This window comes from Polypterus senegalus, chromosome 1 (genome assembly GCF_016835505.1).
Source record: "Polypterus senegalus isolate Bchr_013 chromosome 1, ASM1683550v1, whole genome shotgun sequence".
NCBI classification, from domain to species: domain Eukaryota; kingdom Metazoa; phylum Chordata; class Cladistia; order Polypteriformes; family Polypteridae; genus Polypterus; species Polypterus senegalus.
Genome location: NC_053154.1, coordinates 154,824,199 through 154,896,287, shown reverse-complemented (window position 1 = coordinate 154,896,287; position 72,089 = coordinate 154,824,199).

Here is a 72,089-nt window from a genome sequence, read left to right as displayed (position 1 = left end):
GGGCCTGTGTGGAGAGGGTCCCGGTGTTCAGGTTTCTGGGCATTGAGCTGGAGGATGACCTGACCTGGAACGCCAACACCAAGGAGCTGCTGAAGAAGGTGCAGCAGAGACTGTATTTTTTGAGAATCCTCAAAAAGAACCATCTCCCCAAAAATCTGCTCCTTGCCTTTTATCACTGTTCCATCGAGAGTTTGCTCACATATGATCTGTGTGTGTGGTACGGCAGCTGCACTTCCTCAGACAGCGGAGAGAACAACTGGTTGTACCCTCCCCACTCTAGAACAAATCTACACCTCCCGATGCTGCAAAAAAGCAATAGACATTTCACAGGATGCATCACATCCCAGTAATTCCCTCTTCTAGCTTTTTGCCATCAGGCAAGAGGTACAGAGCAATGAAAACCAGGACAAACCGCCTTTAAAAACAGCTTTTATCCAAAAGCAATCATAGCCCTGAACTCAAGATTAAAACTGCTCCATATCATTCTCCCAATGTGCAGTATAGACCTTAAGTCAACCAGTGCAATATGTACATTTAACCAGTGCAATATATATATATACAGTATATATATATATATATATATATATATATATATATATATATATATATATATATATATATATATATATATATACAGTATATATATATATATATAACAAGTGCAATTTGTATATTTTGTAGCGTACTTTTATTACTATTCGGTTTGTTATTATTTTCTCTCTTCTTGACATTTTAACTCTTATTCCTCAAGAGTCAACTGCACCTTCAATTTCGTTGTTCCTTTGTAAAAGTGACAATGATAATAAAGATCTATCTATCTATCTATCTATCTATCTAATTCTCATGATGTTGCTCTAACAAGGAGCAGCATTCATCGTTGTGCCTTGATGTGAGTTACACTTGAAATTCAAGCAGCTCTCATGGTGAGAATTGAAATGAAAAAAGACAAAAAGAGATTCAAAGAAAGGTAACCACATATAACAAGTTCTAAAGACACATCTTAGCATCCCTTTGCTAGCTCTATGACAGAGTCACTTCTGAGTAATTGAACCTGATGATCCATTGACCTTCTCCATCAGGATCTCAAGAATGATTAAATTAAACAAGGTCAATTTCCAGCAAAAAGAGACAGTCTTTCAAGTTTTTCCCCAGTATTAAGAGGGTCTGCTGAAGAAAGTGAAGAAGAGAGTTCCAAGAATAGTAAAATTTCAGGAAATAAGGGAACTTTGAGAAAAAGAACAGAGGAGAAAAGTATCTTACTATCTTTGGCTAAACCAATTTCAAAAGTAGATAAACTTAAACCATGTGAGTGCAGGGTCTGGATGTTTGGAAAATAAACAAGAAACAGTACAGGTATGTTAACAGCCATGCTGAGAAGGATATTAGGGGTGACAGAATGCTTGGTATAGGTTCTTTTTACATTGGAGGACAAGTTAAAACAGGAAAATACTAAAATTATTAACCCTGATTTATACATACTATTACACAATACTATTTAACATTCACTCGTTAGTCATTCTCATCACAGACCCTGCCACATTGCCCTTTACTCAGAATGCACTGCATTACGTGATTGGCAGATTATCACAAAGAGATCTGCAACACATTAACAATAGCCAAGGCTGGCTATCTCAGCCTCAATACATTAAAAGGGCCAGAAACTGCTACTCTAACAAGTTGTACTCTTGCCAGGATGCCTGTATCTTTCACATCCTGAATTGTTACCCCTAAAAGTGTTACACTTCAAAACAACCTTAGCAAAGACCAAGACCCACTTCAAGAGCTGCACTCCTGACAAGACTCAAGGATGTGGCTCTTCTTTTCTTTTGGAAGGTTGCACAAATACTCTAACAAATGCAGGAGAATCTTCTGCTAGGATACCTGTATCCTTCAGCTCCCAGAATACTACCTCTGATTATGTCGTAATTTAAGTTTTAAAATTCCTGGGCAAAGAATGAATCAAGGAGGATTTTCTGTTTCTCATGGCAGAGAGACAGATATCAATGTAGTGTGGCGAATGCTGAAAAGAATGAATGCAATTAAAAAAAATTTTTAAAGATTCCAGCTTTGATAGGAAATGGTACAGCAGCATATACTGATAAGGAAAAAAGTTGCATGTTTAAATGAAACCTTTTTCAAAAGTACATCTGAAAAATACTGGCGATAAGTTTAATATAAGAAAACAGTAAAGAAGAAAGGAGAATATGAATATTTGTGAGAGACAAAATACATTTGAAGTCAAATTGGCAATTATTAATGCAAATAATGCAGCTTCTGGACAGAATATGATTTCCAATAAAATGGTTAAACATTTACCAGATGCAGCATTATATGTTTTAGTAGGAATGTGTAATGAAAATTGGATGCCAGGAGTTTTTTCTAATTTACTGTTTTTACACAAACACATTATACATTCATGCATAATACATTAAAAATGTTGTGTGTGTGTGTTTAAATTTATGACAGGTAATCACAAGTAAATATATATTTTTAGCGGCACTTCATGACACTCCATGTCTAAAATTGCATATTTACTTTTAATAATTAACACTGCACTATTTGCAATTCTTGTAGGTGTCAAATGAGATGGTATTGTAAATGCCCCAGTTACTCAAAGGCAGATCTGCTTAAGCAATACTGACTTCTTCTTCGAAATGTTGTACATGGTCAGATTTGTGCAGTAGCAGAAGCAAAGCATCCATGTTTAAAGGAGCCAGGCTCTTAGTCTGCTTATTATGGTTGGCAAACCAGCTTAAAATATAAAATGGCCAATTACAGGACAAAATGAAGGTCCCTTGGATGCCCTGATCTGAGTTCATTAAAGAAGAAGCAGTTGTAGTCTTCAGTAAGAAATATTAAAAGGCTGAAGTGAATTGCCTTCCACCTCACCCAGCTGGGAAAACAGTACAAAGTCTTGAAAAAGAAAGAGAGGGGCTTTTGAGTGAGGTTAGGAAGAAAGATCATTGCAGTGTTATCAGCCAAAAAGTGGCCAAAACTTTCTCTCCGAAGGCAGAGAATTGTGAATGAGTTTCCAAGAATTGAAGATTTCAAAGCAAGATGACCAGCTATCTTCAATGCCACTCAGGTACTGAAAAAATATTAAAGTAATTTATCTTCTAAATTATTTTGAATTGTTAGTTTCTTTTTTTCTGTGTAATATGGTGTAGTTTTAGAGCGTGTAAAAAAACACCTGTTTATTATCATTTCAGAATTGTTTGTAATTAGTTCCACTGTATAGTTTGTGCTCTATATGTGCAGATCAGCGAAGAATTCTTAAGAATCACAAAAATCCATCTGCTTGCAAAGTTTATGTAATCCCTGGATAAACTCACACCATGGCTGATAAGCATTTTCCTGAATAAGGGAGGTGTCATACAAAAAGATATCCAGATGATGCTAGGTGTCTTACTCGGGGTAAGTAAAATAAGTAAATTCTTGCAGAGATATAAAATTATATACCAAATGACCTGGTTTGGTTGCTTTTTCACAATGCCTCTTAATACTGTTTTAAACAGGACAAAACTCTCCACAAGCGAAGAGAGCTTATTCTCCGCTGTTTGGTAAAGTACCTTGGTGAAAATGTGGAGGGTCTTCTCAAAGAGTATGTGGTAAGTGGATCAGTTTTAATTTTTTTCCTCTTCTGTTTACGGAGATAAATCCTGTTTCTCAATATTGCATTGACAGTGGAGTTAAAAAAAAAGCTCTAATCTATACGATGACAGCTCTAAGAAACTAATAAGTAAAATATATACTGCTATAATATGTTAGTAACACTATTCTTTCACTCAGTAGTTTATATTACTTTAATTTTTCTTTGCTTGTCAAAAATAACACATATGCTTACTGTTGCATAAAACATGGAAAAATCAAGAAATGGCTAAGTCAAATATAGAAAAGCAATTGATTTTTTTCAACCCAGTCATGGAGGATGCACAAACCAGTGTGTTTCTTCGTGCCGGTCCAAAGCTAGGATAAATAGGGAGGGTTACGTCAGGAAGGGCATCCGGTGTAAAATTTTGCCAAATCAATATGCGAACAATGATACAAATTTCCATAGTGGATCAGTCGAGCCCTGGGTTAACAACGACCACCACCAGTACTGTTAGCCGACAGGGTGCTGGTGGAAATTGGGCTACTGTTGGCCGAACGAGAAGAATAAGAAGGAGAAGAAGAGGGGGGAGACGTGTCCAGAGGCAGGAGGAGAGGAGGAAGGTAAAGAGAGTGGAACTGAGGGTAGGAACTTTGAATGTTGGCAGTATGACTGGTAAGGAGAGAGAGTTAGCAGATATTATGCACACAGGTCCATTACATCCTACGCAGAACAGTCAATCTGAAGGAGATTGAAGACTGCAATGTGGTGGCAGGGGAATGTGTAGTTAAGCAGCATAGGATGGTGGTCTGTAGGATGACATTGGAGATCAAGAAGAGGAACAGAGTGAGGGCAGAACCAAGGATCAAATGGTGGAAGTTGAAAAAGTAAGACTGCAAGGTTGAGTTTAGGGAGAAGGTGAGGCAGGTACTGGGAACTGGGTGGTAGTGAAGAGTTACCAGACATTTGGGAAACTACAGCAGATGTAGTAAGGGTGAAAGCAAGAAGGGTGCATGGGGTGACATCTGGAAAGAGGAAGGAGAAAAAAAAACTGGTGGTGAAATGGGGAAGTACAGGAGAGTATACAGAGGAAGAGGATGGCAAAGAAGAAGTGGGATAGTCAGAGAGATGCAGAAAGTAGACAAGAGTACAAGGAGATAAGGCGCAAGGTGAAGAGAGAGGTGGCAAAGGCTAAAGAAAAGGCGTATAATGAGTTGTATGAGTGGTTGGACACTAAGGAGGGAGAAAAGGACCTGTACTGATTGGCTAGACAGAGGGACCAAGCTGGGAAAGCTGTGCAGCAGGTTAGGTTAATAAAGGATAAATATGGAAACGTACTCACAAGCGAGGAAAGTGTGTTGAGCAGATGAAAAGAGTACTTATAGAGACTGATGAATGAAGAGAACAAGAGAGAGAAGAGGTTGGATGATGTGGAGATAGTGAATCAGGAAGTGCAACGGATTAGCAAGGAGAAAGTAAGGACAGCTATGAAGAGGATGAAGAATGGAAAAGCCATTGGTCCATATGACATACCTGTGGAAGCATGGAGGTGTTTAGGAGAGATGGCAGTGTAGTTTTTAACCAGATTGCTTAATGGAATCTTAGTAAGTGAGAGGATGCCCGAGGAGAGGAGTGTACTGGTGCCAATATTTAAGAAAATAAGGGGGATGTGTAGGACTGTGATAACTACAGGGGGATAAAATTGATGAGCCACAGCATGAAATTATGGGAAAGAGTTGTGGAAGCTAGGTTGAGAAGTGGGGTGATGATTAGTGAGCTGCAGTATGGTTTCACACCAAGAAAGAGCACCACAGATGCAATGTTTGCTCTGAGGGTGTTGATGGAGAAGTATAGGAAAGGCCAGAAGGAGTTGCAGTGTGTCTTTGTGGACCTGGAGAAAGAATATCACAGGGTGCCTTGAGAGGAGTTGTGGTATTGTATGAGGAAGTCAGGAGTGGCAGAGAAGTATGTAAGAGTTGTACAGGATATGTACGAGGGAAGTGTGACCATGGTGAGGTCTGCGGTAGGAGTGACAGATGCATTCAAGGTGGAGGTGGGATTACATCAGGGATTGGCTCTGAGCCCTTTCTTATTTGCAAAGGTGATGGACAGGTTGACAGGTGAGATTAGAAAAGAGTCCCTGTGGACTATGATGTTTGCTGATGACATTGTGATCTGTAGCAATAGTAGGGAGGAGGTTGAGGAGACCCTGGAGAGGTGGAGATATGCTCTAGAGTAGAGAGGAATGAAGGTCAGTGGGAACAAGAGAGAATACATGTGTGTAAATGAGAGGGAGGTCAGTGGAATGGTGAGGATGCAAGGAGTAGAGCTGACAAAGATGGATGAGTTTAAATACTTTGGATCAACAGTACAGAGTAATGGGGATTGTGGAAGAGAGGAAGTGAGACCAGCTATGTTATATGGGTTGGAGATTGTGGCACTCACCAGAAAGCAGGAGACAGAGCTAGATGTAGCAGAGTTAAAGATGCTAAGATTTGCATTTGGTGTGGGAAGGATGGATAGGATTAGAAATGAATACATTAGAGGGTCAGCTCAAGTTGGAAGGTTGGGAGACAAAGTCAGAAAGGTGAAATTGCACTGGTTTGGACATGTGCAGAGGATAGAGGCTGAGTATATTGGGAGAAGGATGCTAAGGATAGAGCTGCCAGGCAAGAGAAAAAGAAGGAGACCAAAGAGAAGGTTTATGGATATGGTGAGAGAGGACATGCAGGTGATAGGTATAACAGAACAGACCCCTAACGGGAGCAGCCGAAAGAAGATCAAACAAGTTATTTTTTTCAGTGTGTGAAGAGAAAGAGGAAATGTCACAGGAAGACATCAAGCCCATGCACATACACTAGCCTCAGAATCTGTGAGTCTAGTAGGTGGCCACTATTGTTTTAATTTGCCTTTGAAGGATGAAACACTTAAATTGCAGAATATTCGCCGTATTGCTGAACAGCGTGCTATTCGGCTTAAGAGAAAACTGAGTAAAAATTCAGGTTTCCACAAAGACTATAAAGCATTCATGAAAGACAATGGTTACACTGTCAAGATACCCAAAGAAAGCCTGAATTGCAATGAAGGCAGGGTGTGGTACATTCCACATCATGGTGTGTATCATCCAAAGAAAAATAAATTTGAGTGGTCATTGATTGCACAGCCATCTACCAAGGGACTTCACTAAATAAACAATTATTGAAAGGTCCTGACCTAACTAGCACTCTCATTAGTGTCCTTACAAGATTCAGAAAAGAAACAGGAGCATTAATTGCAGACATTAAGTCAATGTACTACCAAGTTAAAGACCCAGATAAAGACAATGATCTTGTACGTTTTTTGTGGTGGCCTGAAGGTAATCTAAGTAAAGACCTGAAAGAATTTAAAATGACATTACATCTTTTCAGCCACTTCTTCACCCAGTTGTGCTTCTTATGCTTTGAGTACAACAGCTGAAGATGCCAGAAAAATATTTTCTGAGGAAGCTGTTAGCACCGTACTCAATAACTTATATGTAGATGACTGCTTAAAGTCGGTGGCAACAGAATAACAAGCAATAAAGCTGGCAAAGGACCTCCAAGCTCTAATAATAACAGAGCAGTGCTATTGTCTATTCCTGAAGACAGGGCTCTTGAACAAAAGGATTTAGACTTCAGCCACAGTCTGCTCCCCACAGAATGTGCCCTGGGTGTCCAGAGGTGTACAGAAATGGACAGTTTCAAATTTCGAATTAAGTTACAAAACAAGCCCGCTACTAGGCAAGGTATTCAGACTGTTGTTAGCTCAGTTTATGATCCACTTGGCTTTCTAGCTCCCGCTATACTGCCAGCAAAGCTTATCTTAACTGTTTGAGGGCTAAATATTTTTTCCAAAAAGCACAGTTTTATCAAAATTACCCAAAGCAAGGGTCTCACACATAAATCCATCTAAATTATCAGTTGCTGGGTGCTGTGGCCGCCAGTTCACAGTCTCTTGTAGCTTGAGACACTCATGGGTGGCATGATGGCTGGCAGGAATGCATGGAAGGATGGCCGCCAGGCTGTCTTCGCATAATGAGGGTGGGGACAGAAGCAGCAGTCGCTGTCATAGTGCAATGCAATCTAGTTTGTATCTCATGTCATTATGAGTCCCGGTCTTCATCTACACAAACATGTTTGCCACCACGATTAGCTGGAGATCGATCAATGGATGCCGGTACCTCTCTTTAATTTTCGAACTTGATCTCCAGATCACTTGCGACAGTTCAGTGTCCAATTCAGCGATAATATACAAAACGTCATCCTCGGAGTAGTTTGCTTTGTGCGTTCGCTTTGATCTCTCGCCAAATGTTGATGCCATTTTTGTCGTTGTTTGCTCTTCACTGCTCCCGCAAGCACAAGGAATCTTGGGCAAACCAATGAAGCTAAGTTTCCTTCTAGAAAAGGAAGTCGAACTAAAACATAATGGTGGGTTTTGTCACCATTTGCAGTTGCTTACTGCTCTCAAACCCTCCCTGCTGACAAAAGTCGACATCCACCCTGAAAGAGTTAAGAGATTTATGCAAAGGGAAATTTGGGTTGGATAAAGAAGTAGAAGTCAAACACATTCAGAAATGGAAAACATGTATGGATGACTTACATTTACTTGCAGTCTATAAAGTGAACAGATGCGTCAAACCTGCATGGTTTGGAACCATAAAGTCATCATAAACGCACCATTTTGCAGATGCCAGTGAATATGGATTTGGCACTATATATCTTGTCTTAACCAACAAAGAAGGCAAAAAGCATTGTCCATTTATGATGGGCAAGTCAAGAGTTGCACCATTAAAGCAGGTCAAGATTCCAAGATTGGAGCTGATAGCAGCCATTGTGGCAGTCAAAATGGACAAAATACTAAAAGGTGAGCTTCAAATGCCTGTACATTTTTGACTGGCAGCAACACAGTGCTAAAATACATTTCAAATGAAAGCACTCAATTCAAGACCTTTATTGCCAAAGAATCTCTGTGATCAGAGATCGTTCACAGCCTTCACAGTGAATATATGTCACATCTGCCCTTAAGCCAGTTGATCAAGCATCCAGAAGGTTAAGCATAGAAAGCTTTGTCAAAAGCACCACATAATCACAAGGTCCAAGTTTCTCATTGAGGTCAGAATGAGAGTGGGCAAAAAGACCATATCAACTGAAAAATTCACTCTTTGAAGATGATCCAGAAGTTAAAACTTGTGCAGACAATATGACAAGAGTAGAGGAGGCGACCAAACCCATTAACAAACTAATCACCCACTTTTTGGACTGGCTACGCTTGAAGAAAGCAGTGGCTTGGCTCCTCAAGTTTAAAAAATGAAAGAAAAACATTTCAACTAGAAGTTGGTCATTCTAAAAGTAATGCAGAAGAACAAAAAACACTCATCAAACAGCACATGAAAAAGTATAAACTGAATTTAAAACCAACCCCGATTTCTTTGGAAGACATGGCTAAAGCTGAAACTGAGCTTATCCGCCTCAGTCAACAGCAAGAATTTCTAGAGGAATTAAAGGCTTTAAAGACATACATAATTTCAATGACTCTTACCTAATATCTAAGAGAATACAAACGGTTTATGCTGTATAACTGTGCAGGGAATATTTATAAACAGTGTGGGAGAGTTTATAAGGGCTTAAAATATATAAAAATAACTATACAAACATATGGTTTCTACTTTGCGGATTTTCACCTATAACGGGGGGTTCTGGAACACAACCCCCCCGATCGAGGAGGGATTACTGTACTTAAATACAATCCTGCCAGTAGAACCATTCGCCTGATGGGTGATAAAAGCATTTTGCTCCAAGTGTCTGGGGAGCTGGCTTACATTCTCGGGTTTGTTCCAGATAAGCCGTCTAACAAGTCACCTCACTCGGCTGATATCACAGGTGGTTTTTCCACCATGTTCGTGTATACAGATATTATTGAACCACAACTTATTGGAGATACGCATGCGCCATTACTGAGATGTGTAAACATAAAAGGTGAAGACAGTGCAAATGTCACCATATTTTTTGAAAAGCCACACTACATACCTCTCGCCGTGCAAAGCTTCAATACTAGAAGGATTGAAATTAAGACGGACCAAAATAAACCAGTTCCGTTCCAGTATGGTAAGGTAATAATCAAGTTGTATTTTCGTCCAGCAAGATCTATCAACTTTTAAATATGCTTGTAACAAAAAACAATGGAGATCCACGCACCTACACATCTTATTACAAGATACAAGCTGGCAATGGTGTACCAGGGTTTCAACGTCTCTTGGTCCAGTACAGTGGCGGTATTGGTGGTATTTTTAAAGCTCTCTTCAGAAAAGCAGTGCCTCTGTTTAGGCGTGGGCTAGAAATTGCTAAACCTCATGTCAAGTCTGCAGCGAAAAGCATTACTTATGATGTCATGAATCATGTGGCAGGTGCTGTAATGAATAAAGTTGCAGCACCTGTAGAAAAATACAAAACAGCTTGATCAATCTGGTGGACGTGACAAGAGCCATGCAGACCCTGCTTGCCCATGGCAAACGTGACAAAGGGTCATGTAGACCTGCGTGCCCAAAGTATGCGTACTAAGTGCTACTTCTTGTTTTAAGGTTACTACACAAAAAACCACAAGTGTGGACTCATCAAGCCCCAAACTAAGGAAACTAACAGATGTATTCCACCTTTAGATTTCTGGTAGTGCTGATTCAGGTTAATATTTTGAAATACTTGTGTAACTAAAGTCATAAGACAAAAGCCCTATAAAAATTTGGGACACCGACCCCTCGGGGCAGGTGTCCTAGGACGGTGCCTCTCTGTCATTTTACCTTTGCCTGGTGTGTATCAATAAAAGATTTTTACTAACTTTAATTATATCTCTCTGTCTTCAGTCATAAGAAACGACACTATAGAAAAAGTGTCCACAGTTTTCTGGCGCCCGGACATGGGGCAAGAGATGGCCGGCTGACTCCTCGAGCGGGAGCACCTCAGTGATCCGTCTTTTAAGCGGACTGCCACCAATACGGGCCCCGGCAGCAGTGCAAGCTGCTCCGGCAAAAGTTAGGACTGCCCTGTCCTGAGGCGGCTCCTGCGTGAGGAGCCCCCGGTCTCCTCTTCGGCTGATCCACGGTGACTGAAAGGATTTCCAGACAGAGCTCAAATACTCCCAGGCTGGGGTAAGTACTGGGGAAATCCCCGTTTTTGTACACCGCAGGCAGTGGCTTGCTGTTAGGAAATTTTTATCTACATACTGGAATATACATACTTTGCTTTCGCCGTGCACTGTGACAGTCGACGTAAGAAAATAGTGCGGTACGCTTCCTCTGGGAATATTAAGGGGAACATTGGGAGTGGGAGAGTGGCACAGGAATAGGATAGGTATTTAAAGGAAAATCTGACACAGGGCTCGGGGAAAGACAAGGGGACATAATGGGAACACATAACAGCAAGCCTGCCAACCGGCGCTCCGGGGTTCGAAGTCTTTTATGCTGGAAGGGTTATTTTCGGAGGATCAACAGACGCCACGTAAACATGGGTCACCCTAGAAGCTCATTGAAAAGAAGACAGGATTAGATTTTAAGAAGACATGCAAAAAGTGGAATAAGCAAAGTGGGGCGAGATGGCCACTGGAAGGAGCTGGAGATATGAATGAAGTACAGAAAATTAGAAAAATATTATGTAGAAATGCACAAGGATGTTGTAACAAAGGTCTGTGTTATGTATGACAGATGGGAGTTGGTTATTAAAGATTGTAATTTAAAGGCAGTACAGAAATGAATTATTGGCTGCAGAAAGTTAAAACTAGAAGGAAAAAAAAATAGTTATTTATTGTTTATTGCGTTACAGAAAGTGTGCAAGCAGTTGAATGAGAAGCGGAAGGAAAAAAAAAACCTCCACCTTTCATACACCATCCACATCCACAGTCCCCACCTTCTCCTCCGCCACCTCCAGCGCCCACCGCACCAAAATTAAAAGATGATCCCTTGGGGTCTGGTTTCTTTGAAGAATATCATTATGATCCCTCATTACACACTGATCCGGGGGATGACAAAAGTAACGTAATGGGTGTGGCGGGTGGGTTTCACGATCCTAGAACTTCCATTTCACAACGCACTAGAAGTCAAACCCTATTTCATCAGCCCCCTAATCAAAACACCACCTTTCAATCCCCCTTAAAGTCCCCCAAACCCCCCGGCCCCTTATTGGAATGCCCCCTGATTGAGATCCCAAAACCCCCCGACATGATTCAGCGCAACCTGCAGGAGCCAATAACCCCACTACTGTAATGATACATCGTAACTGGGGCATTCAAGAGCTGAAGGATGTTGTGTCCAAAAGTCATTGGTGGGTTTAAAAAATTCATAGAACAATTGCAGCAGCTGTATGATATGTATAAGCCCAATGCCGCAGAATGGACTCAGGTGCTGTGGAGAAAGCTTGGCACCACATGGGCCACTGTCAATCATGGACAGCATAACGGAAACCCATGGCAGTGGAACGAGGCGTTGCCTCAGGGCCGGGATGAAGGTCCCTTTATTACGCAATGGGAACATGTTAAAATAATATTAAGGACAAGTATAAGAAAGGCAGAGACTGGTCTCTTATCTCGGCTGCCAAACAGAAAAAAGATGAGACAGTAGATGAATGGGCACACTGAATTTAAGAGTTAATGGCAACACACACCGGCCTTGAAAATCCAGACAACCAAACTAAAGCTGCAGTTCCTCCTTTTGTTTCTGGACTTAGAAGCGACATTCAAAACAAGGTATCCTGTATTGGATGGGAGGTTGCCGCGTCTGAGGAAGTAAAACGTCACGCAGCGCATGCTGAACGACAGAGCAAGCAAAAAGAGTCTGACACTCAAACTAAGCTAATAGCCGCCCAGATGAACTATTACACAGGAGGGGCTTTAGCAAGAGGATGAGGAGCTGGTTTCCGGGGTCAAGGAAGAGGGAGAGGGCGAGGTCGAGGTTTCTGAGCCCCGTCCGTTGAACAATCAAGAAACCCTTTTACACCCTCCTCCTTTAACCCCAATATGACTCCGTATTCCTGTTATAATTGTGGCGAACCTGGACATTTCCGTCTGAATGTCCTCAGAAACAGCAACACTCCCCGGCACACCCTCCACTGCCTGATTTTTCTGACACACCAGATCAACAGCATTGGGCATAGGAACACGCAGGGACCCCCAGCCACTCGCTTCAGTTGCCACTGCTCACTCATAACTCAGAGACTGATCCTTTATTGACATTGCTTGTTAATGGCACTGAGACTGCTTTTCTTGTCGACAATGGGGCCACTCGGTCCACCCTCTCGCTGGCTAAGGTCCCTGCCTCGGACGAAACTTTAACCGAGCTTATTGCATCTGGACAACCACATGTTTTACTGGTCTCAAAACCTCTTTGAGTTCAGCTGCTTTCTGGTGGTTCCACTTTAACACACCGATTTCTTTTAAATCAGCTTTGCCCTGTTAATCTTCTAGGAAGGGATCTCATGACGAAGCTTTCTCTCTCTATTTCTATGACTGACCAAGGATTTTCCTGCTCATCCCCCAAGTTACTGTGCCAAATCGCCCCTCACCCCAAACCCTCTTTTGCAGCATGGACTCTAAATATTTCCTCACACACCATCCTCCTTAAAGCCCTACACTCTTTTCCCTCCTGTCTTTTTCCCCACTTACAGGTCCCTGACACTTTACACTGTACTGCTCAATATTTCCCTGTAGAAGTAGACACCCCCTGGCTAGAATCTTTTCTTTCTTCAGGCACTTGCCCCGAAACCCTTCACATCCCCTGTATCTTCATTTCATCCACAAGAGCTGCTGCCTCCATCCATCTCACGTGTTCACAAAGTATTTTCTATCTTGGAGGTGCAGTACCCCATGTTTCTTTAGCCAAATCAAGTACTGTCCATTGGGTGGAAATCGGACCATGGGTAGAACAATGTCTTAATAGAACAGACTGGTTACATGTTGCCCCAGGTATTTTTGATACCTCAGACCATTTGATAACTAAAGTTGTGCTTCAAACTGATTTTTTAGTACATCGTGCTTTGTGCCGTCCTTCCCTTTCTGTGTTTTCATTGCAAACCACTTCCCCTTCTTGGCTCTCTATGCTCCTGATTCACTGTGGTCCCAGGGAAAGAATGATTATGGAAGGATAGCCATTGTGAGCCTCTGGTGATCTACCCAAAATCTTCCTTCCACCCGCACCGTGCCCAGTATCCTCTGTCTCTCGAAGCAGAGGCTGGCATCTCCGCTGTACATTCTGATCTCGTGAAACGCGGAGTGATTATTCCAATTAAAAATTCTCCAGTCAATTCCCCTATTTTACCTATAAAAAAGGCTGACGGTTCATGGCGTTTTGTTCAAGACTTACGACAAGTAAATTCTGCAATTTTTCCTAGGGCCCCTATTGTTCCTAATCCTTCCACTATTCTTTCTACAATCCCTCCCTCTGCTCATTACTTTTCAGTGATTGATTTAGCCAATGCTTTCTTTTCCATCCCTGTACACCCTGATTCTCAATTTTGGTTTGCTTTTACTTTCCAAAGCCGCCGTTGGACATGGACTGTCATGCCTCAGGGATATACTGAAGCTCCTTGTGTATATGGACAAGCGCTTGCTCAAAATTTAGAAGGGTTCTGGCCAGATCGAGGTAGTACATTAATACAGTATGTAGATGATATTATGTTATGTAGTGCTACGGAAGAAGATTGTGCACATGATACTCAGAAACTATTGTTGTTTCTGGGGAGACAATGGCCATAAAGTCTCAAAGGCTAAACTGCAGTTAATTCAAACAACTGTAAAATATCTAGGTCATGACATCACTTGTGGAACAAGAGCTCTCTAGCGATCGCATTAACACCATTCAAAATCTTCCCAGACCTGTCACAAAACAACAGGTTATGTCTGTATTGGGCATTCTAGGTTACTGCCGGCAATGGATTCTAAATTTTACTGAAAGAGCACAGCCGTTGCAATAATTGGCTAATACTCCTGGCATCCCCCTCTCTGGCCAGGTGCAATGGAATGAACAGGCTGAGAAGGCTGCTCTGTGACTTAAAAAGTGCCCTTCTCTCTGCGCCTGCACTTGGCCTTCCAGATCACACTCGTTCATTCACTCTGTTTGTGGACGAAAAGGGGGGATATATGAATGCTGTCCTAACACAAATACATGGGGACAAACAAAGGCCAATAGCTTATTTTTCGAAAAAATTGGATCCTGTGGCTGCAGCACTTCCGCCTTGCCTTAGGGCTGTGGCTGCCACAACAGAAGCTGTGCTAGCCAGTACAGATATAGTGCTCATGAGCCCCCTAACAGTAAAGGTGCCTCATGCTGTAAATTCCATTTTAGTACAAGACCTCACATCTCACTACTGCTAGGGCAATACACTATCAGAATGTACTCTGTACTTTGTCAAACGTTACAATTGAAAGATGCTCCACTTTAAATCCAGCTACTCTCCTCACAACTTACAACGAAGGTGAACCGCATAATTTCCATGATGAAATAGCAAAGGTTGTAAAGCCTAGAGTAGATCTACAGGAAACACCTTTAGAAACTGGAGAAATGATTTTTGTGGACGGATGTTCCTTGCGATTGGAAAACGGAGCACCCTCAACTAGTTACGCAGTGGTCCAAGGGGACCGCCTGCTGGAAGCAAATCGAATTTCATCAAGTTTAAGTGCACAAGCAGCTGAATTAATAGCGCTCACTCGAGCATGCCAGCTGTCCGAAGGAAAAATCATAACAATTTATACAGATTCCAGATATGCCTTTGGAGTCTGCCATGATCATGGAGCATTATGGAAATTGAGGGGATTTAAGACCAGTACTGGCAAGCCCATCCAACATCAAAAGCTAATCGAATCCCTTTAGAAGCCATAACTAAACCATCAAAGCTAGCGATCGTTAAATGTCAAGCTCACACAGGAAAACAGGATCCTGTCAGCAAAGGAAATGAATTAGCTGATTACTTTGCTAAAAGGCTGCATATAGTAACACACCAATCTCTTTATTCCAACAGAGAAATGACCAGGACCCTGATAATCAAATTATTTCTTTACAGAGTGCAGCCATGGACATGAAAAAGAAAAAGTGGTCCAAAGAAAGGTCCCTCTCTTATGGAGTCTGGACTCATAAGCAAACTAACAAACCTTTTCTCCCAAAGGCTTCTTTCCAGGTATGGCAAAATAGCCCATGGCCTCGACCATGCTGGAAGAGACGCCATGGTTCGAGATGTTGAAAAACATTGGGAAGCTGTAGGCTTCTCTACATATGCAGAGCAATTCTGTAGAAGCTGTGCATTATGTCAAAAGTTTAATGTAGGAAAAGGCACCCAGGTAAGTGCCCCCGTTACTCCTTATCCAATGGGTCCGTTTGAACACCTCCAAATGGATTTAATTGAACCAACACCGTCTAAAGGTTACCGATATTGCCTTGTGATTGTTGATGTGTTCTCCGATGGGTAGAAGCTTTCCCTTCTAAACACAATGATGCTAAAACTGTAGCAAAGCTTTAATAAAGAAATCATTCCTAGGTGGGGCATACCCTAGAAATTGCAAACTGATAATGGCACTCATTTTGTGAATTCTGTTATAAATGAATTGACTACTTGGCTCCAGATAAATGTACATTATTATTGCAAATACCACCCTCAGAGTGGAGGCATTGTGGAACGGTGCAATGGCATCCTAAAATCTAAATTAGCAAAAATCTGTGAACAGACAAATTTGCCCTGGCCGGACGTTTTTGCCTCTGGCCCTAATGGGATTAAGGGGAAGAACACACCGGCAATTAGGACGGCGTTTGAACGTCTGACCGGACGACCCATGCCTGATGGCATGGTTATAGGAAATGTGAACCTGCATACCGTGGACAATGATCTCTTCTCTAGTCTTACAGGTCTCCGAGTATCTCTGAAGGAAGTCCACGAGCAGGTTAATTAGGCCTGGAGGACTAGGCTCCGTCGACTAACTCGCCGATTCCCTTAGGCACTTGGATCCTGGTTCGAGACACCTGAAGGAAACACTGGCATCAGTCTAGGTGGAGAGGACCATTCCACGTTCTTCTGTCCACACTGCACGCAGTGAAAGTTGAAGGATTGCCCGCCTGGATTCACGCTTCACACTGCAAAAGATGGCATCCCTAACATTCATACTCATTCTGATTACACATTTACTGTTTTTTCCTTCCATTATCCATTTCACGAGTGACATTGACTTTCCAGGTGGGGAAGACTGCTTCATTCCAGGTTGACTTCTGTGAAATCGTCCCCTGTACTGGCAGACAGGAACAATGGGAATGGCCTGAACTATACTCCAAATTGCTTCTTCAGTTTCCTCATCCACTTCCCCCTCTCCTCCTCCTTCCCCACTTCTTACCTCCGCTGTCTAACTTTCCCTTATCCCTTGTCAAACCCAGATTGTTCAAAAGGGGGGAATGTGGAAAAATACAAAACAGCTTGATCAATCTGGTGTACGTGACAAGAGCCATGCAGACCCTGCTTGCCCATGGCAAATGTGACAAAGGGTCATGTAGACCTGCGTGCCCAAAGTATGCGTGCTAAGTGCTACTTCTTGTTTTAAGGTTACTACACAAAAAAACACAAGTGTGGACTCATCGAGCCCCAAACTAAGGAAACTAACAGATGTATTCCACCTTTAGATTTCTCGTAGTGCTGATTCAGGCTAATATTTTGAAATACTTGTGTAACTAAAGTCATAAGACAAAAGCCCTATAAAAATTTGGGACACCGACCCCTCGGGGCAGACGAAGGGCAGGTGTCCTAGGACTGTGCTTCTCTGTCATTTTACCTTTGACTGGTGTGTATCAATAAAAATTTTTTACTAACTTTAATTATATCTCTCTGTCTTCAGTCACAAGAAACGACACTATAGAAAAAGTGTCCTCACACCCCAACAAGAAGGTTCGGGTATGATTGTTATAAAGAAAGATGTTAAAAGAAAAAGACACACACCTCATCTAGCACTGCTCGGGCTACCTGCACGGCCCAGGAAGAGAGCAAAGAGGAAAAAAGCTCGACACTCTTCCATAAGAAAAAGAAAGTCAACCAAGAGAAGATCCAGAACTAAGCAAAATTCTGGTGATATATTCTAAACATGGCTTTTGTACACTGTGCAAAATCGGAACTGGACGTATTTCAGCTGTCGCCAACACAAACCAGCATTGAAAAAAACTACTGTGTCGAAATTCCGCCCCTCACAGCATTGTCAGAAAGTGCTCCACTTGAGTTTTCAATTGCCTGAAATGATCAATACCTGGACCTCAACAACACACTCCTATACTTAAGCTGTAAAATAAATAAAAATGAAGGAACAAATCTGGCCACCAATGCACGTGTTGCCCTTGTAAACTACCCGATTGCTTCTCTGTTCAGTCAGGTGGACATCACCGTCAGGGACAGACTGATTAGCCAGAGCAATAACTGTTACCCATATTGTGCTTTTATCGAAACCGTACTAAATTACGGAGACAAGACCCTGAAAACACATTTTTCAGCTGGACTGTTCTATAAAGACACATCCGGTCACCACGAAGCCACTGCTCTGGATGGCCCAAATTTGGGGTTCAATAAAAGGGCTGCTTACTCATCCAGAAGCCGCAGGGTTGATTTATTGGGTCACATCCATGCAGATCTGTTCTTTCAAGAGAAATTATTAATTAATGGGGTTGATGTGAAAATAAAGTTGGTACGGAATAAGGATGACTTTTGTCTGATGAGCAATGGTGATCAATTTAAGGTCACCATATTATCAGCATCATTGTTTGTGAAAAGAGTTCAAGTCAACCCTGGAGTCAGACTGGGTCATGCAGAGGCCTTGATGAACAGCAACGCAAAATACCCAATCGACCGAGTTCAGATGAAGGGGTTCAGACTGGTAGTCGTGTCTGCAACCAGGAAAACCTGTTTCTGGGACAGCTGCCAAAATTGGTTGTTTTGGGATTTGTTGACAATGCAGCTTTCAGTGGTAACTTTACACACAACCTCTTTAATTTTAAACATAACAATATCAACTTCATGGCTCTTTACCTGGATGGAGAGCAGATACCCAGCAAGCCTCTGCAGCCTGATTTTGCTAATGGTCACTGTGTCAGAGAATATTTTCAACTGGTGGGTATTGCAAACAAGAGGATGAAAGATAAGGCCCTGTTAGTTGATCGTGAAGAGTTTGCTAAAGGCTATTCACTTTTTGCATTCAACCTAAGCCCTGATATGAAATCAACAGGACACTATTCACTCATCAAAACAGACAACCTCAGGACTGAAATAAGATTTGCTGAACCGCTGCAAGATACAGTGAATATGATTGTGTATGCGGTTTTTGACAATATCATTGAAATTAACATGAGTCGGCAAGTTATTTACGACTACAGTTAAGCTATAGACATGCTCAGACATGCAGCCTCTGGACACCAAGCAGCTCAGGTACCGCCGTTGCATCTGGGCCACTGACACGCATCCATTTTCTGGATGTATTCCCTTCAGATCAACTGCCCAAGGAGACGTTGGCTTCCAGACCTCTGTTTATGATCATAAACACAGACCCCCATGATAAACCTGGAAAGCACTGGATTGCCATTTACCTTGCAGATGATGAAAAAGCTGAATTTTTTGACTCGTATGGAATTCCCCCAGATTCTGAAATATTTCCCGAAGTTATTATGAAATTTTTGAAGATTAATGCTAACTGCATCACTTATAACCATATTCAGTTACAGGAGTTTTTAACCACAACCTGTGGTCACCATTATATTTACTATTTGAATCAAAAAAGCAAAGGACTTACCATAAACCAGATATTGGAGTTGTACCCAGGAGATGTTCATCTAAATGACCAGATGGTTGTTAAATATTCTCATCAAGTAAAAAGGGGACAAACTGAAAATATGAAACTGGACATGTTTACCCAGAAATCAGAAATAAGTCTGTCATGTGTTTGCTAAATATTATATGCAAAATATTATATGCAGAATATTATATGTAAAATTATTATATGCAGAATATTGCATGCAGAAAAAAAAACTATGTGTATCCCCTTTGGTTGAAAATAAATAAATAAATGAGCTATTAACCAACATAAAAGTGTCTGTGGTTATTAGAGCGAATAATCCAATAATCAGACAGATAAAAATTAAAGGGTATGTATGTTTATATTTTATTTATTTATTTATTATTTATTTTTAAAGTGTTCACACAGTAATAACACATGCTGTAAAAGTATTTTCACAGAGTTATCAGTCATGACACATTCAAACAAACAACAACAACATTTATTTATATAGCACATTTTCATACAAACAGTAGCTCAAAGTGCTTTACATATTAAAGAATAGAAAAATGAAAGACACAATTATAAAACAAAATAAATCAACATTAATTAACATCGAATAAGAGTAAGGTTCAATGGCCAGGGGGTCAGAAAAACAAAAACTCCAGACGGCTGGAGAAAAAATAAAATCTGTAGGGATTCCAGACCATGAGACCACCCAGTCCCCTCTGGGCATTCTACCTAACATAAATGAAACAGTCCTCTTTGGATTTAGGATTCTCACGGAAGGGCTTGATGATGATGATGGTCACGTAGACTTCTGCCTTTTAATCCGTCCATCATTGTTGGAGCAAACAAAATGATCTAAATTAAAATACTAATAATAGTAACAATACACAATAATAAAACACTGTACATTAAAGAAGTTGCTTCCTTAATTTTCTAATCATTAATACAGTGATGTAAAAGTATTTTCACAGAGTTTTGACACAATTAAACGAAATGATCTAAATTAAAATACCAATAATAGTCATAATACACACTAATAAACATCCATATTAAAACACTATTTTTCTACATTTATTTTTAACTACTTTTATTCATACTGTGAGCCATGTGTGTTTTTTAAATAGTTGACTTTTTCTAAAGACTGGCCTTTTCTGATATGTCTAGATAACCTGGGTGTTTCAGGTGCAGAGCCAGAGGCCCGGTCGAGCATGGTTGGAAAATCACATGATACAGGCGAAGCTGTTTACTGGCTGTTTGAATCGGCTTTGTATCCTTTTTAATCTCTTGAAATAAAACCCTAACGTCCATGTTTGGAAAAATGGACCCGGGCACGTTAATTTCGGCCAAAGCATTAAAGAATAAATCGCAACCTTTTTGTTTTTCCACTCTTGTTCGTGTTTGCGAACTTGATCAGATCAACCATATCTGTGCCAATAACAGGTGTGACTTTATATAAAAATTCCCCTTTCATTCCAGGATGTTGTGGACGGGTTTTGTGTCATTTTACGAATTAGCATTTCCGTATTTTTCCGGTGTCTCTGAGGGACGGATTCCAAAACGTCTCTTATGACAATATCACCCCTGTCATTGCTCGGTTGCAACGATGTGGTCTGGGATGGCGCTTCAGTTTCTGGTAGAAAGAGAGTCAGTGTAGACTTCTGTGATTCCCGTTGTCTCAATAGACTCAGATAACGCTGCAAAGTATGAAAATACAGTTCCACTTTTTCATGCGGTGATAGGGAGCTATTTTGTAAAATACTCCTCATTTCATGGTCAAGAGTTTGCATAGTATTTTTTGTCATATCTGTTTCTTCACCGGCAGATGTTTTGATCTGCTCCAGTTGTTTTTCTGGTACAAGGTACATTTTCTCAGTGTGCTCCATTTACCGATTCGAAATTAGACCGCATGAGTAAAGGGATCGTTATGCCGAGTAGTTGACCGATAAATCCACCAGACTGATTTATAATATGTTTCTATTATATTATATAATATTATATATATTAATTATAACTTTTTTATTGGTCAGATTTTTTATAATAATGCGTTTCTTTTTAAGAATGCCAATCTGTCTGGAATTTAAAGGTAAGCTACCCTTAATAACATTGAGTGCAATTTCACAAATAGCCAGAATTAAATCGTCCGAAGCTGCACACAAAATGGACTTTCTCTGTTTTGGTTTTGCCTTTATAAGCAATCGCATGAGCTGTAAATTTTTTTTAATCCTGGATGATATGGTGATCAGGATGACGTCTTTTACAAAATGACACCGGGGCTGCTAAAATCACATTTTTTTATCCTTGGACTTTTTAAACACGTAAGCCACTGGGCTCTGCGACGGGTATATGGATGCCCTGAGACGAAAGTCATCGTATTAGTATTTAAATCTACCAGTAGAAAGCCAAAGGCTGACTTAGTGGCATCCTCATAAGCCTCGAGGAAGTAGCGCCACCTTGTGGGGTACATCTGATGGGCTAATACAGTAATCCCTCATTTATCGCGGGAGATAGGTTCCAAGGCCGGCGGCAATAACTGAATTTAGTAGGGACACCATATTTATTTAATTATGTAACGTGTATTTGGACGTTTTTAAACCCTCCCTGTACTGTTTACAACCCACCCTTTACTCTCTTAATAACAGGGACAACCTTTAAGCAATATGAAATCAGTAGATAAGTTTACAGTTACTGTATAGCGAAGTACATGTACCTATATATGGCGTGATGATGGTGATAAATATGTTGTGCAGTAAAAATGATGATGATGAAGGTGATGATGACTTTTACTGCTCAGCCGATGACTGTATTTTACGTCTCTTCAGACGGCGGTGCCATTTCCTGGGGCACCTCTTCCACGGTTTCCGAAGGTGTATCCGTAGTAGTACTGTAGTAGGAACTGGCTCTTTTTTGCGAGGCTGCAAAAACATTGTGATCAGCAGTTGCTGCCGCTGCTTCTTTTTCCGGTCGAAGAGCAGCTTGTAGGCGGTCATGACATCGTTGACCTTGTTGCAAAATTGGACAGATCGAACCATATCATCGTCCCATTCCTGTGACCGCTCTTGCAGATCCTTAGCCAGTCTGCAGCCACAGCCGTGAACGTTCTCCCTTCCTTCAACATATCCAGAAGTGTCACCTTTTCAGCGATCGTCATTATTCTTCATTTGCGTTTAGGCTCAGCACCAGTCTTGGAAGAAGGAGCACGTTTGGGAGCCATTGCAGGGGGTGAAAATTGAACCGAAGTTCAACACAAAGAAACCACAAAAAATCACACACAGTACAGTGTAAAGTAAACTACTCAGCGAGATAGCTCGAAGCGAAATAGCCAGCGACAGAGAGACAAGGGGAGGTGCTGTGGGATCTGGGCATCAGTCAAAGCACCAATCACGGGCCCGATTAGAAAGTGGGAAGCTGTGATTTGTCGTCTCCCACCCATGTACCAATCACAGCCCGTGTTACAAGGCACTTAGTCACCGAACTCGTTTTGTTGTTCTTAAACTAGGAAATACTACTACTATATTTAAAAACCCGTGAAGTCGTGAATCCGCGAAAAGTGAACCGCGAAGTAGCGAGGGATTACTGTATTGATATTTGTTGCCTTTCTCTCGGATTCTTAAACAAAACAATGTATTTTGCATCTAAGGCTATAGTGAGGCTCTGTATTCCCTAGCAAAAAAGATTCTGAACAATATACTGTAGATTACGCTCAGATTTCTATGATGAACATACTTTGTGAATGCCAATTCCAACTCATTACTTTTACAGGCAGATTGCATGAGATCATCCACGACAACTAAGTTTATTTTATCACGGGGCAACAATACATCATCATTTAAGGAGTCAGGGAGACCTTCTATAAATTTTATACATCTGAATTTTTTCATCAATTCTGTACAGAGAGGTTGCCAAATGGAATAACAATACAGGATATTTTCTGGTTGGTGAGACATCATTTTCGTCTCCGATTCTAGTAATGTTTTCACAAAAAAAGATTTTCCACAGTTGCTCGACCCACTTAAGATACAGGAAAATGGGTGTTGACGTCCATTATTATTTATGTATTTATTTCAGAATCAATAGCCAAAAGGTAACGACGTGAAATTTTTTGTTAATACGCGCTTGTCATATACAACTTTTTGTGTTTTTTTTATTTTTCTGGTTTCTATATGCCAGCTGCGTTTTACCCTGACAATACCAAAATCTTCAACTTTGATATTTTTATGTTCTGCAGCCAATTTTAAATTTTCTGCATAGTCAAAGACCAGTTCTTTTAAGCTTTGAAAATTCACCTATTCACATTTCTTAACATTTAATGTTATACCTTTAACTTTTAAACAGGTTTCACCGTTGGATAGCTGATAACCATAACTTTTTGGACCAATGCTTATAAATACAGTGATGTATTAATTCATTGCTACCTCGCTCGTCAATTCTCCTAAATAGCAGCCGGTTTCTGGGTCCCATTCGTTTGCTCTGGAAATATAAACAATCGAATCATGTCATAGTATAGTATTCTTTCGTTCAGTTTGTTTAAAAGATTATACAACTGTAATCTTGCATAAGCCGTAGTAAAACTAGCAATAAATATGTTTACATTGGCCGATGTGCTGTAACGATCTTTATTGTATGTCCAAGTCACACAGGCACATTCATCATCAATAAAATCACAAGTAGATTCCTCATAATTTGGGGCAAATAATAATTCAAAAGTTTTTCTGGATCCGTAACTAAAGATGTATGTGGCAAATTAGGTCTTTGTGCAAACTTACCCCATAAGGAATTTAAAAAAAGTTTTGCAATTTGTCTTCTGGCCGGATTTTTTTTAATTAGGTGCTCGCTTAATTGTACACCTTCCTTTTCATAAAGCATAGATACATACTGTGTACGCTGTTCTGTGTTTAGATAGCTCTCAGGATAACCCGAAGATTCTTGCTTAGCTTTTACATGGGTATTAATATACTCTGAAAAAAGTTCGGTAGAGCTTTGTTCAAAATGCCATATCTCTATATATGCTTTCAATTTTCTATCCCACCAGAATGGCTGCAAACAATTCCGATGTTGTCTAGCAACCAGTAAGCGCTCTTTCCTCGTGAGTGTGTGTGCAGGGTGTCTGCTGTTGTGTTACAACACAAGTGTGGCAAAGTGTAAAGTACTGTATAACTTTTTGTTTATTTTGCATGGCAAAACAGGGAATAGAAGATTTCTGGGTGGGTACACCCTAACCCAGGCTAATCCGAAATACGTTTCTAATGGTTCAAAATCCTCATAAATAATTTTTGGATGACTGATTGGATAACTTTTGATTTTATTCACATAAGGATATAAACTTATAAAATCATAGTAATGGATTTTTTCACCAGCGCACACCTTGTAATATAAACGTTATGCATTTGTTCGACCGCCAAAGAGAGATTCCCTAGGGTTCAAACACTCAGGGAGACGAGCTGTTTTCAGGAAATTCTGCACACGGATGTTTTCACGAACCAGACACCGCCAATTATGTTCCCAGATTTGATGCACCTGAAAACCCTGCATTTGTAAGTAGTTAACTTTGTCCATATTTCTTGAATAAAATGAAATGAATGTCGTGTTTGTAACACAATTCCATGACTTTTTCTCTGTAACAGATATTACAACCATGGTAAAAGCATCTGTTAAATTCAAAAGCCATCTTTATACCATTATTTTCAGCATACCTGTCTAGATAATATTTTCCAATACGCATTTCATCTCCGGGTTTTAGCGCATGACGAATATCTATTTTATCTTCAGCCTCTATATAAATGAGCCATTGGATGGATGGAGTAGAGTACCTCTTTTGTTTTCTGTGATAACTGTCTTGTAATGGCAAAGCTATGGTTTGCTCATGCAAAAATTTAAGTCTAAACATTGCCATACAAACGCTTGCTAAAGTAACATATTGAAAAGGATCAATTGATAATATTTTGTATTTGGCCTGAAGCTGCTCGTCTAAATAGAGACATGTCGTTTTGGTGATCTCCATAATCTCTTGCCTGAACAAGATACAAGATGACCTTAGGATCTAAGCGACAGTACATTTTTAATTCCTTTTGAAAATCAAATACGTCATTCTTGTGTTTAGAATTTAGTTAGCCAATAAAAGGTGTCATTTTGCTTGGCTTTTCTCTACATTCATAATGGCTAACACAGTACAACACCCTAGTACTACCTGAATACCATAAAAGAAAATCTTTCTTCTCGTCTGGCATCATACTTTTTACAACATAAAATTCTACAGCCGGTCTAGGTCTGACATAATTTTGGTTTTCAACAGTGTTAAAAAAATGAGGAAAGTATCCTTTTGTCCCTTTAAAACCCAAAGCCTGGGGTAATTTACACAATTTTGATGCTAGAAAGTTCAAAGAGTCTATGAATCTGATGTTTAAACCTTTCACCGATATCAACATGATTTTTCCACCGATTGTTAACAAATCCATTTTCATTTTTTCTTTTTTTAATTGACTATCTCATTTCCGGCGCCACATGCGAGTTGCAGCTATTCCAGCAGCTCCGTGTATGACTTTATCGTTTTACCTTTTTTTTCTATTTTTTCTCTATTTCACTGATCACTTCTACCACTTTCTTTTATGTGGAATTGCTCCCTGGACACTTTTTACTATTTTTACTACTTGACATGGATTTTTACACTCTGAGACTCGCCCATTCAAATAGTCAACTTAAAGCTCTGAGAAGAAATGCCCACGCCAGTGTGGTTCCCTATTTACCTGACGAGATAAGAAGACGATATCGGGGCAGCCAAGTTGGCACAAAGATAAAAGATAAGATAAAAGCCTAGCAGCTTGAGAGAAAATGGCGTTATAAACCATCGGTGCCTTCTGTGATCCTGGGAAATGTGAACTCACTACCAAATAAGATCGACGAACTGGCTGTGCTGGTTAAAAATGTCAGAACCTACAGAGAATGCAGCTTGCTGTGTTTTAGTGACACGTGGCTAACAATTACCATCCCAGATGCTAACGTGGAGCTACCCTGGTTTAGCACAGTTAGAGTGGACAGAGACGCAAATACCAGCGGGAAGAAGAAAGGAGGAGGACTCGCTCTCTATGTCAATACAAAGTGGTGTAACTCTGGACATTTAAACGTTAAAATTTCCACTTGCTGCAGGGACATCAAACTGTTGACCATAAGTCTGCGCCCTATTACTTGCCCAGAGAGTTTGGACACATGATTGTTGTTATTGTTTACATCCCCCCTCAAGTGAACGCGGAGATAGCGGGTGACATCATCCATTCCACCGTTGCTAAGTTACAAACGCTGCACCCTGAGGCACTTGTACTAATCTCTGTAGACTTTAACCATGTAACAGTGGATAAAACATTCCAGTATGTGGACTGTAACACCTGGGAAAATAGGACTATCGACCTACTGTATGCAAATGTTAAAGACACATACAGCGCCACCCTGCTGCCTGCACTTGGGAAAGCAGATCATAACCTAGTTCTGCTTCAGCCTCACTACAAACCAAGAGTGAGGGCGCTACCTACAACCACACGATCATTCAAGAAGTGGTCCCCTGAGGCAGAGCAGGCTCTGAGAGACTGCTTTGGAACTACAGACTGAGATATACTGTTGGGGTCACATAGTGAGAACATTGAAGAGGCTGTTGACTGCACAACTAATTACATCAACTTCTGTATGGACATTGTAGTTCCAGTAAGAACAGTACGCTGCTATGCTAACAACAAGCCATACATTACAAGTGACATCAAAGGCCTTTTGAACTAAAAGAAAAGGGCTTTTAAAGATGGTGATCAGCATGAGCTCAAGCGTGTGCAGAAGGAACTGCGAGTCCAGCTCAGGGTGGTGAAAGAGCAGTACAGGAGAAAGCTGGAGCAGAAGTTGCAGAATAACAGCATGAAGAAAGTGTGGGTAGGGATGAAGATTATCACTGGCTGCAGCTCGAAGCAGGATGCCACCATCGAGACAGATGTGGAGAGAGCAAACCAAATGAACAACTTCTTTCATAGGTTTGACCACCCTAACCCACTCTCACTTCGGAGTACTGCATCCTCCAACCATCCTTCTGTCTGCTGCATAAGTCAGATATCCCCACCCACAATTACAGCAGTCCATGTGAGCAGAGAGCTTTCTCCGGTCCTGTTCAGCCTATATACATCAGACTTCCAATACGACTCGGAGTCCTGCCACGTGCAAAAGTTCGCTGGTGACACTAATATTGTAGGCTGCATCAGAAGTGGGCAGGAGGAGGAGTACAGGAAGCTAATCAAAGACTTTGTTAAATGGTGCGACTCAAACCACTTACACCTGAACACCAGTAGGATTTTAGGAGGGTCAATCCCCTCATGGACCCTGTGATCATCAGAGGTGACTGTGTGCAGAGGGTACAGACCTATAAATACCTGGGAGTGCAGCTGGATGACAAATTGGACTGGACTGCCAATACTGATGCTCCATGTAAGAAAGGTCAGAGCTGACTATGCTTTTGTAGAAGGTTGGCGTCCTTCAACATCTGCAATAAGATGCTGCAGATGTTCTACCAGACGGTTGTGGCGAGTGCCCTCTGCTACGCGGTGGTGTGCAGGGGAGGCAGCATAAAGATGAAGGATGCCTCACGCCTGGACAAACTTGTTAAGAAGGCAGGCTCTGTTGTAGGAGTAAAGTTGGACAGTTTAACATCTGTATGCGACTCTTCAATTCCACCCGGGGGAGTAAATGCTAACATTACTCAAAGTTATTGTCTGCTTTTGCATGCATTTTTATTACTATTTAATTTAATATTATTTTTTGTATCAGTATACTGCTGCCGGATTATGTGAATTTCCCCTTGGGATTAATAAAGTATCTATCTATCTATCTATCTATCTATTTATCTAATTACAAAATAACTGTCATAGGATTTTGCATTGTGTGCAATAAAAGTGTAATTCTTAAACTTTCTATCTATAAACGTAGAGATAAATCTTTCAACACAATTGTTTCCGGCAAACTCCCAGCTTCTGTTACCATCCAAGTGTAAAGCATATATGTAATTCAGTTTGTGTATACCACTGTCTTGTCGACATTCAAAATCATAAAATATATATTTTTTTGATACCGGGCTCTTTAACAACGGCCGCATATAAGTGACTGTCGCAGCTTGTGATAGTTTCTTTACAATTTGGACATAACCTCAGTTTGCAAACGTGGGTAAGGGCTGTGTAACACTGACAACAAGTGCAGTATTCTTTCCACTCGCATGTTTGTTTATTTTGGTGTTTACCGAAGCAATCATTTGATTGACAGATGATTTTGCATACCAGACATCTAATTAAACAGCCTGTTACTTCAATGCAAGAAGCATCTAGGCAGGCCCTGCAAGTATTGGCACAAACATGGCGATCTCTGTGAGAATACGCGGCATGACAAATTTCACAAAAATAATTAGCCCCGATAAATTTCTTTATGTCTAAAATTCCAAAATAATGTTCGCTGTGTAATAGAAGAAAAATCACTTTGTTATCTGTCGGCCTAGGACCCGTTGTGAAGTATTTCCACGCACTCTCATGCATGTATAGCACCTTTATAGAAACATGTAATAGACGCTCAGATTTTTCTACATCTGAAAAAGATATTTTCTTATCTTCCAAAAAACCCAACTGCATATGCATTTGTCTAGTTTTTTGCAGAATGTCGCTATCCAGTATGACTTTCTGACTGAGTAATCGGATGACGGCACCTGCAAAACACAAATTACCCCGATGTGAGAAATCCACTAATAGACGTCGTTTAGTATTAATGATTTTACTGAAGAGCAATGTGTTGATTCTAAGCCTTGCTCCACCCTGAATGGTTACTACAAATCGGAGAGAGGAATCTGTAATAATCTCAGTATTACTTTGCAGCATCTAAGACACATAATTTAAAAAGCTTCTGGTGTCAAAGCTGCCTAGATTCTTTTATTGGGAATAAAGATTGGGTAAATAAGTCGCAATTGAACAAAATCACATGGCGCAATATTCGGGGATAATGTATCTAAAATACCCTGAATACCTTGATGAACAATGTTTATGGCATGCGTATATGACTTAATTCTTTCCACATTGATAAAACGGAATTCATAGTTATGCTCTGTAGCTCTAAATCTTTTCATCTGTCTTTCTGATTCCCTTACAATTTCAACATGTGCATTAAAAGCCGAAGAATCTGTTTGATCTTTTGCCCTATTAACCCTAGGACCCCTGGAACATTTCAGGCATCTTTTCTCATAAGCGGACAACCGTTTGTATTTATTTTTGATCTTTCTGATCATATTTAAAAATCTGTTATGAGGTTTCATTTTATCATGCCTTAGTCATATAGATTTTGTACATGAACCAGCACCCAGACTTATATGATCTTTTAAAATCACGCTTTCCAGCCTATACAATCTTTGGAAAGCTGTCTGAAGTTCCTCTGCTAGTATTTGCTCAGAATCATAAATGGCTAAAATAGACATCGAAGATATTTCTTTAAAAGATTACTCTGAGGACATAATATCTCCTCGATAAAGTTTGATAAAAACTGTACAACTTTATGTCTGTTGCTAAATGAATTAATAATTCTTATAGCACACATCACCCATTTCTCAATTAAATGATACAAACTTCATCATGTGAATGAATGGTTTGTTTTCCAATCTTGGCTGTTGCTTTCTCTGTTTTCTTTCCTTTGAAAATGACACCAACAGATTGCCCAAAATCTGAAAAAAATAAAATTAACCACAATCTTAATAGCTATATAATATAAATACTAATACGTACACCCATTCATTAAACTCACCGATCCTGAAATAGCGACAGAGGCCGAACCTTTTTTCTATACCGTTTGACCATTTCTGAGGCCTTTGGGGAGGATAGCTCTTATCGGTGATTTGCACACAGAGCCAAACAATGGGCAACGGGCCACATCAGGGCGTTGTCCGCCAAATTCTTTTCACTGGTTTGCACACAGTGGCAAGCCAGGGGGCAGCCGCCCATGTGATGCAATTGGCTGACACTGGGGTTCTTTAAACGCTATGCATTGACAACAGGGCTTACAGATTACAGGCCGCTTTACTTGTTAAGTGAATGCAAAAACAAAACAGAGCAGCCATATTGGTATTAACAACTAAATAATTCATTAAACATCAAATGTTTTTCTTCTTTTTATTTTCATACCTGTAGTCTGCTGAGGCGTTGTCACAGTTCCTATTAGGGTAGTTGAAACATGTCTTGTTGACTTTTTGGTGCTCTTTCTCGGCAAGGCCGTCGTTAATCGAGATTCAAGCAATTTCTCACGTGCTGAAAATATTGTTAAATAATAATAATAATAATAATAATAATGTAGTGGTTGTATTTTAAAATTAACATTGTACATACAAATATCCTTATACCTCATTAGGGAGTAAACCAATGGATTTTTTTTTCACTAATTATACGTATATCTATACTAATAAACGGCAAAGCCCTCACTGACTCACTCACTCACTGACTGACTGACTGACTCATCACTAATTCTCCAACTTCCCGTGTGGGTAGAAGGCTGAAATTTGGCAGGTTCATTCCTTACAGCTTCCTTACAAAAGTTGGGCAGGTTTCATATCGAAATTCTACGCGTAATGGTCATAACTGGAAGCTGTTTTTCTCCATTTACTGTAATGGAGATGAGCTTGAAACCCGTGGGGGGAGTTTAGTGTGACATCATCACGCCTCTCCACGTAATCATGCAGTACATAGAAAACCAGGAAGACCCCAAAAGCGCTGAAGAAAACATGCATTATATAATTGAGAAGGCAGCGAAACAATAAGAAGCGAGCGAGTGACATATACAACCATATTCATGAGTTCTGCTACTTCGGAAACAAAGCACGATGTAAACCTACACTTTAAATTAAGTTCATAGACAGGCTGCCGCTGGCGTTTGTAATTTAGTGCCTGCCCATATAAGGCCGTCCGTCAGCGGCAATCCAATAGCAAACTGCCACGGGTAAATATTCACGGGTGAAGGACTGTGCTTATGCAGAGGAAGATGAGATGGTCAGGGTGGTGTTTGGCACAAACTCAGCGAAACTGCGAGAGAAAGTTTTAAGTGCCAGGACTAAGGTAACATTAAATACAGCCATGGACATAGCACGAGATGGCACCAGCACAGCTGGGAACCTTCGATGCATGTACACCGGCGGCTCACGTGAACTGACGCAGTGCACAGATAAAAGCAACAGTTCCAAAGAGCGCTGAACAAAAGACGAATTACACAATTGAAAAGGCAGCAAAAAAATATGAAGCGTCTGATACATGCAATGCAGCTACTGTGGAAACAAAGCACACGGTGGAAAAAGTCAATGTCCCGCTAAAGGAAGACAGTGTAAAAAACCCGTGCATGCAGTGTGTCAGGTCTCAGATAAAGAAGAAGACGAGCTGTTTATTGATGCAGTAAGAAACGAATCGATGAATGAAACCTGTCATCTTTACAGCGATTGACAAACACGGAATGTAACTTGAACACAACACATCCTACAAATACGAACCTGATTGAAAGAAATAATGATAATCAAATCCTTGATGACAGCAACACTCAGTAACACTCACAAAACAAATACTGTATATTGACAGTCATGTTACGTTATTTTTAAAATGTTCCCTTTTCTTTTCATAGCTTCTTTAACACACTACGTCTCGCTGCGATACGCGGGTATATATATATGTATATATATAACCCGATCTACATACTCGAATAATGGATACTTTATTCGCCATCAATGATTGTTTTGGTAAAGCCATACTCAGTGTATTCATTAGATGAGCGGTAAAAAGTAAGAGCGAGGGAGGATGACTTATTGAGGCATGCAGGCTGTAGTGCGTCAACTCTATCTGAATTGCGCGATCACATTTGAAAAATATATCTTTTCAAGTTCTATTTAGTCCATATGTGTCAAACTCAAGGGCCACATCCGCCCGGTGTAATTATATCCGGCCCGAGATCATTTTATATACTGTATTATTGTTATTAATGGCCGGGTATATGAAGCGCTGGTAACACAATAAACTACAGATCCCATAATGCAGCGCTTCAGCTGCCTTGCCGAACACTTAACGCGTTAATCAAGTCTAGCTTATGATGCTGCAAGTTATTGCGAAGCTAGCTCACACGATGCTGAAGAGAAAAGTTGATTCTGAAAATAGAGCCTTTAAAACCGATGGGAGGCTGAGTATATGTTTACTGAACCCGTGTGTCTCATTTGTGGAGCTAATGTGGCTGTAATTACAGAATTTAATCTAAGACGGCACTATGAGACAAAACATCAGGGTAACCTGAAAGACCTGAATGCAATGCAGAAGATACAGAAAGCAGAAGAATTAAATAAGAATCTGACACTTCAGCGGACGTTTTACCCGTGCACAATCACAAAGTGATTTCAAGTGAAGCTGCTTTTATGGGAGACACAAATGCACCAGTGCAACTTGCCCCACTTTCCCTGTTGCCAAGTAATGTTAAACCAAGTCGTCACTACGGTGTTCCCAAATCGCACTTTGCTGATAAACTGAGCGCACTGAGTTTGCACGGCGCTTTGGTGACTTTGAAGAACAAAAAGTCCGTCTACATGCGGCTCGAACCTTGTGCATGTTTGGTAGCACATATCTGTGTGAGAAGCTCTTCTCAGTGATAAAGACTAACAAAACAGCACACAGGAGTCGCCTCACTGATGAGCACCTGCAATCCATCCTGAGAATCTCCACAACACAGAACCTCACACCAAACATAAACGAACCTGTTGCCAAAAAAAGATGCCAGGCGTCCAGCTCTAAAATGACATATGAGCAAAGACAACTGAATGATTTGATTTGTTATTGCTGAAAGGAACACATTTTATTTATATTTCCAGGTTTTGTTATGCAGCATGTTCATATTTGAATTTGTATAATTTTGACAGGATATATTTTTATGGAGAGCAAAATCTTTTGGGATATTTAAAATCTAAGTTTATTTTTATATAAAATTACACAAGAGTAAAGAAATTTGAATGTTTGTTCTTTTAAAGTTTACTTTATTTCTAACTTGTATAATTTAGACAGGATATATTTTTATGGAGAGCAAAATATTATAAGTTGTTTAAGGTTTGAGTTGATTTATTCAGGAATAATATTCCTGTCTGTTTTACCATTCCTACCAAAGATATTTCTGTCGACTAAATAAAAATTCCTTCTATTTAAAATTTAAATAGAACTTGAACAAATCGATAGTTCATAATATCCACGCAGACTTGCACGTAAGAGCGGAGTTATCCGTTTTAACAAGCAGCGTATTGCACTGATCTGAAATAGCTGTGTGTGTATATATGTAGATATGTATGTATATGTATATATATGTTTATATATGTGTGTGTGTATGTATATATATATATGTATTTGTGTGTATATATGTGTGTGTATGTATGTATGTGTGTATGTATATGTAGATATATATATATGTATGTATATATGTGTGTGTGTATATATATGTGTATATGTATAGATATGTATATATATATATGTTTATGTGTGTGTGTGTAATATATATATATATATATATATATATATATGACAACAACACTCATCACTCACAACAGTGACAAAACAATTACATTGACAATCATGTTACGTTATTTTCAAAATGTTTCCTTTTCTTTTCATTGCTTCTTTAACACACACTTCTCCGCTGCGAAGCCTTGGTATTTTACTAGTATATATATATATATATATATATATATATATATATACTAGCAAAATACCGCTTTGCAGCAATACTGCCTTAAAATTTTTATTAAGAAGAGAATTAAACCTTTTTAAACTGAGGAAAAATATTCCAATAATTATTTGTTAAGGATCTCTTTGTATGCCACGTTGTCAGTTCGGCCCTCTGGTTGTAATATGACCAAGCTGTGCGCTGAGCTTACTCTTGAGCATGCAATGTACAGTTGGCCATGTGAAAAGTAATCTTGTCTCAAATCTCACAGCTTGGATTGCTGCTGTCATAATCGGTGTGAGTTTCATGGTTTGTTTCAATTAGGACAGTATTTGCAGGACTTGTGTTGAAGTGACATTCGGCATCTGTTAAAGCATTGTAAGCATACAACCGGTTTCATCAATAACTTCACATCCAGCTTTTGAGAGTTTAAACATTCATAAACATCAAAGTGTCCACTACTGAAATCATGACCTGTCAATCTAAGATGTTTAAGAGGCATTGGCGGTTGTCGAAAGGTGTAAAATATTTGGCCATTTTGGTACACTTGAAAGCAACAACCGAACAATTCAGCGGCAGCCATCAACTCACATGCAGAACCATAGGTGAAGGGCTTAAGCATTTCACTCTTATAGTGCCCCTGTGTAGTATAATTATCTCTTGTACCATCATCAGTCCACACCTTGAACCTGTCCCAGTCATTCAATACATAAGACACAATGTTATAGCCATGCAATATGTAACACAGAGAATGGAAATGGAATGGAATGGAGGTGCCATCTCCGGGCATGGAAACCACTCAGTAAATGATAGATCTTTGATCTGTACAGTTAGAATGATAATGGAAATGGGTACCTGAACAATGTAAAGTAAGTCTAAAATACCTAAACAATAACTAAAAAAAACAGTGGAGAAGCTGTGGATTAAATAAAAAGGCTGTAGTTATCAGCAGGGAGACGTGAATCCTGTGGCGAAGCAAAGAAGGGAATGTAGAGACCAGAGCGACAACATGGGAGGCATTGGGATGGGGACCCAACGCCGCCTCACAGGGTGACCGAGCTGCAGGCTATGGACGTATATATGTACGTAAGTAGGATTCCGTTAGCGTTGGGAACCTGCGTACCAAATTTCTTGAAGATGGGCCCATAAGTAAAAAAAGACCGTTGAAAAGTTCAATATGTCAGCCGACAGTGGCATCATACCACCGAAATAAGTACCAAATTTCAGCCTTCTACCTACACGGGAAGTTGGAGAATTAGTGATGTTGGAAAGTTCAATATGGTGGTTGACAGTGGCGTCATACCACCGAAATAAGTATGTACATTGGTTTCGGTTAGCGCAGGGAAGCCGCCTACCAAATTTCGTGAAGATGGGGCCATGAATAAGAAAGTTCAATATGGCGGATGTTGTTGACCATTATGACTGTTACGCGTAGAATTTTGAAATGAAACCTGCTTAACTTTTGTAAGTAAGCTGTAAGGAATGAGCCTGCCAAATTTCAGCCTTCTACCTACACGGGAAGTTGGAGAATTAGTGACGTTTGGAAAATTCAATATGGCGGCCGACAGTGGCGTCATACCACCGAAATAAAATAAGCCACCTAACAAATTTTGTGAAGATGGGGTACATCGGTTTTGGTTAGCGCAGGGAAGCCACCTAACAAATTTTGTGAAGATGGGGTCAGCCTTCTACCTACACGGGAAGTTGCAAAATTAGTGACGTTGGAAAGTTCAATATGGCGGCCGACAGTGGCGTCATCCCATCGAAATAAGTAAGTACATCGGTTTCTAAGATGTTAGCGCAAAAGGGAAGCCGCCTACCAAATTTCGTGAAGATGGGGCCATAAATAAGAAAGTTCAACATGACGGACGTTGTATATATATATGTAACAAAGAGAATGGAAAAGGTAGGTGGTATCTCCGGGCATGGAAACCACTCGGTAAGTGACAGTTCTTTGATCGATAGAATTTCTTGAAGATGGGCCCATAAGTAACAAAGACTGTTGAAAAGTTCAATATGGCGGCCGACAGTGGCATCATACTACCGAAATAAGTGCGTACATTGGTTTCAGTTAGTGGAGGGAAGCCGCCTACCAAATTTCGAGAAGATGGGGCCATAAATAAGAAAGTTCAAAATGGCGGACGTTGTTGACTGTTATGACCATTACGCGTAGAATTTCGAAATGAAACCTGCTTAACTTTTGTAAGTAAGCTGTAAGGAATGAGCCTTGCAAATTTCAGCCTTCTACCTATACGGGAAGTTGGAGAATTAGTGATGTTGGAAAATTCAATATGGCGGCTGACAGTGGCGTCATACCACGAAATAAGCACGTACATTGGTTTCGGTTAGCTAAGGAAGCCACCTACCAAATTTCGTGAAGATGGGGCCGTAAATAAGAAAGTTCAACATGGCGGACGTTGTTGACCGTTATGACCGTTAAGCACACAATTTCGAAATGAAACCTGCTTAATTGTTGTAAGTAAGCTGTAAGGAATGAGCCTGCCAAATTTCAGCCTTCTACCTACACGGGCAGTTGGAGAATTAGTGACGTTTGGAAAATTCAATATGGCGGCCGACAATGGCGTCATACCACCGAAATAAGTACGTACATCGGTTTTGGTTAGCGCAGGGAAGCCGCCTACCAAATTTCGTGAAGATGGGGCCATGAATAAGAAAGTTCAATATGGCGGACGTTGTTGACGGTTATGACCGTTACGCGTAGAATTTCGAAATGAAACCTGCTTAACTTTTGTAAGTAAGCTGTAAGGAATGGCCTGCCAAATTTCAGACTTCTACCTACACGGGAAGTTGGAGAATTAGTGACGTTTGGAAAATTCAATATGGCGGCCGACAATGGCGTCATACCACCGAAATAAGTACGTACATCAGTTTTGGCTAAGCGCAGGGAAGCCGCCTACCAAATTTCGTGAAGATGGGGCCATAAATAAGAAAGTTCAACATGGCGGACGTTGTCGACCGTTATCGACCGTTATGACCGTTACGTGTAGAATTTCGAAATGAAACCTGCTTAACTTTTAGTAAGCTGTAAGGAATGAGCCTGCCAAATTTCAGCATTCTACCTACACGGGAACTTGGAGAATTAGTGATAAGTGAGTCAGTGAGTGAGTCAGTCAGTCAGTCAGTGAGTCAGTGAGGGCTTTGACTTTTTTATAGACTAGCAAAATACCCGCGCTTCGCAGCGGAGAAGTAGTGTGTTAAAGAAGTAATGAAAAAGAAAAGGAAACATTTTAAAAATAACGTAAGATGATTAACAATGTAATTGTTTTGTCACTGTTGTGAGTGATGAGTGTTGCTGTTTCACACACACACATATAAACATATATATATATACATATAGGATTGCAATTAAATGTGATGAATAAGTCAGGGCGGCCATAACGACGAACATATGTCATTGCGTCTTGTGTACGCTCGTGCATATAGCGAGGTCCTACAGTGAAGGAAGATGGTAATATCACAGCCTGACCAAGTTCTGTTAAATCAGTGTCGTTTTTGTCAATAGCATCTTTTAAGTGAATGTAATTTTCAGCCCATAGTTTTTTTTGATTTAGTCTGATATAATTTAGTCTTTCGGATTCAATTTTTGCGTACATATCAACTAAAAACTGATTTAATAAAGTTCTGAAGAAAAGGATATTAGCATGATGTTGTCTGATCATAAGGCGGTATGAATAGAAGCTTGCTGCAGAGACAGTTTTGTTCATAGGTAACCTACTGGTAGCATGAACTTGAGGTACACACACAGAATAGCCGTCTTCACCATAGCAGATCATGAGAGGATATTGAAGTGCATCATAGGATCTGTGGGTTTCTTTAATGCGTTGAAGTTTATTGTCTCTGGTTTTCAAGACAATATCTCTATTGTTGAACGTTTGCCCAACGATGACAACACCAACTTGATGAACTGGGTTTATTAAATCTGCCTTTGTGTGCATGTAATGGTTTTTTGTCTGCGTGAATGAGAACTTTGAAGTCTTTGTCATCATCTGAAATACTGTCCATTGTGGAGCGGAAGTCCTGGATGTAAGTGTTACAGTCATGGAGCATTTTTTGTAATTGCTTCACCAGGGGCATGTTAAGTCCAGAAAAATTAGCGCAGCGGATTTGTGCTTCCTTTTCATCATCCCCGACGAAGTAAATTTGCAAAAATTTGTGTTCCTCACTTGGCATAGGTAAAAGACTGCCAATCAAGTGATACACTTGTCCCTGAACTTTAAATGAAGGCATAAAATTTCCCCCAACGATTTGGTTAGCACCAAATGATGTCATTTGAAATGCGCTGTTGTACTTTTGATTGTTGTTCAAGAAATGCTCACTTTGAGGATGTTGGCCATTTAACAGGCCCTCAAGAAGGTGAGTAAGGTTACATAAAGGAGTGAGAGATACTTTACCACCGTTACAACACAAACCAGGAGATTTGCATTTCCACTTCTTTGCTTGACAATAGTCACAGTGAACATTCATAGATCCAATGTGTACTGTTTTGTCAGACTCATAATGTATGTTTGGGTCGTACGCTAATCCACAATTGGCTTTTTTGAGCCAAACCTTTTGTTTTCGTATGAGCCGCTTTTCATTATTGGGATCGTATCTAGAAACAGAAGCTCTATTAACTTGTGGATTTGCCTCCGTGTATTTAGTGACAGCGTCTCTATGAACTTGTGGATTCGCTTGCGAGTATTTAGCGACAGCGTCTCTATTAACTTGTGGATGTGCTTGCCAGTATTTAGCGACAGCGTCCCTATGAACTTGTGGATGAGCCTGCGAGTATTTAGCGACAGCGTCCCTATTAACTTGTGGATGTGCTTGTGAGTATTTGGCTTCGTTAGCTGCACGAAGTTGATTCCGTCTAGCTGTAACAGAAAATCTACCACGACGTCTGATACGTCTCCTTTTTACTGTGTTCTCATAGCTTGGATTGCCACTGTAATAATCAGCTGGATTTGTGTTGAAGTAACATTGAGCATGTGTCAATCGATGTAAGTATACAACCGGCTTCATCAATAACTTCGCATCCAGCTTTTGAGAGTTGAAATATTCATAAACATCAAAGTGTCCACTACTCAAATTGTCACCTGTGATTCTAAGATGTTTAAGAGGCAGTGACGGTTCTCCAAAGGTGTAAAATATCTGCCCATTTCGGTACACTTGAAAGCAACAACCAAACAATTCAGCGGCAGCCATCAACTCACATGCAGAACCATAGGTGAAGGGCTTAAGCATTTCAGTCTTATAGGGCTCCTGTGTACTATAATTATCTCCTGTACCATCATCAGTCCACACTTTGAACCTCTCCCAGTCATTTAATACATAAGACACAATGTCCTTGCGGATATCAAAAGTGAGTCTGATATGTCCGTGCAATATGTAACACAGAGAATGGAAAAGGCAGGCGCCATCTCCGGGCATGGACACCACTCGGTAAGTGATAGTTCTTTGATTGATAGTGATCACGTCGATAGACATTTTAATAGGGGTATAGTTGGAAGAATAAAGGGAATGGGTACTTGATCAGTAAAGAAAGTATAAAATACCTATACAATAAGTATAACAATCGAAATAAACGAACAATAAAACAGCGGAGAACCCGTGGATTAAATAAAAAGGCTGCTTAGTTGGCGAAGCAAGGAAAAACGACGGCCTTATATGGCGTTTCTTTATAAAATAGCGGAGAAGCTATGTAAAGACTGCTTGACAAAAACAGCGATGTGGCTTATATGGGCAGGCAGTCAGCCAAAGAAGGGAAGCAATAAATAACTGTAATCGTAATAAAGGAACAAAAAAATAGCGGAGAGTCCGCGGATTAAATAAAGGAAATGGGTATTTGAACAGAAAAGTAAGTCTAAAATAGCTACACAATAACTGTAAGAATCGTAACAAATGAACAATAAAATAGAAGAGAACCCGTCAATTAAATAAAACCTACACAATAAGTATAAAAATCGTAATAAATGAACAATGAAACAGCGGAGAACTCGTCAATTAAATAAAAAGGTTGCTTCGTTGGTGAAGCAAGGAAAAAGGACTTTCTTATATGTCGTTCGTTTATAAAACAGTGCAGAAGGTGTGAGAAAGCTGCTTCCTTCGCAAAGCAAGGAAACGACTCAAGACACCTGAGGGAAGAATGGCCGTATATGGGCAGGCAGTCAATTACATGGGAGGTGTGCTGAGTTGCGCAGCAGCCTTACTTATGAATATGCTAAGCACATTCCTTCAGCCGCCACGCCTCCCACGGCGAGCGACCTGCCCGCTATGGCCGTATACAGTATAGGAAAGAAGGTTCCAGTTATGAAGTTGGAGAATTAGTGATAAGTGAGTCAGTGAGTGAGTGAGTCAGTCAGTGAGTCAGTGAGGGCTTTGCCTTTTATTAGTATAGATATATACTATATACGGATCGGCGCAAACCCAGATCTTCTGGCTCAGAAAATGACAGCTCTCTATGCGTGCCATGCCAGCAGCCAACATACGTATCAAATGCGCCGGTTCTTTTTTCTTATTCTTATTTTAAGGCACAAATTAATCATACCTGGGCTAAAAAGATTAATTAAACGTACACAGCATCATGACCTATATATACATGGATATTAACGCATTACCAGTTTGTTGTTTTATTTATTTTACAAGACCGTCTACTCTGGGGTGACTTACCAACTTCTAGACGTATCATAAATTAAATGGCGTGTATTAAGAATAACAACAAGAGAATTCCATTTTACCATTTACTTTATAAGTCTATAATATAATAAAACACTGTAATGCATAATCATAATAATATACACATTTTTAAAAGTACATGCCTTACTTTTGCTCTTTTGATCAACGCTAACCCAGATCTCCTGGCTTAGAAAAATGACTGCCCAAATACCTGTGCCAACATTGTATGTGTTACGATATTTTTATCTGTTACTGTTTAATTCATATGCTAACACATTTTTCCATTAACATAGCAGTTCATACATTTTAACAGTAGCGCCATGTTGTTTTTTCACGCATAGACTCTTCACAGTCTCTATCCTGATTGACTGTTATGAAAATGGGATGCGCTCGATGCAGTCCACGCATGCCCGAATCGGCAAGGTGTAATTCCATTGGATAGCTCAACATGAGGGCTGTGTTTGTTGATTGGTTAAAAATATGTTGGCGGGTTATTTAAAAAAATCTTATCTTTAAACATTTTGATTGGCCCTAACGTTGTAAAGGCTTCATCCAAAAGCATATGTAAAGATGTGTGATTGGACCCAAAGCCTCGGGCCTGCTCAATAACAAGAATTGGGTATGTTGTGGTAAATGCTGGTGGTTATCCCCTTATGACTGAGACCTAGCAGGCAGGCAGTGTCCGCCGCTATTAAGGTCAGAAAAGAGACACTGACGCTTGTTTTACAACTAACAATTCTTTTGACCGAGCTGAAGTAGGTTGGCAGAGCCCACCACTTTGCAAGGTTTTAACCGGCTACGCTAACCATAGTCCATGTGCCGCATGGCCAGTCTATCAATCAATCAATCAACATTTATTTATATAGCACATATTCATACAAAAAAATGTAGCTCAAAGTGCTTTACAAAATGAAAAGAAAAATAGAAGACACAATAAAAAATAAACATAAGTCAACATTAATTAACATAGAATAAGAGTAAGGTCCGATGGCCAGGGTGGACAGAAAAACAAAAAAACTCCAAAGGCTGGAGAAAAAAATAAAATCTGTAGGGGTTCCAGACCAAGAGACCGCCCAGTCCCCTCTGGGCAATCTACCTAACATTAGTCAAAGTCTAGTGTTCTCACTGGTCCACCGGTGCATCGGAGCTAGCTGCTTCCAGCTTACCTGTGTCTGTGTGCCGCTTGGCCAGTCGAGCGTTCTCGCTGGTCCATCACGGCGACACACCTTTATTTGTTTTCTTTTACTAGAAAGAAGCAAGACATGGATTCTACAACATTTCACATATGACTAGATGTATCTATAGATCAATAGGGAATACCGTTCCTGTAATGACACGTGGTACATTTTTGTGTCTTTTAAGACGTGTGGCTTATATCTGCTCCAAAAGTAATGATGATTCTGTTGAGAAAGCTATCCAGTTGGCTTCTGAAATAATGTCCAGAATTCTATGTTGGACATGATACCCCGTCAGGAATATGTACGTTTCGCGTGGGAATATAACATTTCTTTTTTTTTTTCCCCATTTAGACTGACTTTAAGATGGCCAGTGAGGTCTTTAAACAAGTTGTAAAAGCTTGTTCAACTTCAAATCTGAAGTCTCAAGACCTGTGTGTAATTTCCCAAACACTTGTCAGCCATCACAGTCACAGAGCCGGATTGATTTTAATGAAGCATTGTGTAAAGTCTATTGTAGCTTACGTGGTCAGTAGCTGTGTAAGAGATGCATTGTTTAGCATGCTGTTTGGGTGATGAATCACAGGATGGGCACACTTGTCTTTTACTAGAATCTGATTCTGAGGAAATGCACCCTTGTGTTTCCAGCATCTGTCAACATATCAGTATTAATAGATTAATACCAATGGTGTTTTCTATGGTTAAACTCTTGTGGGGATTAAGAATTGTGAAACCGACAAAAAATCATATTCTCAACTGTCTGAAGCAGTTTGTTGCTGAAGTAAACACTTTTCAGCTTATACAAAAGATGCAACGTGCAACAAAACCCAAGATTCGAACAGCAGCTTTTGAACTTGTCACTAATCACCATTACAGTTATTTTTTAAAGCCAAAATCGATTTACAGAAACCTAAGCAAATTGCATTATCCATGCTAAACAAGGTCTGTTTGTGTTATATTTTCTTTCGACTAACTTGCATTTTGTTTTTTGTTGTCAGAGGATCCAAGACTCAGTAACTAGAACAAGGAAAACGTGACACATAATACAACCTATAGAAGGTTTTCTCCTTATATTTTATCTGCTAGAAAAAGATTTATTATGACCATAATCGGTCGCTCAGTCGTCTGGGCTTATGTGTTTAGCTCTGTTGAACATTTGGGGGAAAAATGTGCTGAATGTCAAGAGAACAAATGGATACCAGATGGACACATTTGTAGTATTTGGTTCTCTAAACCATTTATTGCATATACTGTAAACATAGCTTGTTTATGCTCAAAAGGGCTAGAAGAGATAGACTTGTATCCTTTTGTGCCTGCTTTGTTAAAAATGTATAATCTCCCTTGTTTTCGTAAAGCTATCAAGAATCATGTGGATGATATTATAGATGAATTTGAGCAGGGAGAGATGCATACGCAAAACTGATTCAGCCTGTGAAGACCAGCTTTATGTGGTCGGTTCTGTTCCAAACAGAGAAAATAGGCTTGCATAATTTAGTGAAATACAAATATATAAAGTATGTGCTGGCTTAAACATTTTATTTTAGGTGTATTACCAACTCACTGATGGGTTTGGACCTGGTTTGCATTTTCATTTGTGTACTCATATATGTATACATTTCTTGTGTTTTTGTTTCTTTTCAAATGAATTGCTAATATGTATACAAATAAGCTTGTGTGAAAATTGTACTGCTGTTTCTCCTGCTTTTATTCATACTTTAAACAATTTTAATGTATAGCAAACAATTTTGTAACTCAAAGTGAAGATCAGATCTTATTTTGCTATGTTTGGAATTTTGCTTCAATAAAACTTGTTGTTTTTAAGACACTTTTGGCATCTTTATTGAACCATTCAATAAAACTTGTTGTTTAAAACACTTTGGTATCCACTACATTATGATTTACTTTATAAAGGGCATGGTTTTACACGGTGGGCATGCACTTGTGTGTGTTTGGGATCCACTGACAGGTTTTTCCCCTGGATGTGTAATAGATTCTCTCTAAAACTTTTCTCGTACATCCACTCTGAAAGTTATTGTTTAAAACACTTTGGTATCATCTGCCATATGCCTTGCTTTATAAAGGGCATGGTTTTACACGGTGGGCAAGGTAATGGTATGCCCTGTGTGTGTTTGGGATGCACTGTCAGGTTCCTTGGGTGTGTAATAGATTCTCTCTAAAGTTTTCTTGTACATCCTCTCGCTGGGTCTGTCACTTATGCTCTCTGTACTCTCTGTACACACACTGGCGCTGTACACAGATAGGAGCAGGATGTCTGCTTCGTCCAACTACTGACTTACCTTTTTGACGTCTTACAGGTTTTCCGAAGCACTGTCTCGGCTTACAAAAGTGATCACTCTGTTTTTTAGGACCCAAAGCCAAGATCAGCTGACCCCATTTTCCTTACGCACGACTGACAAAAGGTCCGATGCCTGTCAAACATCGCGCCCAGGACAACGGGGGCAGAAACCCCTAAGAGAGCTGGGGAAACATCCCCAGCCCCAATAACCAAGTTGGCAGCAGGTGGGTATCGGAAATGCCCAGGGGGACAGGACATAAAACTGTCAAAAATCTTATGATGTATAATAGTGATGCACCTTTACTACTCATTAAGTACACTGCGCGAGTACTTATAAGAAGAGAAATGGTGTGATTATTTAAGGGTAAGTAAGTCACAATTCATTTAGGAAGACAATTTTTAAAATCCTTAAGCAAAACTAAATCAGCTTTTAAAATTATTTGATACTTTTCATCATATCATCTATCAATCAAGGTTCTCCATCTCTCAAGCAAATGCCACAAAAGTCTGACTGCCATTTTCTTATGATTTCTAAACTTTGTCCATATGCCCTTGGAACCAGATCATAAGCCCACAACACAGCAGTTTTCACCACCTCATAATTTAAACTCTGTTGTGCAGAATGAGTAAAAACACTTCTTGTGCTTTTCCAGTTAATTTGCATTGCAATAATGATATCCACATGTTTTGTCCAAAGTAATAATATAAAATAATATAGTTGCAACATGTTAAAACATTATACAATAACTATCAGCTTCAGTTTCTCTAAAAGGAGGAACAAAAAAATATGTTTGCTAATATCAAAGTCATTATTTATGAACTAAACTTTGAGTTTCAAACTCCTTCCATCTTTCCATTGCCACTTCAAATCTAATACTCTGTAATTTAAACTCCTGATCAAGTTCTCACAAGCGAATTGCAAATACAGAACTTTCTAAAAGAAACATCAGAAACATTTTCTGCTAGATCACCTGGCCATGTACTTACTACATCAGTGTAAGCTATAGCAGTGGCCTCTGAAAGTAGTGTGGCTTCTGTCTCAGCACAAGTATCAGGCAATGAAACATTATATCCCATGATAAATGTTAAAGACTCCTTGTCATGAAAAACCCCCAAATTTACAAAATTATGCTTAAGTTCAGACTTAATTTCAGTCTTACTAGCATGATGAAATAATAAAATATCAAAAAGTCAACAATAAATAAGAGACCTACCTTCCTACAATTATCAAGCTTTTCAAATATGGGAACAATAGTAGCCATATGTAAATGTAAATCTGTACTAAAACACTAGAAGCAGAAAAACAACCTGCCACAATATAAAGAACTGGGCCATTCAAAGTTTAAGAACACGCTTCCAGTTGTCTAAACAAACTAAATAAGTCCATAATTCGCATTACCGCTCAATTACTGATGCACCAAATATACAAACATCTAAAAAGTCCCACAAATCTTGAATATTCTACAGTGCTTTGAGAGGAAAAAAACAAAAAAACACACAACTCCAAAGTCAACAGAAGACCACCAAAATCATTCGGGTGAATCCAAATTGAGGAAGAATAATTTTAGGGTAATGTGTCATTCACCTTAAAGGAATAGCATAAATGCTTAATAAATGACAGAAACCTGCTCAGGCATACCAGGAAACCAGATAAAGGTCAAGTGAACACCAAAATGTACACTGAAATATAAACATTGGTTTAGGAAAATACTGAGATGGTCAAGTAAATAATGAGAAAGGTTGATGTAATATACAAAATATACTGAAGGATGACTAAGAAATCAGCAGATATTCTATAAGCAAGACAATTGTTACATGCAACTCAAAGGTATAAGGAGAACCAGAAAATAAACTTTTATTTTGTATAAATCACTTGGGTGTAAACCAATGAACCAACCACAGTAAAATTAATGCATTTATTGTTGCTGTAAGTAAATTTGGCAGTTTGTAAAATTAACCTCTATTCTTTGTTTTTCTCTGATCATTCTCACCATGCTGTAACAGACTGCTTCTGAAGAATGCTCCCTCCAAGGCATTTTGCTTATGAGTAATTCAACGATACAATGAACAGCTTTTCTCCTGCCTGATTACTGAATTGTCCTTTTAGAGGATGTTTCTTTCTTTAATAAGATGTTTAATTTCTACCACAAAATTCAATTGCAGCTCAAAAAGTGCATAAAATATTCAAAAAGTATTCTAGACAAGCCCCAATATGTTAAGACGTATTAAAGGCAAAGGGATAAAGAGAGAGTGAGAGAGACAGAGACAAACAAAAAAACTAAACCAAAACACTACTCATATTAAAAATAATCCCACAAAAATGGAGACAATTAAACACAGAAACAGAAGCAAGGTAGTAGGACAACACTAACCTGGCTATTTAGCTAAACAGGAATTAACACAGCTAGACACTCCACCAATAAAAAAAATGAATGATCAATTACCACCATGGTGGCTAACTTAAAAACAATTGAATTTCTTTTATCAAAAAAAAACTAAAGCCAGACCATCCAACCCTATGTTACCTTGCTCTGTTAAATACAAGTCCTTCTCCTCTCCCTTTCTACCCCAAAACACAAACAAGATTTTTTTTTTTATAACTTACACCCCACCCACAAACACAGGAGATTTAATCAATCTAAAGTCATTTGGTGAAGAGTATGTTTTCTACAGCAGTAGTCCTATCTGGAACATTAGTGACAGACTGAACAAGTAACACAGGGTATCTCAAAGTGGACAGCATAGGCCTTATGAACTTAAGACTTGCTCTATCTGTGGCTGAGGCTTTACTGTGTGTAGTCTTCTCAATTGTTGCGGCATTTTGTCACCCATTTTGGACAGTCCATACTGATAACGATTTGGACTAATTACTGAACATATTAGTTGAAGTTGTAGGAGTTCTTTATGCAAAAGGGATGGTGTTGGGGGACTGGTCATTGGAAGAAGGCAATGGTAAAAGGAGGAAAAATTATTAAAACTGGTTCAGCTTTGCCTGAGCTCTGAATTGCTTGAGACCAGAGGTGGGTAGAGTAGCCACAAATTCTTCTCAAGTAAGAGAAGTGTTACTTCAAAATAATATTACTCAAGTAGAAGTAAAAAGTATTTAGTGAAAAGACTACTCAAGTACTGAGTAACTGTTTGATCATAATAAATGATTTATTTTTTTAGAAATGTTGTAATAAGACAGACAAAAATATAAAATAATGTGCAAATTCTGCTATTTCCAAATAATAAAATAAAAAATTATTAAAAATAAATAACATCTTTGGAAAATAAAGATGCACAAATAAAACAAAGTTCTAAATCTCAGTTTTTCACAACAAAGCTTTTGAAGCCAATACATGCAGTAGGTAACATGTATGTTTGAACAGTGCAAACTACCTACGGTGACAAGACGTACTGTACACTGACAGTATAATACTGGATATTCACTTGCCCTCCAAATAGCACAGCTGATGGAAAATAACATTAGAACAAGGCAGCTTGTGCACGTACAAGAAGTCTAACTTTACCTTGACTGTCTGTGCATGTTTGTTTAAAACGTGCTTGTTCTTCACACAGTGAAGTAATAATTAAGCTTCAGCAGGAGTTGGCTCTCATTTTTCATGTATTCTTTCTTTCCCTGTCCACTGTCTGTGAGGAGTTTGTGCCGCTATGCCGCCACAGTTTGTGTGTGGTTATGTGACTGCATGGCTATGTATGATTTGTGAAACGGAGCCATGTGAATATTGTTGCATCGTCTGATTGGTGAAATGGAGGTTTGTGATTATTGTTTCTACATCTGATCGGTGAAACTGAGTCTTGTGATTATTGTTGCTACATCTGGCGGCTTCTTTCTGGAAAAAATATAGCGTATCTAATGGAAAAAAAGTAACGATTCAAGTGTTGCCCAATGTAGTGGAGTAAGAGTAGCGTTTCTTCTTCACAAATGTACTCAAGTAAAAGTAAAAAGTATGGTGCAGTAAAACTGCTCTTAGAAGTACAATTTTTTAAAAACGTTACTCAAGTAAATGTAACGGAGTAAATATAACTTGTTACTACCCACCTCTGCTTGAGACCAATAATTATGCCCAGGCAGTTCTAAACATCTTTTTATTCTGATGGAACATGTTATTCTGATGGAATTTGTTTTCTATTTTAGCTTTGTAAGCTTCCTTCCCTTCAATTAAATTTTTCTTCAGCATTCTCTGTGCTGTGTTTATGGTCACTTTATTACGAGATTTGAACCTTAAAAATAAAAAATTGGGATATGCTATCAATTGTAGAATCATTCAAGGAGCAGTGGAACATCAATCCATCCATTTATTATCCAACCTGCTATATCCTAACTACTGGGTCACGGGAGTCTGCTGGAGCCAATCCCAGCCAACAAAGGGAGGAAGGAAGGAAACAAACCACAGGCAGAGCGCTCGCCCACCGCAGGCAGTGGAACATGTTGTAAAATATTTTACATAAAATGCATGGCAAGTACATCCAAAAAAAATTGGAATTATTAGGAAATTAAAAAAAAAAAAACTACAGTGGGTTAATAAGGATTTGAAAAAGAAGATGCAAAGGAAAAAAAAACCAGGTGTATAAAGAATATACTATATGACAAATAAGATTGCTGCTAACTGTGAGAGCATGAGGGAAACCATTCAGAAGGATATTAGGGAAGCTAAAAGACAGACAGAGGGGAAATACTGCAGATAAGGTGAAAGATGACCTGTGGTGTTATGGGTCCACAGCTTGCTGAGCAAAGGCCATTTTTTTAAAATAGATAATCACCGCTCTCGAGGCGGCTTAGTGAGGGGGCGTAGTGGCCAGAGCAAGCCACGGGGCGATCTGTGGTGTGCACGTTTCTCACCGAGTGCACAGGTGAGGAACTGCCCACATCCGTGATTACTCCCGTGGCTAATGTGCTGCAGCTGCTATGGCCCCTCATTGTTTAAAAGAAGCGCGAGTTAGTTGGGAAAGAGATCGGGAAAAAAATGAAACGAAAAGGACGGAGGTTACAGGGAGCGAGAGAGGAAGCAGGTCGGTGCGAGAGAGACACACGGTGTGTGTGGTGGGCGAGCGAGCGCTCGTGGGCAGCTGCGAGGAAGCTGGGTGTTAGGCCGACACCCAGGCGTTGGAGTTGGAAGTTGCTCCCGCTGAGCGAACAGGTAGGGGGAGTGACCAGGGAAAGGTGAAGGCCGGAAAGGCAGCGGGAGTCGAGAGGCTTGGTGTTGTAGTCCTTGGTGTGAGCGTCCTGGAGACTAAGGAAACCAAGTCTCAAGACTGGGATAAGTGCCAGACCGAAGCCAGGGATCGGGAGGTCTCCAGTCTCGTGCGTGAGTTGAAGAGGGCAGCTGCAGAGAGTGTCTCGCCTGCTGCAAAGCCCAACTGGGAGAAGCAGGTGAGACGCTAACAGAAAAGAAGCACCAGGCTTGTCATTGTTGTGTTTTTTAAAGACTGCTTCCTGTTGGATGTTTTAACCTCGATTTTTAAAGGATTGTTCTATTTATTGTTTTTTAAACCTCCACATTTTTCTTTTATTGGATTATTTATTTGGACATTGAATCACTGCACTTTACGAACACTTTGTTTTTGATGGACTGTTTTTAATAAAAGTACTATGCACTTTTTTTTAACCATCCCCTTGCTTAAATGTTGTCTCACTGTTTAGCTCACTCAGTGACATTATCAACGGTGTTGGGTTCAAGGGCTTCCAAACAGCAATGGGAATGTGGAGCCGAACCCGCATCTTCACAAGACCCTAAAGAGATTTTTTCAGTATTTTAGTAGAAAAAGAACATTTAGGAGGGAGATGAAGTGTATCAGGAATAGTAAGGAGGAATTCAAATTTATAGAGACAAACTCTCTAAACATGCATTTTTCTAAAATTTTCATCTGTGAGGAAGTAGATAACTTCCCACCAGCTACAGGGACTACTAAGAAGGTGCTTAGTGATTTTGCAATTATAGAGGCAGAAAAGCTGCTTAAATTAATTAGGCTGAAATCAAACAAATCATCAGGACAAGATAATAATTATCCTTGATTGCTTAAGGAGGTTATTGAGTACAGATCATATCCTAATCTTCAACGCATATTTTTAGGAAGTCACTAGGTACTGGCATAATTCCCAAGGACTGGAAAATGGTAAATATTATCCCACTATATAAAAATCATGATTTGGCACATCCAAGTGAATATAGGCCAGTAAGTTTAATATAAATCACAGTTAAATTAATGAAAGAAATTATTAAGGAAAATACTGAGAAGTATACGACAAGTAAAAGAGTATTAGTGAACAGCCAGCATGGGTTCAGATGAGGGAGGTCATGTTTTACCAACATTCTGGAATTCTATGAGGACATGATCAGAGTGTTGCATATGACATTATTTATCTCGACATTCACAAAGCATTTGATAAGGTCCCATATGACAGGTTGGACATCAAACTAAAATAATTATTCAGGGTGTAGCATGCACTGGGGTGGGGTGATGTCAAGAGTGGTGTTCCTCAATAGTTAGTGTTTTGGACAGGAATATGTATAGTAAGCTGATGATGTTTGCAAGTGATACTGTCGTGGCGAAAAATTCATCATCAGAAGGCTTTTTACCTAAAAATAAAGGCTATTAGGACTTGAGATAGACAGACAGAGTTTTAAGGCTTTATTGCAATAAATCAACACAAATATAACAAGGACTCAACCCAATACGGCCAAATTGAGCTGAGCGACGATCATTGAAGCAAGTGTAGTTTTTATAACAATTTCTTATCCTTTTTACCTCATTCCATTAGCTCATTCTGCACCTGGCTTTACTGTCCATTATTCCTCTTGGTGTCTGTTCGGCTTATTTTGATTGGTCTAAGACTGGATGGATGGCTTCCTCTCACCATCTTTGGTCTTTTCTTATGTAATTTCTGCTCTTTTCTGACCTCGCTTGAATGAGCTCTCTTGCCCATCTTCTCTGACTCCCTTTTACTCCTGTCCGGCTGAATCTTGAGTTTCCATGGGAACACTTACTATCTCCTTACTTTTCCTATCACTGGCCCCCTTATGGAATTTGTTATCTTTCTATGCTGTTCCCATTTTCTTTAACTGGCCAAGGCTTCAATTCCGTATATGGGTTTCCTCTCATCATTTACTCTCTTAAGCCTTCCAAACTTTTTACAATAGTGACCTGAAGCTTAAGCTTTTAAAAAAAGAAGTATAGTATGTGCTTTCATTTAATCATTGCTTGGCATGCTTGAATTGTCTTAATTTCTACACTAAAGTTAATTGCTAATATATTCTTATAATATTTTTGCTAATACCTGAATTTACTAAGATTTTCTCTTCATGCATTAGGTCAGCGTGACCCTGCTTACAGCAAAAGCCTTTCTGCTGATTCATCAGCCCAGCTGCCCCTTGATAGGAGCCTTTTAGAGGCATCTTCTCTTTTTTATCACTTCCTAGCCTTGAATCATAGGTGTTCTCAAACTCTTATCCTGTCCAAAGCTAGTCTCGGTGTATCAATTAGCTGTTCTTTTCTTACTTTGGAAATTTTAATGTAAGCCTAAAAAATAATGTAATATAACTGATTTTTTAGTTAACTATTTGCTAGACTTATCTTGTTTGCTTAACATTCTAATTTATGCTTAATCTTAATATTTTAGAAGCTTTTAATTACTTTTTATGGCTCTATATGTTAATTTGCTATCCTCTCATGCTAATAAAAAATGTTCCTTCTACAATCCCACCCTAGGTCAACAAACAGATAATCTAGAATGTGTTGAATCATTACATTGAGACTTGACAGCATACAGGCTTGGGCAGATATGTGGCAAGTTAAATGTAATGTAAGTAAGCGAAAGGTATTACAGGTTGCAGGGGACTGAAGTCTATCCCAGCAATCATAATGCACAAGGCAGGAACAATCATTTGGACAGGGCACCAGTCCATCGGTAGGGGACACAAACACACATCCACTAGGGCCAATTTAGTTCCGCCAGTCTACATACTGTAACTTACATGTCTTAGGTTGAAAACAGAAAAGAAATAACAAACATCACACAGGTAGAACACATTAAGCCTGGGCTCCTTACTGCAAGGTAGAAGTGAAACCACTACACCACTGTGTCACCCAAGGTATTATATGTAGAAACTAAAAATGTTAGTTTTGAATACTGTGGTAGATATCAAACATGTTAATTAAAGAAAGAAACTTATCATCTACTAGAACAAGTTTGATAAAACCTCTCTGAGTCAGAAACCAGGCAGGTGGAAAACTGTTAATTGTTTCTTTAATTACTGTGTTTGTAATTTAATTACATCAGAGCAGTCCATTACAGAACAATCAAAATAAGGGTAGAAGTCAGTTTTATAAATGCTTGAAGTTGCATAACAGTGCAAATGCTTAATGATTAATGCTTATATATCATAACCTCATTGGTTAAAATACATGAGATGCTTAAGGATAGAGAACCACCAGCCTAAACAAGTCTTTCTCTATTCTCTATTATACTGTTTTTCTTCAATATCCTTTGAATTCAGATGTTATTGTTATGAAAATTGTATACATGAAAAAGGATAACAATTGCCAAGCTTTCAAGGCAACTCAGGCCCCTTCTTAATTATAATGTATGTAATTACATCTTGCCCAAAGAAGGAACCTTAGTTGTATCTGAAGCTTGCCTATTGTAATCTTTTTAGTTAGCCAATTATAGTTGTCATTTTGCTTGACTTCTCGTCAATCCATAATGGCTAACATGGTACAACATCCCAGTACTAGGTGCATGAAAGAAAATTACATCAGTCAGTTTCTTGAACCATCCCCCGGAACACTGTTTGTTTACTTGATCATTACAGTAGTTACTTTGACATTTGTAAAACAAATGCTTATATATTTCAATGTTTACTGCAAACCAAAATACTCAACTCTTGTTACCTCCAAATTATTCTCTCACAATGCACAATGGGAGGTACGAAACTTGAAAGCACTAATTATTAAAAGGATTTAAGAGTTGTAGTGGACTTGTTGCTGTCATATTCCAAGCAGTGTTTAGAAAGGCTACTAGAGTGTTAGGTTATATATCATAATGAGGGAAGTACATGTCAAATGAGGTTATGATTAAGTTTTATAGTGCACTAGTGAGGCCTCATCCTGAAAGTAATGTGTACAGTTTAAGTCTTCTGTATGTGCTACAAAAAAGACTTAACAGCGCTATGAAAAATTCCAGAGAAGAGCAACTAGGTCAATTCCATGACTGCATGGGATGATTTATGAGGAAAGATTAATACTAGAATTACCAAAGCATACAAAAACACTCATAATTCCGGCCCAGCTTAAATCCCTTTGCACCTCTCCATCGGCATCTTTTGTCTTTTTTGTAAATGTGTCGCTCGGCACAAGCAGGAAGCAGCCTGCTATACTATCTCCCCACCACCGCCACAGAAAGGGCAAAAAGTTCTCCCAGCTCAAGCCCTGATTATCTTGGAGTGAAGTGCTGGAGTTTTAGAGGGTAAACAATATATCGTTATGTGACAGGTGTCTGGTCACACTTACAGGTAATCTAACTTAGACACCATTTAAATATCCGACTATGCCACCCAGTTTTATCAAGAGACTGGGAACTCCTGAAATTTATCGATAATAGCACACAGGTTTCTTTAAATTGGGTGGTGAGTAAACACACAATGAAAGACACACTAGTAATTTCAGGAAAAGCAACAGTAACTTCTATTACACCAGACAATAATACGTACGTTAAAAAGATAAATGAACATAAACCAAATCTAACAGTATCATGAAGAAAATTTCTTTTTTAGAAAGGAAAGCACACAGTCCACACTCTAAAAGTCCATTAAAAACAGAATTGGATGATACAACCTGTAGTGGTGCAAAGTCCAGTTTGTTCTCAGTGTTACCCCAACACTTAATTGTTCAACTGTCCACAGATGCACTCTGTTCACCGGACACTCGTTTCCCAAGAGAAGTTTTGTCAAAATCGTGGAATCCCTGTCGGCGTCTCTTCGTTATTCCTTTTTTTCCACCCTGGGCTCCTTATATTGCTGTGAATTAGGCACGCCTTATTTATTGTCTGCCAGCTTTGCTCGGTCCTTTCATGCGGCTTCCCTCTTTCGCTGGACCCACAACCGGCGTCTCCTTGTGGAGCTGTCTCTTCTTCCCCGGAAGTATTGCCGTCCTTGTGCCTCACGTCGTGCCAGCCACGTACCCTTGTCAGCCTGCGAGCCCCTGTGCTCTGTCCGAGTGTCTTGGCTGTGTTCTCAGTGGACTGTCCCCCCTGCCTTCTCCTGGCCAGAGATTAAATCCTTCAGTCCCTGCAATTATCAGTTCTGGAAAACCAGATTAAACAATGGCACATCTAAATTTCCTGGGTTTAACAAATAATGAAAGCACAAGTCAACAAAATGTATTGTTACCAACCATTAATGAGTACAGACCTGCTGTTTAGAAACCAATATTGTCAAACATGTTAATTGCCAAGTCAGGTAAATACAGAAATCCTCCAAGAAAGGAGACAGTTCTGTTATCACAACTCTGTATTGTTAGTAATCTGAACCAGCCAAAACCTTCAAAGTGGTGACTCCTTTACAATACAGCAAATACCTACAATCTGCAAACAGCCTTTTAACTTCTCATCCCCAGTGCCAACAATGGGTGCCTATTGCCTGTTCATCTGCTGGGTTTTAAATGTAATATTGACATGTTTCTTTTCCTAAGAGAGAAATGGAATGACTTAGTTTACAAAAAATGTCCCCCTCTGACATCCCCCCAGACTTAACCATTGTCAGTCCCGGACAATCGGTATAATCTTCTTATTCTCTGAAACGGCTGGGGGTCTCCCCAAATTTTGCCTCCTCGATCTGCGCAACTCCACAGCTCCTCTGTCTGGAACATCACCATTTTCTCTGGGGGCTGGGTTTCTCATTGTCCAAAACCCATATATGGAAAGTCCATGTGGAGATGGTTCTGCCATTGGGGTAGCTGTGCTACTTTGTGGAGACAACAACAAGGCTTTAAAGCATTACGGTGCATATTTTTCTCTCTACCACCCCTTCTGGCCTCACCTTAAACACCACCTCAAAATCCCTACCTGGCCCAGCACCACATAGGGTTCTTGGTTCCACCAACCTGTCCGCTTCCCCTGTCCTTGTCTACCTTTATTTCTCAGCCATACCCTTTCTCCAGGAAGCAATGGAATAGCCTGAGCTTCCTTATGCTGAGCTTTATTATGTCTTGCTGCCTTATCCATCTTCCTCTTAACAGTTTGACCTGTATTTGATAGATTCTGCTGATGTCCCTTCACCCATTCTTCCCTGGTACCCCCTCTGGCAGGGACCCTCACACTATGGCAGTAGGCTGGTTGTACATATCTGCTGAATCCATTATTTTCCCGGTGTGCCTCAGCACGTCGACACACAACAGAGCTGTTAGACCCTGCTTCCTGCGTACTGGGGGCTGCTTGACACAGTACAACTGGTGATTCTGAAGCCTGAAAAACAGTATGCCAACAAGCAGAGATCACATTCATTCCAATCAGCAATGGGCTCGTTTGGACCTCATCTCGTACAATCACAACCTCTCTGGCAGGTAACTTCACTGTAGCCACCTCAAAATCCATTATGGCGTAGCCTGTATAGGGGATATCCAACCCATTGGCAGCTTTCAGGGTTAAAAGAAACGGGGCCTGTCCAACTTCTATCTTATCTGTAAAATGCTGCTTGAACAGGCTCTCTTTCATCAGTGTAACCTGGGATCCAGTGTCTAACAGTCCCTTTAATGTTTTGCCTTCGATGGTGACCTGTACCACGGGACACTCACCAATAAGAGGGGACATGGCTTTTCAGGTTTCACTGTCCAACCCTGCTATCTGGCCCACAGCTGCAGGGTTCACAAGTTCAAAAGTAGGGCGCCCACTAGAGGATGGACAGTTCCGTTCTAAATGACCTGCTTGTTGGCACTGATTACAAATGGGCCTACCTTGTAAATCCCAGGCATAACGGCTAGTAGTGTGAGGCCTCCTATCTGGCTGAGAGCATATTAGTGGCTGGGCAGCATCAACCTGTGGAACTGCTGGCCTAAGTTCCTTCAGCAGCTCCTGAGTCCATTCCTTCATCTGTGTTTTCAGGTCACCCAGAATCTCTGCCTTGAATGCTATTCTCCAGTCTGCCTGTGAATGAGAGTTAGTTGCAGAGAACTCACCAATAGCTCCGCAAATTGCTTCCCTGTGTCCCACATAATTACATTCCCCTTCCAGCAGCAGGGCCTCTTGATGCACTTCCCCAAACGTTTTATCTGGATTATGGCGCACAAATGTCCGTAGTGCTTGTCGCAGTCCAGTGTCTTGGAGGCCCAACAACAGCTGATCTCGCAGCTGTATATCGGAGGGGGCTTAGGCTGGGCTACATCGTTGTAACCTGCAATGAAGTTCCCTCAATCTAAGAACAAAAGCCCTGAAAAGTTTGTTAGTTCTTTGTGTACAACTGTAAAATTGGGACATCAGAGTAGCTAATGGGACTTGGTCACCATATAGTCCATCTAGAAAAAGGAAAATCTTTGTAACCCTATCCCTTTCTTCCACACTCAAAACACTGACTTCCCATTTGGCATCCCCAGTCAATGCTCCCATCACAATACTGACCTTTTGAGACTCCTCATATTCAGCTGCTTCTAATAACCCCTGCATCTGTTCTTTCCACTCATCATATTTCAAATCACCTTTTTCCCCACTAAACTTGGCAATCCAAGGTGCACCGGCAAAAAAAGGCATCATCATGATGATAATAAAAATACAGTAAAACTACCCCACAAAATCAATAACTAAATAAAAATGATTTAAAAAAAATGCCTAGTGCTTCCAAGTGTGTTACTCACAAGCCCAATCCTGCCGACTACCCCAAAATTATGTGACAGGTGTCTGGTCACACTTACAGGTAATCTAACTTAGACACCATTTAAATATCCGACTACGCCACCCAGTTTTATCAAGAGACTGGGAACTCCTGAAATTTACCAATAATAGCACACAGGTTTCTTTAAATTGGGCGGTGAGTAAACACACAATGAAAGACACAACAGTAATTTCAGGAAAAGCAACAGTAACTTCTATTACACCAGACAATAATAAGCACGTTAAAAGGATAAATGAACATAAACCAAATCTAACAGTATCATGAAGAAAATGTATTTTTTAGAAAGGAAAGCACACAGTCCACACTCTAAAAGTCCATTAAAAACAGAATTGGATGATACAACCTGTAGTGGTGCAAAGTCCAGTTTGTTCTCAGTGTTACCCCAACACTTAATTGTTCAACTGTCTATAGATACACTCTGTTCACCGGACACTCATTTCCCAAGAGAAGTTTTGTCAAAATCATGGAATCCCTGTCGGCGTCTCTTTGTTGTTCCTTTTTTTCCACCCTGGGCTTCTTATATTGCTGTGAATTAGGCATGCCTTATTTCTTGTCTGCCAGCTTTGCTCAGTCCTTTCATGCGGCTTCCCTCTTTCGCTGGACCCACAACCGGCATCTCCTTGTGGAGCTGTCTCTTCCTCCCTGGAAGTATTGTGCCTCATGTCGTGCCAGCCACGTACCCTTGTCAGCCTGCGAGCCCCTGTGCTCTGTCCGAGTGTCTTGGCTGTGTTCTCAGTGGACTGTCCCCCCTGCCTTCTCCTGGCCAGAGATTAAATCTCCTTCTGTCCCTGCAATTATCAGTTCTGGAAAACCAGATTAAACAATGGCACATCTAAATTTCTTTGGTTTAACAAATAATGAAAGCACAAGTCAGCAAAATGTATTGTTACCAACCATTAATGAGTACAGACCTGCTGTTTAGAAACCAATATTGTCAAACATGTTAATTGCCAAGTCAGGTAAATACAGAAATCCTCCAAGGAAGGAGACAGTTCTGTTATCACAACTCTGTATTGTTTGTAATCTGAACCAGCCAAAATCTTCAAAGTGGTGACTCCTTTGCAATACAGCAAATACCTACAATCTGCAAACAGCCTTTTAAATTCTCATCCCCAGTGCCAACAATGGGTGCCTATTGCCTGTTCATCTCCTAGATTTTAAATGTAATATTGACATGTTTCTTTTCCTAAAAGAGAAATGGAATGACTTAGTGTACAAAAAATGTCCCCCTCTGACAGTTATTTGGAACACATGCATTTCATGTGTATTCCGTGTCAACAAAAATCTATGTAAACACATCGTTAAAACAGAAATGTTTTTCATGTTTTAGTAGTAAATAGCAAAATGTAGACAAGAACTGTATAATGTGTGAAGCCAGAAGTCCAAATTTCAAATAAACACTTTTACAAACGTTGGTGGCGCAGTGGATAGCGCTGCTGCCTCGCAGTTAGGAGACCTGGGTTTGCTTCCCCGGTCCTCCCTGCATGGAGTTTGCATGTTCCCCCTGTGTCTGCGTGGGTTTCCTCCCACAGTCCAAAGACATGCAAGTTATTGGTGATCCTAAATTGTCCCTAGTGTGTGCTTGGTGTGCGTGCCCTGCGGTGGGCTGGCACCCTGCCTGGGGTTTGTTTCCTGCCATGCACCCTACGTTAGCTGGGATTGGCTCCTGTGACCCTGTATTTAGGATATAGTGGGTTGGATAATGGATGGACAAAAGTTGCAAGCTTAACACGACAGTTTCCATGGTGCAGCAGTAAGAACTGCTGACTTGTAATCAAGAGGCCCCCATGTTCCATTCTGGCTGCCTCGCAAATTTACCATTTTGAGTCGTGAACTGCACTTATTGTTAATATTATAAAATAAAAACATACATTTCCTTTGTGTCTGTAACTGCTGGTGTAAATTTATAGTACTTGTAAAAGTTAGCTTTTTTTTTCACTTTTATTCTCTCAGTCACTATCACAATATTAAAAAAAAAACACAACCCCAGATCTGACGCTGTTAGTTTTTATCTGAAACTGGGGATAACTGTGGATGTAAGTGGTGTTTTGAGACACTGGAACTGGAGATTATCTGACCTGGAGGGATAAAGCTGACTCACAAACTCTGTTGTATCATACTTCCTGGTATCTCATTGTCATTTGAATTATTTTTTATTCAGTTTTATTGAATAAGTATGCACCCTATGTTCCAAAAAAACAGAGACATAGGTGCATATAATATTTGGAATTATTCATTTTATGACCTGTATAGTACATTTTGGAAAACATTGTGGCACTGATGCAAGATTATTATTATTATTCATATTCACCTGCATACCTTGGTACTACTATTCAGGTCATACAATGCACTTCACTTCAGGATAATCAAGGCTTGAGCTGGGAGAACTTTTTGCCCTTTCTGCGTCAGTAGGGTTGATGGTATAGCAGGCTGCTTGCTGCTTGTGTTGATCGATATATTTATAAGACAAAAGACACTGACAGAGAGGTGCAAAGGGATTTAAGGTGGGCTGGAATTACGAGTTTTTTTTGTAAGCAAGGTTCATGTTGTAAGAATACCTTGACATTGATCTTTGGGAGCCAAACTGGTGATTGGACTTCACAAGACAGCAAGGCTTGCTGTTGGACACAACAGATTACCAGCTGCTGGAGTACTCTCTCCTGACGTTGCTTTTCAGCTACTGTCAGATGAGACAAATAGGTATGCAGAGCAATTTTTTGAATCTCTGGCTGCGCTTGCATCGCATTCTCATTTTTCAAAGTAGAAACTCACAACAAAAGATGAGATGAAGGGCTATGTGTCATTACAAATAGAGATGGGACTAGACTGCTGATATAACTTCAGGGAGCATTGGTCCAAATGTGCTTTGTCCCCTGGTGGCTTTGGACAGGTTATGCTGTGTAATAGGTATGTGCTGCTGCAAAGTTTTATTCACTTCTCTGATAACTAGAAGCAAATCCCAAGGGGTGAGCCAGGCTATAACCCCATGTATGAAGTTCAGCCCCTGCTTGACATTGTGGAACCAACATATAAACAATTTTATCAGCCTGGCCATGATTTGTCTGTGCATGAATCTATGATAAAATAAAAGGGGCGCCTTTTTTTCTGCCAATATATGCCAGACAAGCCCACAAAGTATGGCATAAAGGATTTTGTACTGGCAGAAGCAAACACTGGTTTCTGCCTGAAAGTAATTACATATACAGGAAAATATTTCTTTCAAAGAGAGAACTGTCCCTTGACAAGTCAGGTTGGGCTGGAGCTACTTCAGGGCTATGAACATTTGGGTCATGTTGTGTACATGGACATTTTTATACATGCCTAGAATTGTTCATGGAACTACAGAGCAGAGGAATTGGAGCTTGTGGCACAGTAAGGGTGAATAGGAGACACATGCCTTCACAGTTGAAGCCAGACAGGCTGAAGATGAAAAGAGGTGATAATACGGTTTTCATGCTGGCGGAAAACTTGGTGGCATTGGAATGGCATGACGTCAAACAGGTGACATCTCTCTCTACAGTACACACTAACAATATATGTGAGAAAGTGCAGCAACAGACGATTGAAAAGGAAGCACCAGTGCAACATATTGTAAGCAGTGCAATGTGGCAATTCATGCAATTGGCTGCTTTGAGCGATATCATACTTTGCAGGACTTTGCTGTGTAACATGTATGTGATATGTATGTAAAATCATATAGTATGCAGGCTCATACAACATGCAAGACAATAACATTTGTCAAAAGTAAATGTTTTTTGTTGATTTGATATATTAAGCAATTGTTTTGTGTTCTTTTTTTAAAAAAGTTAGTTTTTGGAAAAATATTCAGCCCTGGGGTAAAAGAAACCAAAAAAATCAGCCCTAAAAGAGTTAAGAGGTGACATGATTGAAGTATTAAATTATAAAAGGAATTAGTACAGTCAATCAAGACTAATTAATTTAAGACCAGTTAATTTAAAATAAGCTCAACAAGAACATGAGGACACAGTTGCAAACTTGTTAAGGGTAAAGTTTCTTTACACAGGGAACCATAGGTACATGGAATAAGTAATCAAGTAGAGTGGTAAACAGTAGGACTTTAGGGACCTTCAAAACTAGATGATGTTATTTTGGAGGAACTAAGTAGTAGTAGGATTGGCAAGCTTTTATGGGGCTGAATAGCCTATTCTCATCAAAATTTTCTAATGCTCTAATATTCTTCTCATTCAGGAAACTTTTTAGCCCATAGTAATCCAGGGCTTGTTGTTTGAAAAGGTCCACACTATTTATGAAGGTACCACAGTGTCGATATTAAAGTTAATAAAGTCTGTGTTGCAGTAACTGATTTCCTCAATATCTCTCCGGATATAACTCGTGCATCAATTCCAAGTTCGTTGGTTCAAACACACAACGAAGTAGCACACAGCATAATGAATGTGTTTACATGTCCTTCAATAATCCAATTTACAGAAACTTGATATCTAAAATGCCATGTAAGCCCTTATTCCTGTTAGGGAAACCTGAGAAACTGAGTCACTATTAAGGATTTTGTAGTGTGTGTCCCTTGCAGTATGTCAGCCTGTGCATGTAATTGATTTGCACACACTTTCACTAGCCATGGGTGCAAGTGTCCACAAAAAAAAAATATTCCAGTGGCAAATATTCCTTCTCCTGGCTGAAAAAAAAATCTATCTCAATATTTCAGAGGAGGCTAAATTTATGGTGATAAGCTAAAAGTACAGTTACAAACTTAGCCATACAAATCTGAGAACAGTAGGGTAACACTTAAAAGTAACACGTTTTACGTAGTCCAGTTCTTTTTTTAGAGTAACGAATAAACTAACACAATATTTATTTCATTGAAGTAAAAACATGTTATTATTCTTCCAGCATCACTGGCTGTAAGGAAAGAAGCACACACACTAGGTCATTTGCAGAGCTGACTTGCACAGCCAAGCAGAAAAGAGTGTGCTGCATGCATTCTGGTATCAAAAACCTATAAATAAAGCTTCAATTTGACTAAACATATTATTAAAGACAAGAAAATTATCACAAGTTCATGATTATTTTCAGATTCATGCAGACTGATGATGAAATTTAACACTAGTATCCCTGAAGCCTACAAAAAAAACTCGGCCACCTTAAAATTCCTTTACACCTATCCTCATCAGCATCTTTTGTATTGCAAATGTGTTGATTACCACAAGCAGCAAGCAGCCTGCTATCCCCCCCGACGGAGTTCAGTATGGCACTGCCAGATCTAAACACCAGTGTGCGAATTGCTCGTGTACTGAAGTGACTTTAGCTGCAGGTGAAAGTCCAGTTTTACTTATGGTGCCAAGCAGAGTTGTGTTGTGGTGCAGCAGTCTATTAGCCAGCGAAAGCACTGTAAAGAAGCTGTCTGTTGCTATGTTTCTGCTTTCATCCAGTCTGATAGTGGTCACAGACTTGACCTAGGAGAACTTTTTGACCGACTTGAGCTACAGCGGTTTGGATACCAAGCTGCTTGTGCTGATCAACACATTTACAAAACAAAAGACACTGATGGAGAGGTCAAAAATCTTTGAATGAATAAAGGGGACAACCTGGTTGGTGTCCAAAAAATTCACTCTGTTCAAGTCTGTCCTTAATAATATACCCTATGGTATGCAGTATACAGTGGGTTTGGTGTCTGTCTGTGGAGAGAATGTCAACTGCGTCAAGTGGCTTACTTAACTTGGCAGCGACATTCATATATCTGGTTACTCTTCCTATAGCAGATGGACTGGGGGAGCATGGAGGGGTTATGAGGTCACTGGGAAGGGGTGTGTGACACTCTAGATATTTCTGTAAGAGGATGAAAGTCCAAGTCTTTAGAGTCTTGGGGCCTCATGCATAACGCCATGTGTAGAATTCGCACTATAACATGACGTAAGCACAAAACCCGAAATGTGCTTACGCACAGAAAAATCTAGATGCTGGAATCTGTGTGTACTCCAATTTACGCGTTCTTCCGCTACATAAATCCCGGTCAGCGTGAAAAGTAACGATCGTGCACACGCCTTCTGTCCCGCCCCAGCTCCTCTCAGAATTATGCCTCTTTGAATATGCAAATCAATATAAATAGCCCTTAAGCTCAGCCTTCTGTGAAAAGACAATGGGAAAAGCACAGGGGAATACCATGTGGAGGCAAAGAAAAAATATACTATTTGTTGATTTAAACCGTGGTATAATCAACAAAAGGAAGTTGATGGAGTGACATAGCGTGTTGGAGAAACTTGAAAGCTCAAGTTTACAAACTCGCACAGTGCTGGAAATAAAAAAAAAAGTTGTCACATGTCAAAGTCGCCGTGAAAAGCCAATTCATAGCCCACCATCTGAATGTCATATGAAAGCTTATTAGGGTACAGAGAAAAAAAAAGGAACAAAGTGGGAAAAAGCACGAAATTTCAACTTCAATCTCGAAATTTCAACTTTAATCACGTAGTTTATTTTGTCATTAAAGTAGAACATCATAAACTTCATCTTAAAATCATTTAATTAACCAGTTTCTCAAATCACATCGTATTTAAAGTAGCACGTTAAATGCTTTGTTGTGTATGTGATCTTCTATGTGCTCTATGTGTGTGAATCACTACGTGCTTCTTAAACCAGCTCTCTTCCTCCGACAGGACACAGAATTCATTGCATTCGTGATATTACAGCCTGCTGAATAACTAAAATACTGAGAGTTATACGTGATATAATTTTCAATGATGATAGGAGTTAAATCACGTTATTAAACATGGGTTTCACAGCGCAGTGATTGTGCGCGACCTTCGATGAAATAATTTATTGCAGCAGTACTCAGTTGCGGCTCTAGGCTCGTGGTGGCCCTGGGCAGAGAAAGAATCGATGGCCCCTTCGCCCACCAATGTCAATATGATATCTTATGTACGGCGGATGGCCACGCCCATTGTGGACACTGCATAACCGCCTCATGCTCATGACACAAGTGTTTAACTTTTGTTGAAATTTGCTACTGTGTTTTTAGCTGTGTCGTTATTTTCTCTTTCCGTTTTATATTCAATATATATTGGCGTGGCCGCCCCTGCAGTACTGTCTCTTTCAAACATACTAACCTCCAATTCATGTCCTTCCTTTTCTTTCTCCAAGTAACTGATCGCCACACAATAAGCTCTGTAATAGTCGTTAAGCCATCTGTAGGCTTAGAGCACCGATTCTTCAAAACTTTTAAGGAACATTGAAATATCTTTGCAGTACATATTTAATTATTCTATCCTTCACGCCAATCCCAGTGAAGCATACAGTGCGAGGCAGGAACAACCTTTAATTACTGACAATATAAATTATTTAAATGAAGTTAAACTTTTATCTGTATAATATAATAAACATATTTTGCTGCATTTCTTCTCAAAAATGATACCGTCATCATATGTAAATACACGCTTTATACAGTGGCTCAGGTTGTGCAATATTATAACTGTATTGCAAGTTTACAGTGATGTAATTCTACTTATAAGTACAGATAGTTCTACAAGGAGAACTTGATTGAGGGCGTTTAGAGCTCTTGGGATGAAACTCTTTCTGAACCGCAAGGTCCGTACAGTAAAGGTTTGAAGTGTTTGCCATGTGAGAAACAGTTCAAATAGGAACCATGGCTGAGGCAGTGTGTGCTTGATGCTGTATCCCGATAATTCTCTTTCCGATCAGCTGCTCCGAGTGGTGCAGTTAGAGTAATATGGAAAAAGATGATCTGCTGTGGCAACCCCTAATGGGAGCAGCTGAAAGAAGTAAAATAAGGTGCAGCTAAAGCAGCTATGGTATTTGGAATAGTTTGACCATTCCGTGGAACATTATATTGTTACTGGTTAATTACAATCAGATGCATTAAACTAATAAACAATATGCAGTTAATTTCAGTGTATTTATAAAGCCGCGTTAGGAAAAGAAAGGATAACCACACACGAACAGTAGCACTGCTTTGATGTTGGGTGCTGCCAGTCTGCAAAACCGAGTGGAGAACTTGCATACGACAGGGTATGAGGTACCATGGAAATGTATGTGGCTTTACGCCAAATTTAGGTTTTATACATTGCGATTTGAACGTGGAAACGTTCTTATGCAACATTTCTATGCGTACGCACCATTTATACATGAGGCCCCTGGTGCTTCCTATTTAGCTTTATGGTTACAAGACATGAACACTATCAAGAGACCTCAGACGAAGACTGGACTCCTTCAATACTGTGTCTCTTTGGAAAATCCTTGGGTACTGCTGGTTTGACTTTCTGTTGAATGAGTGGTTGCTCACAGAGTCCCAAATAACGCACGTTACCTGCATTGAGAGAAAGCATCAGTTATGGTACAATAGCCACATGGCATTATTTCCTAAGGGTGATCTGACATGTCGGGTCCTTATTGGCAAGGACACAAGTGGCTGGACCAGGCCAAGGGGATACCCATGCAACATATTTCTGCAGCAGATAGACAGCCATTTCCAGAGGGTAGGACTGGACCATGTCTGCCTGGAGGGTTGCCAACCAGGATCCCGAGGTGTTTTGTTTTGCTGTACTGGTGCATGGTCCCAAACCTGACCAGATCTGACACACTTACAAATTAAAGTGAACAGTATTTAAAAAAACAGACTGCAATTTTAAAACATGCCCAGCTTTATGCAGCATAAATGTATGAGCATTTGCATATGTTTAACACAAACTTTTTATTTAAATTCCAGTTAGACAAACTAAAAAGAATTGAGTGGAGCAGATCCTACCTCTAGCAAGTCAAAAAAATGCCTACTGGAGACTGGAAATGGTCTCACAGAAGTATGCTCTGGGTAGGAGACTGCAAATTTATGAGTTCCTAAAACACATTTCCATTAACTTCAATGAAAGCATTATCATTCACAACAATGTACATATCAACAATGTATCTTCACATGAAAATTTTGGGGAAATACATAGAAATAAATATAAAACATAACACCTTGCTACACCTAATAGAGAAGACAAAACATGATTAGTTCAGCAAATTCAACTAGCTAGTTTCCAGCATCCATGAATCCATCTGAATCCTGTTGAGGATATTCTGTAGTGGACATGACTGCTTCTGAATAACAATAGGTTTGCAATGCTAGCTGAAGCTGCCAGCATGATCAACTACAGAAAACATTTCATATGGTTGCAGATGACTTTTATTCAAGTTTTGCTGGTTGTTTACTTGCCTTGAACCAAACTGTGGCATTATTACTCCAATTTAATATTGTGAGACTTTCCCGGACACCACGAGTCGGAGACCACATCTATATAAAAGTCACATGTTTATTATTCATTAAATAAACACAGTCCAAAACACCACACAATGCACAAAGCAATAATCACCTAAATAATCCTTCTCTTCCTCAGTCTTTGGCCGCTAATCTTCTCCTGGGAGCTTTGTCCTGCTCCAAATTCCGACTCTAGCTCTCTGATTGCTGGGAGGTGGCACCTTTTATTCCCGCCCGGATGTGCTCCAGGTGGCTGGTGACGATTTTCCGACAGCACTTCCTGGTGCGGTGGAAGTGCTGCCCTTTTCCCCGGAAGCACTCCTGGGGCCTCATGTATAAACGGTGCGTACGCACAGAAATGTTGCGTAAGAACATTTCCACATTCAAATCGCGATGTATAAAACCTACACTTGGCGTAAAGCCACACACTTTTCCACGGTACCTCATGCCTTGTCGTACGCAAGTTCTCCGCTCGGTTTTGCAGACTGGCGGCACCCAGCGTCAAAGCAGTGCTACTGTTCCTGTGTGGTTACTCTTTTTATTTTCCTGATGCGGCTTTATAAATACACTGAAACTAACCGCATATTGTTTATTATTGTAACGCATCTGATTGTAATTAACTTGTAACAATATAATGGTCCAGGGAATAGCCATAGTATTCCAAATACCATAACTGCTTTAGCGTTGTTACTCTCACTGCACCTTCTTCTTTCAGCTGCTCCCGTTAGGAGTTGCCACAGCGGATCATCTTTTAACATATTACTCTCACTGCAGCACTCTGAGTATTTATATAACTGTATCTGAGTGTGGATTACAGCAGCAGCTGATCGGAAAGAGAATTATCGGTATACAGCATCAGGCACACGCTACATCAGCCACGGCAAAACGTTTCAAAGTCTTTCCTGTACGGACCTCGAGGTTCAGAAAAAGTTTCATCCCAAGAACTATAAACGCACTCAATCACTGCTCCTTGTAGAACTGTTTGTACTTATAAGTACAATTACCTCACTGTAAACTTGTACTACAGTTACAATATCACACAACCTGAGCCACTTTATAAAGCGCGTATTTACATATGATGACGATATCATTTTTAAGATGAAATGCAGCAAAATATGTTTATTATATTATACAGGTGAAACTTTAACTTCATTTAAATAATCTATATTCTTCACCGGGACTGGCGTGAAGGATAGAATAATTAAACATGTACTACGAAGATATTTTAATGTTCCTTAAACTTTTTAAAGAATCAGTGCTTTAAGTTTACAGATGGCTTAACATCTATTACAGAGCTGATTGTGTGGCAATCGGTTACTTGGAGAAAGAAAAGCAAGAACTGCATGGGCGGCCACGTCAATACATATTGAATATAAAACAGAAAGAGAAAATAATGACACAGCTAAAAATGCAGCAGCAAATTTCGACAAAAAAATGCTTGTGTCATGAGCACGAGGCGGCTAGTGTCTGCAACGGATGTGGCCATCCGCCGTGCATAAGCTACCTTACTGACATTGGCGGCTTAAGGAGCCACCGATTCTTCCTCTGCCCAGTGCCACCACAAGCCTAGAGCCGCCCCTGAGTACTGCTGCAATAAATTATTTCATCGAAGGTCGCACACAATCACTGCGCCATAAAAGCCATGTTTAATAACGTGCTTTAACTCCTATCATCATAAAAATTATATCACGTATACATCTCAGTATTTTAGTTATTCAGAGAGCTGTAATATCACTAATGTATTGGATTCTGTGTCCAGTTGGAGGAAGAGAGCCAGTTTAAGAAGCAAGTAGTGATTCACACACATAGAGCACAAAGAACATCAAATAAAAATCAAAGCATTTAATGTGCTACTTTAATTACGATGTGATTTGAGATAATGGTTAATTAAACGATTTTAAGATGAAGTTTATGATGTTCTACTTTAATGACAAAATAAACTACGTGATTAAAGTGGAAATGTCGAGATTGAAGTTGACATTTCATGCTTTTTCCCCACTGTGTGCCTTTTTTCTCTGTACCCTAATAAGCTTTCATATGACACTCAAACAGTGGGCTACAACTCGCCTTTTCACGGCGACTTTGATATGTGACTTCTTTTTTATTTCTGGCACTGTGCGATTTTGTGAACGTGAGCTTTCAAGTTTCTCCAACACGCTATGTCACTCGATCAACTTCATTTTGTTGATTATACCACGGTTTATTTGAACAAATAGTATGTTTTTCCTCCACTTGGTATTCGCTGAAATTCTTATATTTTCCCCCGTGCTTTACCCATTGTCTTTTCACAGAAGGCTGAGCTTAAGGGTGATTTATATTTATTTGCATATTCAAAGAGGCGTAATTCTGGGAGAAGTTGGGTCGTTACATAAAGCGCGTGCACCAGCGCTACTTTTCACGCTGATCGGGATTTATGTAGCGGAAGAACGTGGAAGTTGGAGTACGCACAGATTCCTGCATCTGGATTTTTCTGTGCGTAAGCACATTTCGGCTTTTGTGCTTACGCCATGTTATAGTGCGAGTTCTACGCACGGCGTTATATATGAGGCCCCTGGTGTCCCTGGCAGGTTCCTCTGCCATCTTGCCAAATGTGGCGGAAGTAATGTTCTCAAGGCTTCTAGGAGGCTCAAGGCGCCCCCTGGCAGTGGCCGCAGGTCCCAACGAGTTGGAAAGTCTCTCCTCCTCTCCCGTGGTCCTCTCCAGCTCCAGGGCGGTTGTGTCCTCTTGACCCAAAAGCATTTACTGCTACCTTCCGGACCTTCTAGGCATCCCTGGCCGGGTAAGAACCCCAGCCGTCTATGACAATATATACTCTCTTAATAAATAAGTAGATTATGGTGACTGATTTATTTTCAGAAATAAAAATGAGGTTTTAAAAAGTAAAAGTAATAAACAAAACACAGCATAATTAATTCAATAGCCATTTTTAAGCTTTGCACTACATATAAACATCTATTAGGTTGTCCTTAATACTTTTGAATTAGAATGTTCTAAATTTATTACATTAACTATTCTTTCTTTGTTATTATTTATCAGTAGAATGACACACAGTATTGCTTCTGGGAGTGTTTTGGCTAAGTGCATGATGATATGCTTGCAAGCACTGATTAATTGAAAAACAGAACTGCCCCTGCTCCCTTGCATTAGATTAACTGCCTGCTTTTTATACTAAAGACACAAAGACACAAATACCTTTCAGTAATTGAGTAGAGTAAGAGACAACACAAGATTTAATAAACATATTCAATGTGCCACTCCACCCCCTATCTTCTCCACACCTGCTTGCGTTGCAAATGAATAGCCACTAATTTAACCAGTATGACAATCTCATGTATCGGCAAATGGATCTCAAGCGTTTTAAAGTGTCAATCCAGCCATTTTTAATGCTTAAACTGCAAATTCACGTGTGAAAGATAAATACAGTACAAGTCAATGAAAATAGATGAAGCATCAACCTCTTTAGAAAAGAAAAAAAAAAAACAACCACACACACATTTTATCCACATTTACTGATGATCTTTAAACAGATTTATGTTCTGTTTTAAAAGGTAGGAAACAGTTAATGGGTAATTTTTCACATTGTTTACATCCCATAAAGTGAGCATAAATTATGTTGGGGGAGTTTGCAATAATAAAATTAAAAAGACAAATTGATGATTTTGTCATTTTATTTTACTCCACTGCTTACACTGCTTATTTACTTACAGCACACTCAGTGGTAGTTTGCATGATTTGCTAATCCATTGTATTCTGAATTATTTTTATTACAAGGTTACAATAAATTTATTATATCTAAACATAATGAATGCATGGGTATTATCCTTGCCTGGCAAGAAGCTGCCAAACCCCTTAGCTGCTACATGACAGCTTTGTTGGAAAGCAATAGGAGAGGAAGATGTCACTTTACAGGAAAGGCTGGGGCTCACATTCTTAAATCAAAGTATAAATGTCTGCACTGCCCATTTAAATAAAATGGGCAGAATAAAGGCTGTTTTACAGATATGGCCCTTAACAGGCTACAAAATGTAACAAGGATCAAAAGCAGCAGGTGTTAGAAGACTTCCAGCCTGGTTTCCTTCTAAGTAGGGGCTTCATCAAACACTGAAGACTGTTTAAAATTGATTCCAAGAGGGTCTTAATTAGTCACCTCATGCAAAAAAGATATTGGGTCTGGAGTAGGAATGAAAATTTAGACTGAAGGATTACTGGGGTAAGGAAGAAAACAGAGTTGTGTGCATATATGAGAGAGAGAAACAAACATGAGTTGAAATGGGAAAGTGAATTGCCAGCTGACAGGCGGGGTTTCAAACATGTGAATGTAGGATTTCTCATTATGTCCAACCTTATTAGTAAAATAATTTCAATTTCCAATTTCAAATTTTCCCTTTCCTAACACACCTGACTATGTGTTTTATTTTTTTATTGACACACCATTCTTGATACTCAAGGACACATTAGCACTCTCCCCATGAAAAGATGAGAGAGAGCTCTTTACCCTGTTACAAAAGGATGAGGTACTGGTTGGTTTACAGGAAGGTCTTCTCTTACATACACTCACAACAGGTATACAACAATTAGGCTAATAACTATTTTTTTGTGTCCTGGAAGAAACATAAAGCACTTAGAAAAATATACTTGGGCTCAAGAAAAAGCTGCAAATTCCAAACAGACAGCTGTCCAAGTACAACATAAGATTAGAACAATGTAGATGAGATGGTAAGATTTGCTGACTTGTGATCAAGAGTCCCCGGTTGGATCCCGACTACCTCCTATATTTGCCGTTTTTAGTAGTGAGCTGCTGTTATTGTTAATATTATACAGTACACAAATACATTTGGTTTGCGTCTGTAACAGACGGTGTACATTTATAGTACTTGTGAAAGTTACCGTTTTATTTTCACTTTTATTCTCTCAGTCACGATCACAATATATACTACCCCTCCCCCCCCCATCCCAGGGATCTTACGCTGTTACTTTTTATTTGAAACTGGAAATAACTGTAGATGTGAGTGGTGTTTTGGGGTAATGGAACTGGACATTCTCTGATCTGGAGGGATAAAATCTGACACACAAATACTGGTGAATCTACCTTCTCCGTATCTCACCGTCACTTGATTTTTTTTATTCAGTTTTATTGATTGTTCCTTCTCATGCTGAATTAGTATGCACCTTATGATCTATGATGTCAAAGACGGACTGACAAAAAAAGAACAACAGAGACATAGGTATATATGATATTTGGAATTATTCATTTTATGACCTGTATAGTACATTTTGGAAAACATTGTGGCACGGATGCAACATTATTCATATTATTCATATTAATTCGCATAACATATTGCACTTGTAATCAGTGTCTGTTTGTTTTTTTTTTTTTTCCCGATCTTGCCAGTGTCCACTTTTGGGTGCACAGTGCTGTTTCTTTTGTACTCTAGGACATGCAGAGGAAAGAATAGTACAGAGAGGAGAAGTTCAGCGCTATATGCGATCATCAAGTTCAAATGTTAACAGTTCACACAGGACCGTCCTTCCTACATTTACGACATGTGTACCTGTTGCAATGCGCACACTTCTCTCTATGCTGTGGTTTCTATTGCTCACCTGAAAGAAGGAGACAATATATGTGACATTTTGAAAAAATCATTTTATGACCTGAATAGTACCAATCAGAAAACATCTTTGCACTAATGCAATATTATTTGAAAACGAACAGCGTCTGATCGGGTGTGAATCAGGAGGG